This window comes from Stegodyphus dumicola, chromosome X1 (assembly GCF_044657685.1).
Source record: "Stegodyphus dumicola isolate Sdum_Otavi_A_Nest chromosome X1, ASM4465768v1".
Taxonomy (NCBI): domain Eukaryota; kingdom Metazoa; phylum Arthropoda; class Arachnida; order Araneae; family Eresidae; genus Stegodyphus; species Stegodyphus dumicola.
The window spans coordinates 40,942,490-41,014,578 of NC_140780.1; the positions used below are offsets into that span (position 1 = coordinate 40,942,490).

The 72,089-nt window shown below is 32.2% G+C and overlaps 1 protein-coding gene and 1 long non-coding RNA gene across 8 annotated transcripts; both read left to right on the forward strand.

Annotated features, from left to right (window-relative positions):
* Positions 1 to 3,491: 3,491 nt before the first annotated feature.
* Positions 3,492 to 5,447, forward strand: LOC146993126 (uncharacterized). The gene is made up of 4 exons (XM_085808117.1): positions 3,492 to 4,626; positions 4,704 to 5,063; positions 5,186 to 5,243; positions 5,389 to 5,447. The coding sequence occupies exons 1-3, from the start codon at positions 3,861 to 3,863 to the stop codon at positions 5,188 to 5,190; spliced, it is 1,131 nt and encodes a 376-aa protein (XP_085664243.1). The 5' UTR covers positions 3,492 to 3,860; the 3' UTR covers positions 5,191 to 5,243; positions 5,389 to 5,447.
* Positions 5,448 to 6,692: 1,245 nt separating this feature from the next.
* LOC118191333 (uncharacterized) lies at positions 6,693 to 25,206 on the forward strand. 7 transcript variants are annotated; one of them, XR_015038707.1, is made up of 5 exons: positions 6,693 to 6,973; positions 7,480 to 8,030; positions 11,224 to 11,282; positions 17,349 to 17,520; positions 20,617 to 25,206. It is a non-coding gene; the product is annotated as an uncharacterized LOC118191333 (long non-coding RNA). The 7 variants fall into 7 exon arrangements; XR_015038709.1 differs by lacking the exons at positions 6,693 to 6,973; positions 7,480 to 8,030 and adding an exon at positions 9,238 to 9,312; XR_015038708.1 differs by lacking the exons at positions 6,693 to 6,973; positions 7,480 to 8,030 and adding an exon at positions 9,303 to 9,345.
* The last annotated feature ends 46,883 nt before the right edge of the window (positions 25,207 to 72,089 follow it).

Genomic DNA, 72,089 nt, shown 5'->3' on the forward strand with positions numbered 1-72,089 from the left:
ATAAGTTATGTGAGGATAACAGGCTTGAAAATTCCGAAATGTCTTTTAAAGTAACAGTTTTTTATGCTGCTCTCGACATTTTAAATACTCAGTTAAAATACAGAATGACTGGAATAACAAAAATCGCAATGATGTTTTCATTTTTGGAACTTAAATTTCCGTATTTGTCATTGTTAACAAATACGGAAATTATTAATAACTAGCGGGCTGAAGCCCGCTTTTAATTGTTGACGTGTATAAGAGTTCCTATGTTAAATATCACCGTTATGCCATAGTTGGACCGAACTACCAGGGTTCAGCGGTTTTGCGCGGGTTCCCCCTGCTTTATTCCCGTGCGCATCCAGAAGATACTGCATACACGTCACACATGCGTAAAATGCGGGATTCGAAAGTTGGACCGAACTACCAGCGTTAAACGGTTTTGCGCGAGCTGCACCCGCTTTATTCACGTATGCATCCAGAAGATACTGCAAACATCATACACATGCGGAAAATCAAGAAAACACGCATTCAGCCAGCCCGTTAGCCGGGATTTGAACGTTGGACCGAATTACCAGTGTTCAGCGGTCTAAGCGGGCTGCGCCCGCTTTATTCACATATGCATCCACAACATACTTCATAAACGTTACACATGCGGAAAATCACGAATATTTGTCATTGTTAACAAATACGGAAATTATTAATAATGTTTCAAAAATACAGAAAAAAATATAAAGAAGACTTTGCTAATGTACTGGAAGTACAACTTTTATTATTTATAAATACTTTCAGAACAGATATCCAAAATTTGAAATCCGTTAAGGATTTAGCTAAATTAGCAATGGTAAAATACTATGACATGACAAGCAGTTAATCGGGAGTGCAATTAACTTATATTGTATTTATCATTCATTATCTGTAACCAAAGCCACGAGCGAGAGGTCATTTTCAATAATAAAAACATATTTAAGAAACACTATGATACAAGATCGGTTGTTAAACCTATCACTATTGAGCGTTGAAGTTGACTTGGCTGTGAAAATGGACGTCCAGGTATTGATAAATAATTTTGCGGAAATGAAGGTTAGGGGACGCAAATTTTAATAAAAAAGATTTTTGTCTTTATGATGAATTTCGGTCACCAGTGTTATAATTACACTTATTGAGGGGGGCGGGAATTAGAGAAGAACAGCAGTACGGGCTGAGGGAAAATTAAAAAGAAACAGGAAAAATCTTTAGCATTCATGTTTTTTTATAAAAATGATGTATTCAAGTAGTTTAGTGTACCAAAAGGATTTTTAAAAGGACAGCAAAAATATTACATATTTTCTACTAAAATTGTATATTCAAATAGTTTTCTTTATGAAGTTTATGATAAATATGTTTTATATTTAACAAATGTACTTGTATATTATTGCATAAATTATGTTCGTAAGTTGAGTAAAATCACAGAGTACTATCTATTGATGTAATATGTAATATTTTTTCTGTACGTTTATCAATTATCTTGTCTGTCAATATCAATTATCTATCACTCACACGCACGCACACAAAAAGTCTTAAATTACAGAATTAAAATCATCTGACGTCAAATACCCAGACTAAAGCAAATTTGCATTTCACCAGTTAGCAAAGAGGAAATATTTTCCTTTTTATTCTTTCTTCATATTACATAACTTTCAAATGGTTTCCTGAGAACGTGCTTTTATTTTTTAACAATTAATCCAGATGTGATAAAATTCATGAAAACATTGCCTCCAGGAATCCTTGATGATTTTTTTTTTTTTTAAACTTTTCACGTTTTTTTCTTTAGTTTAATTTTTATTTTTAAGCACATTAAATTTATTGGTTTAGAGACCCAGGAAATTATTTTGCATACGGGACCAAGAATTCTAGTTACACCACTGTCTATAATGTATATATGCGTAGCTAGTATATGTGTAATGAGATGAACTACCAGTGCTTACATACTTTACCGCCAGGCCGCTGCTTAACCCTTCATTAATTAATGACATAATCACACAAAGCCACGCATTTACACACAACTCCTGAACATAACAAGCAACCAGCGCATTAGCGGGATTCGAACTTCGGACAGAACTACCAGTGCTCACACACTTTACCGACAGGCCGCTGCTGAAATCTTCATTAATTAATTACATAATCACACAAAGCCATGCATTTACACACAACTCGTGAACATAACAAGCAACCGGCGCATTAGCGGGATTCGAACTTCGGACAAAACTACCAGTGCTCACACACTTTACCGCCAGGCCGCTGCTGAAATCTTCATTAATTAATTACATAATCACACAAAGCCACGCATTTACACACAACTCGTGAACATAACAACCAACCTAATTATTCTACACTTATATAATAATTCTATAATTATTCACATTATTTAAGTGATATGATTCATTAGTGTAATTGTACTGGCTCGTATACACACGAGGAAAACCACGAAATTTCCAATGCAGCCAGGGCAATATGAAAGACAAAAAAATGTAACAAATAACCAACAATTAAAGGTTACCAATAATAGTGTACAACAGAGATGTATACCTCTCGCCAACTGAAAACAATTGTTAAATTCAATGGAAATGAATTTTCAAAATCAACAGACATGCGGTCTTTAAATTTTGTACATCCGAACTGTCTTCTCTCTTAAGCAGCAATATGACAAAACATTTAAAAGAAGAGCATATCTTTAGAATTTCCGATAGACAGTCTTGCGCCGAACAGTGTTGCCATTGCTCGCTTAGAAATCGTCGAGTTTCTTAATCAAAAACACATAAATGCTTTACAAAATGTTAAATAGTTAATAAAACAAATTACAAATTTGAGCTTTCAGATGCCCATATTCGGGTGGTGACGTACATATTCAAAATTTCATAGCTGTAGGTACCGTTGTTTTATCACAGTATCTGCATAAATGTTATGTACGTTAAACATACGTATATTTATGCTGATTCTTTATTATTAAATATCTTTAAATATAACACACAGCGATAATATTCGGTAGAAACAGTTCAACGAAAAATGCGAAAACGAAATTAATAGCCCTTCTGGGCTAACGCGCTTTGGGATAAAAACGCAAAAATAGAACATAACAGCTTTCATTGTCAGTGCTTAAAAAAAAAAAAAAAAAAAAAAAAAAAAAAAAAAAAACGATAGGCCTTATTTAATTTAATAAAATCGAAAAGTTGAGCAAGTTGCATATTTTTGAGAGGATGAATATGCTACGAAACCTTCAAAATCATTTTTTAGTTCATCACTCAGGCATATCTGCACACAAAAATAACAATACCTATTATTCTTCTGCATCTCTGTTTAAAAATGTTTTAAAAAAACATATGTACCGAAAAACATTTATTTGTAAAGTAAAATATTTTTTTTTTCGAAAATATTTTAAATAAATTTAAAAAAGAAGATTTTTCGCGATCATATTTTGCCGCGGTTAAGCCCGTGCAGCTGTCTGTCTGTCTGTCAGGTACCTCGGTACTTACGTGAAAACGTGGTTTGGACTTTGCCAAAGCTAAGTTTACTTTTAATCTATTTTCATCCATTACATATTTTAATATTATTTTTCACTTGAAATTTGTTTTAATACTTTGTTTTCATAGATACATATCATTACTATTATTTTTATTTTCCCTTTTTTTTTTTTGTAACAGTACTTTCTAGTTTGAACTTTTCACTTCTCTATCTTCCTATAATGAACTAATATTGTTTAATTAAATTTATAATTACTTTTCATCTTTATTAAACTTTTTTATTTCTGATAGTTTTGACTTTTGCATAATTGCCAAGTTTCTGAAATTTCTAACAATAAATTTCATTAAACTATTTCTGTCACTGTACTGACTTTTTTGAGTATGGTTTCTTTGCATGAAAAACTGAAATATTTCTGTTTAATTACTGACATGCATTTAATTAATACAGAGGCAGCTGCACTCGAGTTTGCCACCGATGCTGGACTTCTTCCCAGAGAGGATGAGGCACCACCTTGCCCCAAGTGCCAGGCACCGATGAGAAGCAACAAGAGAAAGGAATCAAAGCTCGGATGGCGTTGGGTCTGCAGCCTGAGAAATCGCAACAACTGCTCTGGCATGATTAACCCCATTGAAAATACATTTTTTGAAGGTACAAAAATCCCAATAAGGGAAGCTTTAGTCATAACTGTGTACTTTGTTCTAGATCACAGTTTCAGTTACATAAATCAGCAGCTAAAGCTATGGAGGGAAAAGCAAAAATTACCAGTAATTGCAAATGAGACTATTGTTAACTTTTTATCATATTGTCATGAGGTATGTGAAATTTTTGCCTCTCATCATAGCAGAATGTTAGGTGGTAAAGGAAAATCTATATTAATTGATGAAACATTTTTGACCCACCGCAAGTACAACCGCGGCAGGGTAACCAAAAATATGACCATCGTAGTTTTAGGCATCTACTGTCGAGAAGACAAAGAAGGATTATTTTTCAAGGTTAAAGGAAAAAGCAAAAGGCATTTGTGGCCTTACATTAAACGTCATGTTCACCCAGAAACCACCTTCATATACACTGACTCTGCTCCACAATATAAAAGGATAGAAAATTTATTTCCGGCAGCAACACATAAAACTACCAATCACAAGAAAGGTAAATATGTGTCTTTTTTTTTAATGAGTGACATTTTTTTTTTCCATCCTTAACATTCATTAATTCTTTATTTACAGGCGTATTCGTAGATCCCGATGATAAACAGAACACTATAAATGATCTTGAGGGTGAAAACAAACTTTTTAAGAGGTCTATAAAGAGCAAGAGAACAGATGATATTTGCACGCAGTACATGGCTGTACATTATTACAGGCGGTTCCGCTTGAAGCCCTTTACTTATGATGGAGAAAGACTTGCTCAGTTTCTACAGGACATTAAAGCTGTGTATCCACGCCATGGAAAAGTCGGCCTTGAACTTAAAATGTTGGACGAACCAACATCAGAAAGCGAAGGAATTGAGGATCTGATGCCTCCAAAGAAATCAGCCCGACAAGATGATGATATACCATTCATTCAGGAAGATGATGATAAATGGGGTAAAAGCAACAAATATAACTTTATTTTTGACATAATTTATTTATTTACATATATATACATACAAAAATTGCATTTAAATATTAAATTACATACCATTATAATCTATGTGCTTATTTTTCAGAGTAAGGGAACACAGACCAAGTTTTAAAACTGGAATAAATGATAAGAAAAGCATACAAGTAAATTGTTTACTTGTATGCTTTTCTTATCATTTATTCCAGTTTTACATTAAATTTGTGTAAATGTTCAGATGGTCCACAAATTTTGATTTAATACCTTTTTGTTTTTCACTACATGAAATTGTTATTTTTTATTTCCTTTTAGAATTCAACCAAAAAACAGAGCCCAGAAAACAAAAGGATGGAAATGTTGCGAAAATGTTGCATATCTTTTACAGAAAGAGGTAAATGTGTATTTCAGTTATTCTCAACTTTTATTTTGACGTGAGAGCTATTCTTTATATATTTTGTTATTCCTTCATTAAAATAAACTTTCTTTCACAGCTGCAGATCCAAAATGTCATGAAATACTATGACAGAGGTAAGACAAAATTTTAACCATTCACAGCTTATGTTTCAAATTAGTGCTTCACTTTATTTTAATACTACTCCTTCAGTAAAAGCAACTGTAAAATTTATTTAGTTATTATTAGTATAAGTTTACCTACTTATTTTTCAGTAAAAAAAACTTTATTGCAAATTAGGTAATCCAAAAAAATAAATAAAAGAAAGAAGAAAACTAATTTTGACAGATAAATTGACAAACATAGAGGTGAGTTGATTAATTTAAAGGTTTCCAGCCTACTTCTTACCAGAAAACATTTTATTGTTAAGGATAATTTATCACCCCTTTCAGGTAAAGAATATTGCAGAAATGAGAAATGAATCATGGAAAGAAATGAATCTTCAGTCAGAAAATATACAGGTGAATTCATTACTTTTAATGTTTCCAGCCTGTTTATTTTAATTATGTATTTTCATACTACGTTTAGTATTTTAATTTTACCGTTTATTTATTATTTTAAATATAAGGATTCAATCTTACATTATTAACTTCTTAAACTTGCCACCCCTTTTGTGGTAATCGTGTATTTTTGTACTATGTTCAATTATTATTTTCTAGTTAAAAAGAGTATGTAGTTAACAAAAGATTAAAACTAAACAACAGAAAGAACACTTTTAGAAAAAATATTAAAACACTTAATAAAAGTGTTTATATATACGCTAACTTATGTTTTCATTATCGTAACCTTGTTTAGTTATCTTGTATTATGAATATGCATAATATGGATATTTTGTTTAGGGACTTCAAAAATAACATTTTGCTGCCACTTAGACGAGGGAAGAAGCAGATGGAGAAATCAACTCGGATGACAAACCCAGTACCTGGGGGTATAGCCAGGTTTTTCTTTCAAGAAACACATCCGAGTTGAAACGACTGATGCAGGCCACATTTGAAAGCGAAGGAACTGAGCAACTGCTGCCACCGCAGGAAATCTCGACGATCATGAAATTTAAAATCTTGTTTACTTATCTTGTATTTTGAATATGCATAATATGGATATTTTGTTTAGGGACTTCAAAAATAACATTTTGCTGCCACTTAGACGAGGGAAGAAGCAGATGGAGAAATCAACTCGGATGACAAACCCAGTACCTGGGGGTATAGCCAGGTTTTTCTTTCAAGAAACACATCCGAGTTGAAACGACTGATGCGGGCCACACCTGAAAGCGAAGGAACTGAGCAACTGCTGCCACCACAGGAAATCTCGACGATCATGAAATTTAAAATCTTGTTTATTTATCTCGTATTCTGAACATATATAACATGGATATTTTCTCTACAAAAAACTCCAAATAGTGAACTGCCAAGTAATACTGCTGAAAACTGCAAAATGTGGTGCTGAATGGTAAGTAATATAAAATATATGTGTACACATTAAAATTAGAGGATTATGGCTCCTGGCGAAACCTCGTAAAAAAAAAACGCATCAGGATTCCTACCTCCTAGTCATACACGTACTAGCTTAAAAATTGGGATTATTTGTAACTATTTTGTTTCACTAATACCATTAATCACATTTCTTACTGTTTCTATTTTTTTTATCAAATTTAGATTTAATTAAAAATCACTTTAACCTGCATGTAACGTCAAGTAATGTGAAAATAGATAGTGCCTATTTTTTAAACGAAATTATATGATAATACCCGCATAAATATTTTTTTATAAATAATTGATTTAAATATAATTATAAAAACTCTAATTTACAAAATTTGGTAATGCTTCATTTAAAATGAATAGTCAAAAAGCAGAAGAAAAGATTTTTCTTTTTTTAAGTACGTGTAAGTCTTAAGGTGATGTGGAAATGGAATCATTTCTAATTTCAAAATGCCTGTAAAAATTGTTCTTTTTCAGATCTGATGAACAGGCCTCGATCTATAAGAGTGGAGTTCAGTGAAACGAAGTATTGGATTTTAACAAGGAATGAATCTATAACAGTTTTTCTTGTGAAAAAATGAAATTTTATAAGTTATCGGCAGAGTCATAGTTACTGTTTTCAGCGCCCAGGGACAACTGAAGATTTTGTGCCCCTCATTCCGACTACTGGCCAAAAATGGAAAACATTCAACTCTAAAAATTCATAACATCATTTTGGCTTCTCTTGGATGATGTGCCCACGGACATATGCCCCCTTTCTAGCCCTGGTTATCATATACACAGTTTCTTGTGAACTTGTTGACTGTGAGAACCTGGATACATATTTTCTTGCAAAACTGTGAGAAACTAGATAAAAATTTTCTTGTGAAAAGATGAAACTGTGAGAACCTGGATAAAAATATTCTTGTGAAAAGGTGAAACTGTGAGAACCTGGATAAAAATTTTCTTGTGAAAAAGTGAAATTTTTATATAAATATAAATAACATAATTTAAGAAGACAAAGATTGTACAAGCAATGTCATCTAGGGGTAAGTACCTTCATTTTGCAATATATGTTTACATTGATAAATTAAAAAATATGAAATTCTAGCATATTGAAACATAAGTTAAGAAATATTTGTTTAAATTTATTAATTAAAAAAGGTGAAATTCTTACATATTGAAACAAAAGTTAAGAAATATATGTTTAAATTGATTAATTAAAAGAGTTGAAATTCTTGCATATTGAAAAATAAGTTAAGAAATGTATGTTTAAATTGATTAATTAAAAAAAAGTTGAAATTCTAACACAGGGAAAAATAGAAAATATATGTTCAAATTGATTAATTAATAAAAAAAAATGAGTGCTATATACTGAAAAATTAGTTTCTTAACAAGAACTTAGCATATATTACAAATACCTTAATAAATGTTCTAATTTTTCATTTCTCATCCATATATATCATGTTTAACTATCATACACTTACCTGCATAACATAATTAATTTAAATATAAACTCATTATTAATTTAAATGCCAAATAATATAATGCCGAAATTACATGCAAGTCAAATTTTTAGGTTGAAAGCTTTCTTTTAAATCAATTGTTTACAGTTTGAGCATAAGTATTTCTTCGCCCTATAGCGTTTCATGCAAAACATTTCACTCGTTAAAGTACACGTTAATTAAAATTTCTTGTTCTATTACTTTAGACTGAATTACAATTAGTAAGTTATCATATCATGCTTAGTAATATAACATTAACTATGTTGTACAACATTGAAGAAATAGGGAATGTCAGGCGTCATCATGTCAACATGAACAAGGGTAAGTTCAATTTTACAAAGCGTTCTGAAGAAAAACGGTGTAGACTTATTCTTTATCAACCACGGGGCGAACCAACATCAATAAAAAGAAATTGAAATGAAATCCATAAATTTATCAAAAAGCAGCAGTTAACACTTTTAAAATCTTAAATACAATGAGGAAGTTCATTTATGAAGACTTTATTTATAAATAATGAGGAAGTTTATTTATGGTTCACATGTGAACGCACTGTCATTTTGAATGAAACGTTTTCAGATAATCTTGAAATACTACTGGAAGATTTCCCAGACAGTCTGCTTCCAAATTCCATATTCATTTCATTTATATGAATCATAGCCGATTTATAATTTCTAGCTTTTCAAACGCAAAAATACAGTTTACTTGCACGTAATTTCTCATATCAATCACGCTTCACATTACACCGTAATACGAAACTGGCGGGAAAATGAGACTCTTTTGGCGCAATCTATGGCGAAATTTCGTACAAGGGGAAAGCAAGGATCAAGTCTGTATTTAATGTGACCGCTCTGGATTTACTGTCTGTATAATACATAAATATTTAGTATCTTTCTAAAGCCATATGTAGCTATTGTTAAAATGCATGATATATTACTCCAGCTTTCACTTTTTATCCATTTCGCTAGAAAAACGTGGCTGATAAACTGAAATCGATTAACTGCAGATTGTTAAAAAATATGTGATTAACATAGAATTGTGAGACAGTAAATAAAAATAGGAATAATAACGGAAAACATGAAAAGTCAGTTGTGCTCAGCCAAATGAGCAATAACATTAAAAATGTTGCAAATAATCGCAATATTAAAAAAAAAAAAAAAAAGTTTGGTATAAGGTTGTTTTTAATGCATTGACGAAACAATGGTTGAGTATTAATTTAAAGCGTAAAATAAAGCAGAACTATATTAAATATTATCCTGTGGTACAGACAAGATATGCTTTTGTTATTTGAAATGTGTTGTGTGTCTTCTGTGTGTGTGTCACACATAATTTGCATATGTCAGCATGTGGAATGTGAATACATATGTAATAATTTAAGTGTTGAAGATGGGTTAGATGTTTAGGAGGAGTGTCAATTCATGAAGAGCTAGTTGTGAAATAATTTTGATAGAGAGGTAGCTGAATTTGCACAAATTGTTGTTGAATTGGTTGCATCAGTATTTTTAACGTTGATGCCATATATCTGAAGAACAAAAGTGCAGCAGCAGCAAGCTTGCAATACGGAGGAAGGATGTTCAAATTACAGTTTCAAGGCCTGGATTAGGCTAATTCAATTTTTATTCAGCTTAATTCTTATTGGTTCCTTAAATTTCAATTTGCAGATTTTAATATTATGATTGCCTGAAGAGTTATTAAGTCCCTGCATCATTTGCGTTACATAAAAATTGTGTGAGAGAGATTAATTTTGAAATCGTATGAAAGTGAATAATTTTGAAATAGTTTAGAGAGGTTTAATATAAGCAGCTATTATTTTTAGGAGACAGAAAGGGGAAACGACCAAATTAAAAACGAGTTAAAGTTAAAATTTTTTGCATGTGCATATATTTGTAAAGATCTAGATAAGCTGTTAGTACAAACAAAATTTTTAGTGTTCATAATATATGTGATGTTAAATTTAATATATATTCCTTAACAATTCCCTTAACAGTGGCCCTGATTTAAAGATAATTTTTCTTTATTCGTCAGCAGTCACTAAATTTCTATGTGATATTATTTCAGGCTTGAGTGCATTTCGAATTACCAAAGAATCATTGAATTGTGTAATGAAATATAAAACTATGAGAAATACTCATATCTGAATCTTTTTCTCTTAAACTTTCAAATATAATGCTTTCTGATTTAAAGGTCTGCGCATGTATAAACGTCCTATAAGCAGAAAATTGATATTGGAAAACAGTAATAATTACTTAGCTATCCTTTTTCTAGCAAGGCTAGAAATTTTTTGATACAGCACTTTTAAAACTGAAAATGCACACTAAAATCTTGTGTGCATTATCCTTATTTCCCCTTACAAGTTCTGATGTTACTGGTTTATTTTGGTTTAGTTGATTGTGGTGACGCACACTAGGGGTATTTCCCAAAGAGTAGGGATGCCTTCTTGAAGGACTTTCTAAGTTGATGTTGCTGAATATGGCAGCATCTATGATTTCTTAGTTGTTGAAATTTTTTTATCTTAATATATGTTTGTATGATTTAAGATTTTTTTTAAAAATCTTTTCTGTTAGATGACTGGAAACGTGGATTCTGTATTAGGCAAAGTTATTGATTCAATATTTCTTTAGCAGGTGAATCGATATTTCTGTACTTGAGAGTGTAAATTTTTTAACGTTTTGATGTAATTTTTACCTCTTTTTACTGTCTTAAAATATTTTAAACATAATTACTTTCATTTCCTTCTTAGGTCTGCATTGAGATGGAACAGGCTGTGCAGGAGTTTAAAGATTTAGATATTTTACGTCAGTGAGTTCGCATTTTATTTTAAACTGTTTATGCTTGTTGTTGCTGTACGTTTCAAATGAATTATGCATATACATATATATGTCATATGAAAAAGACGTAGCAATGTTGATGGCATAGCATATAGATAGCTTAGACTGTAGATCCATATTGAAGAGGAAGGAATTCTGATTGTGTAGAATGCTAAAATGTTGAATCTGTAATAATTAGGAAACTTGGCAGCTGAGTTATATTAAATATTCATTTTTAATTTAAAATGACATTTGTGGCCACAATTAACTTGGCACTCTAATCGTGCTTATTTCCAGAATATTTACTTTTCTGATGTTGCTATGTCTATTGATAATGATAGGAAGAAAGCGAGGAAAATAGAATCTTAACAGGAAGAGAGGCAGAAACTAGTGTGCACAATTAATCTACTCAGAAAGTTCATTAAAAGAAGATTTTGGCTTAAGTTATAAAGGTTTCAGTTTTTGAAATTTTGAGTTTAGGTTCTGAATTAACTACATCATCAGCATTATGCAAGCTATGTGATGTAGATTCACCTCGAAATGCAATCTAGAAAAGTTATTACTTTTAGAATAGAAGGGAAATACCGAGATAAAAAGAAGAGGAAATAAGAGGCTATTGCTAAATTACAAAACTGATTTACATATAATTTTTACTTATACACCCATATATATATATATATACACCTTGCTTATTTTATTTCAGTTACTTTTTTTGTTAAAGGAATAATCACTACTACTAAAAATTAGGGGTGGTAACCCTAAAAATCCTTATTCTGCAATAAAAAGTAACTTATATTCAGCTGTTTTGTCTCGTGGTCTAGTGCTGAGTTAGTCGTCCAGTGCATTGAGAGAGTCTCTTAATGTGTCATGAGTTAGCGCATTGTCAAGTTTTATCTTAGAGTGTGTTGAGTTCCGAGAACGATGGAACCAAGTCGGGAGCTGTACTCTAGTGTTTCATCGAGTGCATCGCGAGTTGTAGCGTGGAGAGTCTCGACAGTACATAGAGTTCCGAGAATAACCGAGCAGAGTCGAGAGCTATACTCTGGTGCTTTTCCATGAAGCTGTTTTCACCGTTATAGCCTGATAGCCTGTAGGCTGTGTCGCTAATTGTTTCAATGTGTTTATACTAATTCTTCGCTGACTGTAAATGTGCTTTCTCTCTAGACTGTAACATGATATTATAATATTTGTTCATAATATCAATAAAAGAATTAACGTGGCAATAATGTATCATGTCAATTACCCTAATCTGAAACAGAAAAGCTAACAACAGCAGCTATTTATTTCAGATGCTGACATTTACTAAAAACGTTTCTACATAAAATGACGTCACGCGCAATCGCGTGCTTTTTTCAACTTCAGAATATGACTTTACTAGAAAGCCCGGCAGTCATACGAAATGACTGCTGTTCTAGATATTATAAATTGTAATTAAAATTATTTGTGCAAAGAGGTCTGCTAATTCAAACTGAATTACCTAGGGCAAGCGGCGAGGACGCCCCTTTGTTTACTGCCCCACGGGGTTTCCCCCTTCTACTTGCTTAATTGCTTAAAGTTAAATAATACTGGCTAATAAATTGTGCTTTCATTCTTCAGCAAGTGTTGTCATTAATCAATCCACGAACCCCTTAACGTAAAGAAAAAAGTAACAATATTGAAGAGTAAGAATTCTGATTGAATAGAATGCTAAAGTATTGAATCTGTAATGAACAGCAAACTTGGCAGTCGAGACAGATTAAATCCTCATTTTCATTTCAATTGACATTCGTGGCCATAATTTACTTGACACTCTATTCATGCCTATTTACAGGATATTTACATTTTTGACATTAATGTGATAAGAAGAGAGCACAGCAAAATATTGTCCAAGCAGCAACAGAGGTAGAAGCTAAAGTGCACAGTTATCTGATATGGAAGATCACCAAGAGAAGGTTTTAGTTTAGGTTAGAAAGGTTTCAGTTCTCAAAATTTTGAGTTCAAGTTCTGAATTATCTATGTCATCAGCATTACACAAGCCATGTGACATAGATTAACTTAGAAATGATGCAGTTCAGGAAAGTTATTACGATTTTGAAAATTTGGGAATTAAGGGGCCACACACTAGTTCAAATTATAATTTTTATTTACACATTTTTTATCTTACATATATGTATATGCTAGATAACAAATATGTAAATCAAAATTATTAATTAGCATTAGCTGCTAATTCTTCATTTTAATTTAGGTATTTCCCATTTTTATCATAAAAATGGTAATTGCTTATAATAAGTTTTTGGACTGCATCATTTTTAGTTAATCCATATCATATGAGTTTTGCATAATGCTGGGGATGTAAATAGTTTTGTGGACTAGAACTCGAATAGCAATACTAATTTCAAAGCTTTATTATTTATACAAACAAAGTGTATCAGAACTGAAACCAGCCCATTTTAAATTAAGATTTTGCCCTAAACATATTGAACTTCACTTCTGCACCTGAACCAAGCTAAACTGCTGCTTTCTTCATGACAATATCAAAAATGTAAATGTTACACTCTGGAATAGGCATCATTAGTATGCCAGTTTGTTTGTGGCTGCAGAATATTTAACTAAAAAAAAAGGAATGTTATTTCAATCTGCTGTGACTGCTTCTTACTAGATCTGTTATGTTTGCAGTTATGCTTCAACCTTCAATATTATTTGCATGACATTCCCAAATCACGACATATACATGCATACATGTATATAATAAAACTAATTTATCACAAAAAGCCATCGGTTGCATTTTTCTTTGTGGCAATTTCTATTTCATTAAAAATAAGAAGACATTCACATATAATTTTATTGAAAACTAAAGAAATTTTATTGTGATTGCATAGTGGCAGGCACACGTTAAACGATCGGTGGGTGCCATGGTGTCGGTGGCCATAGGGTTGGGAACCCCTGATCTAGATCTTCAAATAGTAAATTTTACTCTGCTTTAACTCTTTGACAAAATTCATAGCTTTTTTAGTACTAATAAATTAATTAGGCTTCAAACATTTCCCCAAAAGTGTCTTGTAAGCAATAATTAGTCAGATACATCAAATTAAGAATATTTGTACAGATACACTCAATATTCAAAATGAAATTCTACTACTTATTAAAATTCTAACAAATAATTAGGTGACCAATAAATTAAATTTTTATTGTAAAAAAATTAAATTTGTGAAATACAGTTGTTAAATACTCAATATAATCTTTTTTATCGGTAGGGATATGATAATATTACCCCAAACCATTTTGGTGACTAATGTTGGAGGATTACGAGTTAAAAAGATTTGTATATTTTGTAATTATTGTAAAATACCGATTTCTTCTGGAATCTTTACTTTTGTTAACAAAATGGGCTGATTTCCATTTTTAAGACTTGTTTGTAGCCTGGTACAAGTGAAGATTTTCTACTTTTCTATGCAAAGACGTTTAGCCAGAAATTGATTAATTTCTTTTGTTTGATACTGTGTAAAGCCCATTTTAGCTGAAGCAATAACTTTTCTAAACAACATTTATGTTTGGCTGCATCCAAAGTAATTTTCCCACCTTCCTAAAATAGCATCTTACAAAATATATATATGTCACCCATGCTTATGCAATGCCACCCTCTCTTCTCCAAGTTACAACAACTCTTGTAACATTCCTTTGCAGCAAGCATCAAACTACACTGCCATTTTGCTGTCCGCTTAAATTTATCAAACATGTAAATAACAATTTAATTCATTTCTGACATTTTTTGTATACCATTTTGTTGATTTCAAAGACTGTTACATTTTTATTTCTTATTTTTATACCCTTATTTTGTTGATTTCAAAGACTTGCATTTTTTAGTATCCTTATTAAGTTGCTTATATATGTTTATTTAATTTTTATTTCATTTTTGAATTGATTAACTATGAGAAGCAGGGAATGTATTGAGGAATGGTCTTGTGCAAGAATATTTAAATATTGACTTAAATTTTATTCTTGACTTAAACTATAGATCGATTTTGACTAATTTTGAAATAAATAAGACACAATAACACGCCGAACAAATACTAATTCAGAAGTCAAACAATAAAACTCTCTGTTATATTTTCAAAATATGTTGAAATATATATAATTTTGAAAATAAATGATGATTTTTGTTATTTCACTTCTGAATTAGTAATTTTGAAATGTTTACTTAAATATTTACTTAAGTTTTGTTTTTGACTTGAACTATGAATCTGGAAAATTGATCTGTCCCCCCTGAAAAGTTAAGTCAGTTTCCAGTTAATAACAATAATTGTGTCAATTTTTACTGGTAACATAAAATTTTTACTTTTAATAAATTTTTTACTTTCAGTAGACACTTCTTAAAAAAACTTTTATTACAGTTCACTGTTTTTATTAATCTTCATAAATTCTTTTCCTAGGAAGGTAATTCCAAAACTGTTTTATTAAATACATTCATATTTTCTTACTTAGCAGCTCTAGTGCAAGTATTAGGCTTTTTAAGTCCAAAAGTGCCAAATTTAAAAAGGTCTTTATATATGTAGTGTACTTTATATACTTACATGTTTAGTCCTTACGTGTGTGTGTATATATATATACTCCTGTAAGGACTAAAACTGAAAGAACTGTGAAGAGGCCAGTAGTGATTAGATGTGGAAAGTTAATCAGATTACCATTTTCTGACGTAAGAATCATGTTCTTTGTCATGAAATCTTAATATTGTTTGCCTTTGTTTTGGTATGTTTAATCAGTGACAAGGAATATTATAAAATTCCCTAAAATTAAAATCTGAAATAAAATCTTTTAAGGCTGGACAAAAAATTTATTAATAGAAGAGAAAATAACTTGTTAGTTAAGTTGTGGAGAATCATCGATTTCTTAACTAGTAGTGGGAAAAAAATAGGATAGCAAGATTATTATGGCTAATTTTAGTAAGAAAATGTGTGCTATAATTACAGGACAAAAAAGTTTTATCAGACCAGAAAAAGATTACTGTCAGTAGAATGTGCTTTTAATGAACTAAGTTTCCAGAAAGAGAGGATTGCGGGAAATAAACTTTAAGAGAATAAAAAAAAGGGGGGGAAGAAACCATTTTTTGTTCAGCAGAATAACAAGATTAGCATAATTAGTAAGATAGAATAAGTTTTCAACAAACTCTAGTACGAAAATTAAATGTATTATATGTAATTAAAATATTATAGAAAGGAAGAGGCCTTCAGTTCATATATAAACTGAATTTAATGGATCAATCAAATTCATTATGGTTAAGATCTTTTGTGAAGTTATTTTTTATGTCATCAAAAAGTATGAGCGTCATCAGCATTCAGAAGCACAAAGACATACAAAAACGATTTTTTTTTGATACAGGCATATTTACAGTAAAATATCCTTCACAGTGACACTCTTTCTCATAAATAAACAGCTGTTGGGAGCTTTCCCATGATTAAATAATCCAGTGCATTCCATTTGGTAGTACTTTGATGGGGCAGTAGTAATGGATTTGGAAAAGCAAAGATACTCTAAATTAACCACACCATGTCTAAGAACAAATGTTAACTTAGTGGAATGAATAAAAAAAATACTATCATAGTCCACCAGTGTAAAACAAAACTTGATGAAAAATATGATGGGAAATAAAAATTTGTGGGCTAACAACAGTGATTGCAGATAATGTCATAGTAATTGGAAATTGTTTTTGCTCACTATTGTACATAATGTAGTTACACATAATCCAAAATATAGAAACATTTCTATATTGTCCACTGAAGTAGATTGCTCAGTCTTTAAAAAAAAAAAAAGTTTTTTGTTTCATATCGACTGCTATTGAAATACAAGAGTTATTTAAGAAAGATGAAAAAAAGGAACAGTATGTAAATGGGGAAGTGAAGAAATATTAATGGGGGCTAGAAGAAAGAGAAATGGGAAATACATGCAATTTGAAAGAGAGCTTTGATTACTAATTTATGTAATCAACTGAACTTATTCTCGAGATTAAACTGCTTAGAAATGCATGTAAATTGTTAATTATAGTATGGCTTATTATTCACCATGTTTCCTTAACTCTCATCAGAATAACTGTGATTTTGATTTAACCACGGTCATTATACCAAGTTATCAGAAGTTGACTGTACTTCATGAAGTGATGATCTGTGTTCAAGACATTTTAGCACTACTAAAAGGAAGTTAAGAAGAAATTGTGATTGAATTCTGGGAAATACTGTATATTAACAAACTCAAATAATGTAAGTATTTTGGGAAAGTCATACAGAAAATCTCTTAATAAAATATTTTGCTTAAAAATATGATGTAGTTCCTGAATTAGACATAATAAAGCAAAAGAGATTGTCATCCATGAACTTTGGGAGGGGGGCTAAAATCTAGTAGAGTTAGCAATAGGTGGAATTTGTGTTTCTTTAAAGTTAGTTTGAAGGTTAAGGGATGATTTATCAGTAATAGTAACTTTAGAAAGTTCAAGTATATTTAAGTAAGAACAGAGTGATATGGACCTTAATTTGAGGACTTTATGATTCACTAGTATGTGAAATTTAGTCCATGACAGCAGTTTAACAGTATTTTATGAGCATAATTAAATAACAGTTTTGAAATCAATAATACTTATTGTTATGTAAGGCAAGAACCTCCATAAAAACCTCAGATCATCTAAAACTTTGGGCTGTCATGTTGAAAAAGTTTCTATGTTATTGGATTTGAAGGAATTTCTGCACAGTGATTTATGAAACAAAGGGCTTAGATATTTGAGTATGTTCTGATTCTCTGAAAGTATAATGCTAAAAATATCAAATATGATTTAAGTATTTACTGGTGGAAGAATGTTAGATTGAGTGATCAAGACTAAGGATTTGTGTATTTAAAATCAATTATTTTATGGTGTTGATAAATAGTATATATTCTAGACTAAAATTTATGCTCAGTTGATGAAAAACAAGTGTGAAATGCATGTAAATGCTTACATTTCTCTAAAACTATCTGGAAAAATAGTTCATGTTTATTGTATTTATTGTGCATGATTTAATTTTAAAAAAAATATGCAGAAGTAATTGCTTTATAAAAATGTAGCTTGTGGTTAGATCATTTCTGTTACTTATTGTTGCTCTCTCTAGGTATGAAGTAAAGATATAAGATACATAGAACTTGAAATTTAAGTTATTAGAAGTAATATTTTAAGTATTACTAATGTTGTAAAAGAGAATCGAAACTATTTTTTTGGCTGTTTATTATTCCTAAAGCAAGGTTCTTTTCATAATAAGACAGATGACATTAGTGTAATCTGAAACTGTGTAATCACTTTACAATAATACACTTGCAATCCTTAAGTGTTTAAAAAGATTCCACTTACATCTCTTCCATGTATTTCCAGATTGACACTTAAGAGACTTGAAAGATTTTTGTGTCCCCACATGCACTTACACCAATTTGTTCTCCCATTCCTTCACTCTTGGTTTTGGTTTAGCTGCACCATAAATGCCACAATAAAATTGGTAATGAAAAATGAAACCCCATTTCCTGAGTCTCTAAGTACCTTTTTCTATGGTGCACTCTTTCCTCAATACCCTAAGCATGTGCTTATTTTGCTTAACCCAGCTGTGTTTCCATAGCTGTTGTAGACCGGTGGCTGTAGTTTGACATGAATCAAATAAGACAGGCTTTTCAACTATGACATTGGTCATGTAAGAACTTAAAACCTTTTTAAGGGTTCCTGTGCAGAAGTTTTCAATTGGTAAATTTGAATTTAAAATTTGCATTGAGGAACTTAATATGACAAGTCTCATTAGCAGTAATTCTTGCAAACACTCTTCCAAGATTTTAGTGATAAATCAGTTAGTTCTGTGAGGATGGATATTCCCCCCTTCCCATGAGGAATGTTCTTGTTGAAAATTTTCTCCATTGTGCCCATATAAATATTTAAGTTTTATATATACATGAATAAAAGCATCAAATAACCAAAATTGTTTTAGTCTAGTTATCTTGATTTGTTTCATAGTTTTGAACCATGAGTCTAAAGTTTAAGAAACATATGCAGTTTTTTACTATTCTGCATAATTTTTTTTTATTCGTTAAATCTGTTGTTTTAGCGTTTGAATTCTTCATGTTCTTCATTTTTTTAGTCTCCTATTTATATATTAAAAATATATTTCATATTAAAGCTGAAAATATATGCACAAGTTTTAAAGAATCATGTTGCTGAGACATATCCTGCAATGTTTATTATGTTTCTGAGCAGAGCATATAAAATCTCACATAAGGTCTAGTTTTTGAAACTAAAATATTTTAACATTTGTATTGTCTTTAAACTGCTTCCATAGGTAAAAAGAGACCTTTCAATTACTATTAAATTTCTGCAGGGTTTATGTTCTTGGTCTGCACTTACAATCCCATAAAATATCTTTAATCTACAGACATGGTGTTAAGTGCTAAATATTTTGTTCCTTTTGCCTAAACACATAGTGAGTTTCTTTTGGTTGCTTTTTTTTTCAAATAATATATTTTAACTGTTTCATGCTTATCTTAATGTAAATGAAAGTGTATTTTGCTTGCAAGCACTATTTAGCATAAATGATAAAAAATGTGATATATCAATATTATGTGTCAGCAAATTAATATAGTTCTTGAAATGGAAGTGTACTGTAGAAATCCATTTGTTAAAACTAATTGCGGCAAAGCAATTTCAAATACTATGTGGTCAGGTTTACTCTTAGAAAACAGAAATGGTTTATATTTTCATGCATCCTTTTTGAAAATATTTTGAATGCATAAAATAAAGTGTAAAATTTTCATTTTAAATTTAAATTTTAATTTAAATCACATAAAAGAACTAATATGCATTGCTAATTACAAGTAAATATATTTTTATGGCAGCTTTCAAATAAGTAGTACTTGGCAACTTCTCTTCCACTATCTGAAATGGTAAAAATCGCTATTACCAAAATTTCACTTGAGATAACAAATTGTTTTTAATATTTTAATCAATCTGTTTAGTACTTCTGTTTCTGGTAATTTTCTTGCTGTCAAGAAAACTTTTAGTACAGCTCAAACTTTAATCAACAGAATCCATCAATGAACACAAGTAAAGTCAACTTACAGACCTCAGGTATTGTCTATAAGTGCACTGTAGTCGCTTGTTTACTTATAACCTTATAAAATGTGTATTTACTTCTGAATAATAAAATTTTAATTAGTCATTTGAAAGAAACTGGAGTTGAGTACTTGTCAGATGTACTATTGTCTCCACAGTTTTGCTTAATTAGGGTTTTATTATATAGTTATTGTGTTTATTTATTGAATATTATTTCTCATTTCTTTATGATGCCTTGCTGAAGATGTAATAGGGAGTGCAGGACTTCTACTCTACTGACACAAATAGACTGTCTCATCCAGGAAGTTCCTAAAGAAATTGGTCTTAACATTATGGATGAGTTAGCACAGACTGAACCAGTTCTTAGTGATGATGTTGCATCATCATCAGCAACAACTGATAGGTGAGCTCATGAAGATGCACTTACTAGCAGATTGAAAAACTTTGTTATTTACTTTTTATATTTTAACATCTTGTTCATGAATATTTTTTAAAATTATAATTGTTCCTCTCTTTAGCTAAATACATGAAGTGTTTTCGATTTTCGTTAACTAATTTAGAATTTCCCTTACCTCTGTGGTTTAAGATTTAGGTAATTTATCAAAACCTTGAAACAACTTTGAAAACCTTGAAACTTTCAAACCTTGAAATTCCATCATACATTATTTTTCTATCCTTAAGCTTGTAATTGAGGAGGTATCTGGTTTAGTAGCAACTAAACTAATCTCTTCACATGTTGCTCATACTTAAGTTAGATAATACAATTAACTTAATTCAGTTTCAGCAAGGAGCCTTATGGCAATATTAACCACACTCTCTTAGGCTGTATTACTCTGCATAACAATTTAAACAAATTCGCATCACATATTCTAACAACACTGCATTTAGGTTTAACATCTAACTTGGCATATTAAATTCTGAACTGAGATCTTAAAGACTTAATGGATTTCAAGAAGCATCTGGAATGCAGACATTCTGAAATATAGCTGTTTTTCTCAATGCCATATGCCAACAGTTTTACTGAAATTGTGCCATGACCATATTCTTTTATTGTTGAACTGTTTTCAAACTCAAACTTTTATTTAACATTCATACTATCTTCAACCAATAATTTTCTGGCCTCACTATGGCCAAGTGGTTAAGAGTGCTGAACACTGATGGTTTGACCTGATTTGGTTTTGATCCCAGGTAAGAAGGCTGGTTGTGTGGTTGGTTTTCTTCATGTGTAACATGATTATGAGCCAGTTTTTCTTAAGTGCCTCTGCAAAGGCATTCCGCTTCTTAGGAGATAGCCCTTGTGATCCATATTCAAGTTCGTCTAACCTAACCAATACTTTATGTTAGTAATGTATTTAGTGATGTTGGCTGCTGTATTGTTGTGCCAATGTTTGAATCCCAGAGAAGGCTGGATGTTTTTGTCAATGTGGCATGGAAGCGCTTAAAATTCTGGTGAGCCAAAAGCAGTTCTGAAGTAGAGAAAAAGGGGGAAGACCTTCAGATCTCTCCTCCAGTGTGATTTCCCTTGGAATTGAGGCTGAGCTATGTAGGTAGTGTGATGGGACTACACCTATATAGCTAGTGGTAATTCTTGTGTCTTGCTTCTTCTACTTGTACCTTTTAGCAATATGTTGTATACCTCCAGTATCTCTAACTCACGTATCATAACTTTCTGAAGGTCAAGCACTTAAAAATGTATCTCTCCTTTCATTGTCATGCTCATCATTAGTTTAATGTTTCTAAAATTTACAATCCTGTGTCAAGTGTCCTCTTTTTCCACTCTGAAAAAATTTCTATTATGCCTCATGTCTGTTTGGACTTCTGCCTCATTTTGATTTACATCTTCTTCCTGAATTAAAAATATGACATTTTCCAAGATTAGCTTTGGTTATAAGCTCAAGTTAATTTTCTGTGGAGGATTGTGAGGGTCTTCTCTGCTGTTCGAAGCTAAACCTTCCTTTAGTTCTGTCAGTGTATGCTTCGCTTCTGGTTGTACACATCAAGCCATTTTTAATGGTTCAGAATCACTGGATAGTGTTTCTAAAAGTTTGGTCATAATAAATTACTCGGTTTAATGGCTGAATCATGCATCTGTAGTATAAGATGCTCTAATTTTGCTATGTGTATGGCCATTGTATCTGTTGGATCACGTATGAACAATAAGAACTGCAATTAACATGTATATTGTGCTTGCACGTTTTGCTGTTCAAACAACTTGCATAGTTTCAACCATATTTCTCAAGCCATTCTACTTATGATTAAAAATTCTCATGCTTTTTACTCTGTGATTATAAAAATATGTTTATCATGTTTCCCTATGTATAAAATATAAATTGAAAGAAGTGTAAAACTTTTGGGTACCAAAAGATGTGATGACACTTGTAATTTTATAGCAACAGAAAAGTAGTTCAAATGTGTGGTTGTTGCAGTAGCATTTTTTTATTCATTCTTGAAACATTAGTACTTTCTTGTTATTTACTATTAAACTGTTTTTTCTTGTTCAAGCGTTACATGAGGGGCTTATCCAAATGATTACTCCAGCTTTGCAGAAATGTATTTCTACAACTTTTTTTTTGTAGTCTGTACACTTAGCTTTTGTTTCATATATACTGTGATTGCTTGGTTTGGGCATATTTTATTATGCTGCATACATAAATTTTCCATAGCTAGTAAACTGATCTTTCATAGCAAACAGGAATTCTAAAGTTATCAGTTATTTGAAACAAAATGTATTATGCAAAGCATATGTTGAATTATATTCTGCTAGTGAAGATGGAATTTTTTTGCATTTTAAGTATTTAACTTGATTGTTTCATATAGCATCTGAAGTAATCTTCTTTTCATGGATTATATTTAATATATTTTCATATATCATCTGGTGTATGTCTTATTTTCATGGATTATATTTAATAAAACTTTTTTTATGAGCTGTATCAATCAGCTGCTGCATAGCTTACATTAAAATTTTAGAAAGAATAAGTTGTACCAAATTAAAAACCTTGCAATTAGCATCATGTATATGTTGCATAATTAAATGTCTTTCATCTATACTGTTTGCATGCACTAGTTGAAATGTCTGTTGTTCTGTTAATGTTAATAACTTTTAACTTCTAGTACCAGTGCATTATGAACATATCTGGTGTAGAATACACATACTTTAATATGTGTGTTCTAAATGGGACTGTCATAACTTCATGAAATATATACGATTCACTGTTTATATTTGTAAGACGAGGCATATGTCATTTTTCCTGTTGCTGCAATTCAGCAAACTAGTATATTTTGACTAAACAAGACAGTTTCAACATTTTCCTGAAATTGCACTGCAAAATGAGTTATTGTTTAAGATTAAAAGAAGGGAAGAAGATGCTATTATCAAAATAGAAGAAGAAGGGAGATGCTATTATCAAAGATATAATATGTAGAGTATGTAGCTTTATATTGCTAGTTTTGGAAATATGAAAAAATCTTTCATCCATTTCTTCATATTGCATGAATGGAATTTTTACTCTCATGTAATCACTTTACATAGTTCCCTTTATGATTCACATTTTCAGGCCTCGCATTCAAACATGTCATTCAAATAATTTGTGCATCTGTTATTCAGTTTTATATGCTGAAGTTGAGAAAATTAAACATTTTAAGATTTTCTTATGCCATAATTTATAATATTGCTTTGTTTTTGGTTTTGCATACCTAAGACATGTGATGAATTGTGCTGTACATTTTTAAATGATAAAAGTAGAGGCTAACCAGCTTTTATTTGTTTTCACTCATTTTGTTTGTTGAACCTGCATAGATTAAATACACATGTACATAGAAAGTTCAGTATATGTGCATTAAAGTTTATTGCGGTTTAGGTTGGTGTAAAAAATTTGCTACAGCAAGATTATCAGATTAAAGCTGCAAAGTATTTAAAACTTCGAAAAATACCTTTATTAAAATTGTTTTTAAAATATGGTATGAAACCTGAGAATTGCTTCCAGCATGAGGTATTTAATTAATTATTATTATTTTTTTTTGGGGGGGGGGAGGTCTATTTAGGCTTGTTTGCTTTGAAGAATTAGGTCATGCACTTCAGAAATTACTTTTTGGAAACAAATATCAATGTCTTTATCCAGAACTTGTTCTTTATATAATTTGTCTTAATGTCTCAGAAATTTTGAAAGAACTCTTACCTTTATTGACTTGCACCGTCTAAATTTGCTACTTTTAAAAATAAAAATTTCTTCTTAATTTACTTTTTGCAAAATACATTTGCTAATCATTTAAATTATTCAGATCATATAATAAGTTGTTATAGTGCAAGTCTGCATGTATTTATCATCTTTCTTTCATAAATAGTAAACTGAATTTTACCGAAGTGCATCATCTTTATTAATTTGAGTTACTTTCAAATTATGCTGTGTAGAATGTTTTTAAAAATAAATTATTTCTAGTAAAAAATTTCAGTTGAAATGTATAAATTAAAATAAACTTAAAATTGTGTATGTTATGTATATTACTGAAAATCAAAATGCATTTTTCTGTAAAATTGTAATTTGTAATATTTAAAATTATATGTCAAAGCATTAAAAATGTTTTATTTTGTTCTACATGAGGTGATAATAAAAGAAATTCAAACTCTTTCTTCGTAATTGTTGATTTCTAGTTGTGTAAGCAATTTTATTGATTAAAAAATTTCAAATTGTTATTTCCATTTGGTGTATGATGTTTCTAATATTATAATGAGAAACTAATTGTGAGATAGTTCATGCATGATTTCCATGAGCCTTTGTGTTCCTTTGTGGTCTTATTTTTCGCTCTTTTGTGATAATAAATATTCATATCAAATGTAGTTATTTATACCTGTGTTAAATTTTATCTGTTTACTGTTTATTTGGCTCCTGTATTTTGCATACATTGTGTAATAACACGGTACATACACAGGCTGATTCTAGTTGAATTTAGTCTATTTATTGCCTGCTACAGAGGTAACCAGGAGTGCCATTATTTTTGGTGTGTATATGTGTCTCAGATTGTAGTGAAAAAAATCTGGTATTAATAATAATAATCTCACTATTGTCTTTAGAGTGTTAATCAGTTGGAATCAGAATTAACAGCTTGAAAAGTTGTAGTCAACGTTTATTTATCATATAATAAACGTAAAGGCATTAGCCTACACAACAGCACATCCTAACACATTGTGATGTTACAGTTGGTACATTAGATCAGTTTTTATTCTGTGTGTCCGTCACAGTTAACTATTAATTGGTAACACCAGACAGTATTCTCATTAGCTGAATACAACTGATCTATTGAAATGTATCATGTTAATACAAGATTATGCATTATAATCTGTAACTGCCACTGGTGATGTTCTCAAAATAATAATTATGTGCTTTCTTATTTAACAAAAGAATATTCGTAAAAAGAACTTCCATAACATTTTATTTAAAATTTTTTTGTCACCAGTTGAGATATTACAAAAGATACTACAAACATAAAAAGATTATATTTAATTAATTAATAATAGAAGAGGAATGAATGAATGAATTATTAATTACTATTATAGATGAATGAATTATTAATTATCATAACTTCAGCACCAGCTGAGATTACAAAAAATATTACAAAGATAAAAAAGGCTATCTTTAACACTGTTCTACAGACTAAATAATTAATGATACAAGCTGCCACACTTTTTCTTCTCTCACATCCATTAGTCTAGAACAGGGGTTCTCAACCGGTGGTACATAAGAGAAAAATAGGTGGTACGCAAAGAAGCAAAGTATTTTTAACTATTAAATTCAAAAATTGAAACCCCCAACATCCTGATTGAGTTTTTTTTTTTTATCTAACACTTGTAAATTTATGCGATCTGAAGCCTTGTTGAAGAGTGGTGGTGACAGTAGTATTTTGTAGTGGTGGTACTAAAGGTTTTTAGTTTTTGTTTAGATGGTACATGTTTTTCAAAAGGTTGAGAACCACTGGTCTGGAAGGTTCCAGAAGCATTTCTACATAACATTTAGAATTCAGTTCTCTTTAAAGTAGACATTTTCCAGTACAAAAAAGCATTTTCTATCATCTGTTTATAAATTTTATGTTACATACAGCACGTTTGATTGAATGTAAATGAAACCAAATGAGACCATAAAAAGGAACAAGGGGCTCTCAGTTAGAGACATTAGTACTCTTCTATTATCGGGACTGGATTCAGAAATATATGTATGTATGCATGGATGAATGTATACATATATTTATGCATATATGTGTATGCATACATATGTATATATGCACATACGTGCATTTTTGAATCTGGTCCCAATAACAGATGACACTGAGAAATTTAACAAAGGGCTCACCGTTGAATATGCATGGTTGCCAGAAATTAAATTATATTGGTAAAAAAATACGATGTATTCAAGCGCACGTATTAAAAAAGTTATGAGACATGATAATTTTTTGACTATACTGAAATATTTACACTCTTCTAATAATGAAACAGCTATAATTGATTATCGCTTGGGAAAAAATTCACAACATTTTGAAAAAAATCGTTGATTCATTCAAAAACTCGGGAAAAACCTGGAAAAAACATTGTAGTAGATGAAAGCATGGTTCCTTGGCGAGGGCGACTCCTGTTTCTCCAACACATTTCAGGCAAACGGCATAAATATGGTGTTAAATTATACAAATTGTGCTTGACTGTAAGCTATACCTATAATGTTGAAATTTATACTGGAAAGAATGTAAACTCCACAACGAAAGGATATGCACATGACGTAATGCAATTAATGAATTGATTGTTATTTGAGGGACGCACTTTGTATATAGGTAGTTACTATACAAGTGTGCCATTAGCTGAAGAACTTTTTGATAAATCGATGAATTTAGGTGGTACTGTAAAAGTAAATAGAAAATTTCTACGGGCAGAAGAAAAACTAAAATAAAAACGAGGTGACATTGTGAGTGTTGAAAATCCTAAAGGAGTTACATTTTTTAAATGGACAGACAAACGGTCATTTTGCATGTTAAGTATTTGCAACTATCATACTTGTACTATGATTGAAGGAACAAGTGGTAAACTAAAACTTGATTCTATTTTTGACTACAATAATGCGAAAAAGGCGTTGATCTATCCGATCAAATTGCATCATATTACAATTCCTTACGCAAAACCGTTAAGTCATACAGAAAACTTATCATAGAACTGATTTGTGCAACATCAATCGTCAATGCATTGTGTATTCATAAGAGGTGGGGTACCGAGCATTTTAATATTTTAAAATTCAGAGAAAATATTATTGATCGGCTCCTGGATGAAACCACAGAACCACAATAAAAGAACTACACATTTTCTTGAGAAGTATTCCGGAACTACAAGAAAGTCGCGGAAACGATGCCGTGAATGTTATAAACCCTTATCTGCTCGACGAAGTAGAAACATTGCTGCAAATAAATCAAAAAGGGTTGCAACATTTTGCCGATTTTGGGAAGGTGAACCACCACTATGTCTAAAATCTGTAAAAAAACCCACAAAAACAAATAAATATGTAAATACATTAAGTCTATTATAGTCTACCTGTAAAAATAAGCTTTTCAGTTTTTCAATAAAAAAGTTATTTTTAACCACATTAAGCTTTTTCCATGTAATAAAACTGTATTATAAAATTATAGCTGATGTGAGCCACCGGTAGTACACACCGCCAGATGAACCATTTGCGTGTGAGCCACCGGTGGTACACACTGTCCTCAATGTGTTAAATAAAACTGAAGACTGTGCCTAACTAAAAATGCCTCGGAATGAAGATTACGTTTTTTGCAAAAGTGTATGCGTATGGTCTTCTGCTTTGAAAACATAAATGTATGTCTGATCATTTCTGGATCATGTTAAAAGCGATCTGTAAATTCTCTCTCTACATATTTCGTATCTGCGCCTAGACAACTTATCTCGAGATCATCAACATGTACTTATCCTGAAGTCAAAGGAGGGATTTCTCTTAAAACATAATTAACTTTTAAGCTAAAAAGTGTAACACTAAGGGGAAAAAAACTTGATGCATGCCCTTTTCTTGACAAAAACATGTGAAAACATGGAGCCGATTCCTATTTGAAATGTTCTCGCCATCAAAAAATTCTGTGAATAATGGCAAGTTGCGACGTAAACCACAAGCGTGTAAATCACGCAGGATGTCGCAATCACCATGCTTCATCAAAACACTTTTCTGTGTCGAAGAAGACAGGAACTAGATTTCTTTTTGTTTAAACGGTAGTTTACCATTTTTTCAAATAGTTTGTAAATATAGCTGTTAAGTACTATAGGCCAGTAGTTTGAGAGATTCTTCGAATCTTCCCTTGGCATAGCTAGGGAAGAGTTTTCTTCCATGCATTGAGGAGGAGATTATCAAAGTTAAACAACCATAATAAAAGTGACTAAAGAGGTGAATAGGATATGTGTTACATCATTGACAAGAAAAGTCAACAAAAAGGAATAAAATTTTATCATCAGAAAGTGTATGGATTTTTGTGGTTGTATTCCATTATGTGACTAGGACATTTATAATCCACAAATTCAATCTCATGGTATAGCAATACTTACCATGAGATCCCTGGGAAATAGCCAGTTTCTGGAAATGTTTATTAATTGTAATGCATCATAAATTTACATACATATTAAATTTGTACATTGATTATCTATCTGATTTAATGCAATACTTATACTTCTGGATAACTGATGATCAAGCTTACTGTTCATGAATCTTCATAAGAACTGATTGTTCATAACAGCAATTGCTATAATGCTCTATTTATATTATTTCCATGGACTGTGATGTCATCTGTAAGACAGAAAAAATTAGCTTATAAAAATTGCACAGTTGTGATTTATGTTTGCATTTTAATAATACCTAATTGGTGTAATTTAAAATACATCTGATCCATATTATGTAAAAAATACTTAACATTATATGGTGTATAAAAAACATAGCTGATATATTTTACAAAAATTCCAAATGTAGTTCTCTAAGTATGTGCCAAATTTTTCATGTAATTTTCAGTGTGAAATACTGTTTAGAATTTCATAATTCTTTAAGTTTAATAATACGGAAGGAGAACTAAATTATAGATTCTTCCATTTGTAAGTCTTTTAATGCAATACGTTTTAAACCTATATGGGCATATGTTTTAAGTAGTATGGCATATAAAGAATTTTGAAAACGCCTAATGTAATTTCGATAGCATCTTCTGGGAGCACTTGTAATATGAAGTTTACTTATTAAGTTAGGGATGGAAACAGCATAAAGATAAGTGAGGCACTTAAGCCTGGAGAGGATTATTTCATACATTTTATAGTGCTATCAACTTCCGTTTTCCTTTTGTAGAGAACTACAGCGAATTTATGTACATTAAATATAATTTTTCATTTGTTGTGTAACCTCTAATATATGAATGTGTCAATCAAAATCGTAACAACAACCTTGTATTTAGCGTAGGTATAATGAAACACTCAATCGATTTCGAGGGCAGCTAAAGGTCCCTCCTCATCAGGAGAAAGAAATACCTAGAAAGAAGAAAATAAAGGAGAAGGAGTCACAGAAACACGTAGTCCTTATCAGCACTGCACGTGGTTATAACTAGATATTTTTTATTTTATTTATTTATTTTTTCATGCTCGATCAGATAGCCTGGCTCAGTAAAAGTAGGCGGCCAGTGCAACTCTGATTTAAAAAAAAAAAAAAATCTAGTTATAACCACGTGCAGTACTGATAAGGACCATGTGTTTCTGTGACTCCTTCTCCTTTTTCTTCTTTCTAGGTATTTCTTTCTTCTGATGAGGAGGGACCTTTAGCTGCCCTCGAAATCGATTGAGTGTTTCATTATACCTACGCTAAATACAAGGTTGTTGTTACGATTTTGATTGTCACATTAGCGTGTTTCTCTTCTAGTCAATATGAATGTGTGTTTTCAATTATTTGTGCGAATAGACTACGTGATACTTTTTATGTGAAAAAAAATCACTTTCTCATCTGCAGAAATGGTTACATCTTAAAAGTGTTATCACAGAGGAAAAGATTTGTTATGACAAACTACTTGGGGCAATTGTTTCGGTTTGGCACAATGCAAAACAAGTATATTGCTATTGTTTCGGCTGATGTATGTTTCGATGCTGATGAGTAATTGGTTGAGAAACATACGGTTTGTAGTCTTTTTTTTGGAAAGGAGAAAAATCAAATTACAGCGCTAAAACAGATGTAAAATTTGATTCAAAATGTTAATTATCTCAAATAACTCGTGTGCAGCCTTAAGGTGTCTGAAATGTCATTCATGTAAATAATAATTTACGAGAGCCTCCAAGGGAATGTCTGCTAGGATGAAATTCCATTTCGAAGCATTTATTTTTAAAATAGGATCAATCACGCATCTGTTTATCTTAAATATTGTTTTAGTTGATGAATGGTTCGATGCTGATGGCAGACTGGTTGAAAAGTGTGGTCTCTAACTTTTGCGGGGAAAAAAAAAGTCATGTGAGAGTGGTAAAACCGGCAGAAAAATTGATAAAAAATGTTGTTTATGCCAAATAGCTTGTGTATGATCAAGATGTTCGAAATTTCATTAACATGAGTGCTAATTAATAAGGACCCTGAAATGTCTGTTAAGATGGCATGCCAAAGCATTTAATTCATAGACAGAACTTAAAAATATATACCTTGTAAAGCCTAGGAAATGATTCTGTGTATAAAGGCATGTAGCCAAACTCTTAAGATCTTGACTGTACCGGAGAAAAGTACATGTATAACTGAATATGGGTCGGATTGATCGAAATTGGTCGCAAATTTTGGTTGGAACGTATATTTGATGTGAGGTAATAATATTTTAATCATTTCGGAAGTTTTTTCAGAATAGCTTAGCAATTTTTGTCAGTAAAGACAGCAAACTAAAAAGATTGCATATATTTATTGTATGATTAAAGTTTATAAATTTTCCCGTAAAATAAACATATTTTCATTTAATAAATATGTACTTTATCCAGTTGCCATTTTTATAGAAGTTCCAATATATGATAACGGTTTGAAATGCCTTTATCGATGAAAATATGCTTTAACCAACTATTTGGTATGATAAAGTCTATCTTCCAAGACTGTGAGCTTTGGATTTTCAGAGTTAGAGCTTTCATTACCCAGAGAAAATTTCATCTATAAAAAATGGGTTAAATTCCATTTAGGTCTATTAGTAAACTTGTACACACAGTTAAACTCCCCAAAGATCACGATAACTAAAGCCTTCAGGAGAATTGATGCGAGTGTTGTAATGTTGACTTACTTCTATCAAAAAAGTAGGTCTTCCGAATGCACATGCATTAAATAGATCTGTAAGTAACTATGAAAAAAAAAAAAAAATCGTGTAAATAAATAAGAAATCCTGGGCCAAATAGCCTCCGAAAATGCACCCGAAATGATAAGCGCATGGTTGAGCTGGTAGTCCAAACATTTGGAAAAATGTTTTCATAAATACTAGTGACTTACAAAGGTTGCTTATTTGGTCCCCATGAAGGATTTCACTGCATATTTTGATGAGATTTTCCAGATAAATTTGTTTAAATAGCTAAAATATATACTACACTTCACTTTATGCAAATGACATTTTATTTAAAATTTTAAATCGATCTATTTATATTAGCTCCATAAAGCATAATGTTTAAAATATGACAATAACGTTTGTTTAATCATACATATGCAAAAATATAATTTACGACAAACTGCATAAAATAAAATAAATAGCATGCAAATTACGAATAAAATATGCAAAAGCTATAATAAGTTGCATTAAAAATACGGGAAAAGTACAGAAGAAATGTAAATGGTTCATTAGCCTCTTACACAGTTTACCATACCATATAATAAGTTTTATTCGTTTTGAATATATTGCATATTTTACAATGCAGTTAAGTGTATATAACTGTATATTTTACAATACAATTAGCTCTATCTTATATATAGAAAGGAAAGGTGCCACTATCTAAAATGGATGAAAATAGTGTGGAAAAATAATATACGGCTAGACGGTAAAGATCTGAATACAGCATATACCATTTCTTGTAACTTATGACTGAGGATGATACGTTTTGATAAAGAAATGAAATACAAATATTGAAACACTTACAAACTGACATAACATACGCAAGTGCATAATGCGCTATAAGGAAAACATAAGGCTTGTTGGAAGGAAGAGCAAACTGTTAGAAAAAACAGCGGAGATGTTAATCTATCTAATAAAATTTTTGTTCATAGTTTTCGATATGTAAAAATAAAGTTAGAAGAGAATTTTTCTAACGTCATTTTAGTCACTGATACATTGATAAACTAATAATAAAAAAGAAATTGATATTTTCTGATTATCCGCCTATTTCTGAAATTGGACCCGTAACGTTGGCAAATTGTATTTACCAGCTGATTGAAAAGAAAACCTTTCATTCTTCAGAAACATGGGGTGGAATGTTGTATTTCGTAATGAAGTTGTATTTCGTAAATGATTGGATTTTGTGTTTAAAAATATGTGCAAGTATCTTATGTTTTTCATACATTGTATATACACTCATGTCCATAAATTAAGGATAATGCAAAATCAGGCAAAGGAAGAGTTAGAAGCAAATTTGACTTATTTGTAAAGCTTATTTATTAAACAAAAGGTAAAGAGCAAAAAACGATGCTACATGTTTGATATTATTAAAAGAATTAGCTATTTTTTCTCCCTGGAGCAACTTACAAAAAAATATTTACAAAAAACCAATATCACATGGTTGGTATGATTGTTAATACATTGTATGTCTCCCAGACGATGCAATACAGTCCGTACAACGCCTAGGCATGCTGCGTATCAAATTATCGATCTGATCTTGGGGGATATTACACCACTCAAAAAGCAATGCTCTCCGAAGTTCCGGTAGACATGTAGGAGGAGTTTGACGGGGTGCAACTCGTCGGCCAAGCATGTCCCACACGTGCTCTACTGAATTCAAGTCCGGTGAGAATGCTGGCCAGTCCATACGAGTGATATCCTCCGATTGAAGGCATTCGCTTACGATGTTTGCACGGTGAGGACGGGCGTTGTCATCCATAAACACAAATTGTGCGCCCATGGCGCCCCGAAACAAACGTACACGTTGCTCCAGAATGACATCCCGATAGATTTGGCTTGTCATGGTTCCAATTTGAACATGCAGGTCAGTTCTGGAACCCAGAATAATTCCACCTCAAATGAGCACTTCTGCACTACCGTAACGGTGTCGTTCAATGATGTTTTTTTGGTGGTAACGGGTATCTGGAGCTCTCCATATGAAGGTCCGGCGAGAATCAGATCGCAAGCTAAACCTTGACTCGTTGGAAAACATCACACAAGCCCACTATTGCGGTGTCAATGCATGCTCTCTACTCCAGGCTAACCGCAGGCGACAGTGAGTTGCAGTAAGTGGAACGCATCTGACAGGTCTACGAGCATATAGACCAATCTGCCCCAAGCCTCTGTACACGGTCTGCCTTTGAAATTGTCGTACCAGTGGCTGAAAAGAGCTGACGAGACAGGTCTGAGGCTGTGCTCCGCCTGTTTCTTTTGGCAGTAACTGCCAAATACCGGTCCTCATTCGGCATTGTAACTCTGGGGCGACCTGTGCTGTAACGTCTACTCACATTACCATCATCTCGGAATCGTTGCCAAAGCCTGGAGATGACACTCTGGGCAATTCCAAGTTCGTCTGATACTTCCAGTTGGATACACCCACATTCCAGACGGCCGATAATTCTACCACGTAAAAAATCATCCAAATGCGTCCTTTGTGTCATAGCTATTCGGTTATTGCACTGAAATGCTTATAAGGCGCCTGCGAACAATTTTACTTCTTTGCCTGTATTTCTTATATATCACTCTCTTACACTCTCGTCATTGTGACGTACCATCGGTGTCATCTGGTTACTTCCTGAAATTTGCATATGATTCTTGAAGATGTGTGTAGTGATTTTACAGGTGATATATTTATTTTAGAGTTCGATTTCCGCGTGACTCCGAATTATCCTTAATTTATGGACATGAGTGTATATGTCGAGTGCGTTTTTATACATTTACGTTATTCGCACTGAAATCTTTTCCAGACATTAATTAAGTATAAAATTAACTTTCAATTAGTGTTGGTGATAAGTCGGTGCATCTGACATGTGTTTAAGGGGGAAAAAAGAAAAGAAAATGACCTTTGTTACAAAAACGTTATTTCTTAATGATCTTTATGATGGAATGATGTGGTGGTGTGGTGTGTTGCATTTAATTATGGCAAAGCACACTAGGGCTATCTGCCTAAGGGAAGGGATGCCTTTCGTGGAGGACTTTCTAAGGGAAACTGGCTCGTATACACGTTACACATGGGGAAAACCACGAAAACGCCCATGCAGCCAGCCCGTTCGCGGGATTCGAACCTCGGACCGAACTACCAGTGTTCAGCGTCTGTACCGCTCGGCCGCTGGTGAGCCTATGATGGAATGAATAAAGAAGCAAGGAAAGAATGAAGAAGCGTTTTTTTAATGCGGATTATAATTTATTTTCTGCTTAGGTAGAATTAATCATACAGTATTCCGAAGTGAATGATAATATTATTATTAAAATAATATATATATAAAAGTATTAGCCTTAAAACTTTTCTTCCGTCGAGGTTTGATACTAAAAGTGAAAAGCAGAATCTTAGCAAAAATGGATTACTCTTAGATAGTCTCACAAAAGTTTTTTCGTTAGTTTTACGAGTAAAAAACTGCTAAAAAATAAGATTAATCTATTGATCTTTTGAAGAAAGACGATATTTTAGTGCAGAAGCGAAAATTTAGATTTTTTTTTTTGTTTGTTTGATAATATCAGCCCTTCGTTTACGAGTTCGTTTTCGCTTCGTCGTTCCGTGTTTGAATGAGCTGTTTGGTTGTAAACAACTAATGGCTGCTGGAAACTTTCCTTCCCGCGTCTACTCAAGCTGCATGTTACAATTTCGGTTTGTTTTATGCTTCTGAACCAATTTCGGATTAATCCTGACTTCGAGGTTAATTTAACATTATAACTTGTTTGTTCTTGTCGATAAGAAATTGGACTCTACTTAGAAAGAAAGTATTTCCTTTCTTTTCCTAGTAACACAATGTTAACTAGTAATTAACATATTGTTTTGTAAATAATTCGGTCAAAATATCTCAGATATATGAACTTTTGAGTAGTTATGAACATAAAAATTTAATAATAATTCATCCCTACTCAATTAAATAATAATATTTAATTGAGTAGGGATGAACATAAAATTAATAAAACATTAATTATAATAAACTTAAATACTTTTAGAGACTTCAAACTTTTCTTTAAAATTAATTGTTACTTTTAAAATATACTTTTTTTAATAATATTTCTAGAAGGCAAATCGTAACTGTGTATATTTTAAATACAAACGATTAGATATTTAAAAAGTGAAGAGTTAGTTTTGATAACGCTACTCAATAAAACTAAACTTTTACTTAAATGGAATTGAAAGGTGATTAATGTAGGGTTTTGTTGCTGATTTCAATTTCATTTATAAAATGCTTTTTCATCGCCAGGATATTTGAGTAATCAAAGGAGGGAAAGCAGCCATAACGGTAATTAAGAGCAAAAGTAATTTCATATTTTTTTTAAAAAAGTGGTTGATGGGGGGACAAATTATTTCATTTTTCTAGTTTTTAACGAGTACTCAGGAATTAACATAAATTATACATTTGACAAAATTATTGTTTACCAATATAATTAACTTATCAACCATTTAAAACAAATCGAATCAAAGATAAATTTTAAGGAGCGAGTGTTAAAAGAAAATCTTCCGAATACATTACTATATGCACTTTTCTGTGTTTAAACTGTACCTGGCAAGGATCGCTGAAATTTAAATTTAAGATTTCTATTCTTCGAAACCAAATTCAGGTTATACCTTAATATTTTTCTATGGATGGATTTTCTATGGCGGTCGTAATGGTGAATATTAGCATAACTCATAAAAGACATACTCGGGAAATGGTGTACTCAGACAGATTTTATTGTTCTTCTCTGGCTCTCATGCAGCTTACGAGTCACAGCTCAGTTTACATTTTCTTCATATTCTTTCTTCATCGAACTACAGATCTCGCGCTCTTTCGAGTGGAACACATTGTATCAGTGCAAAGTAACTCATGGTTAGATTTTTCATTATGTAGTTCATGCGGTATAGTAAGTGATCTTGGATATTCCAACAATCATATGGTACTTAAAATAAGACCTCGATCTTGTAAGTCACATGAGATGCCTGTGAGAGACATAAGTGTAGAGGAAAATGTTCCTTAAAGTATTTGGTCGTACCGATTTTCAATTCCATGTAGCAGAAAAGGATTCTCTCCGGACAATCAAAACATTTGTAAGCCTTAAGTAAATGAAAGACCAGACTAGTATAAATGAAGAATATTTAGTATACATGTGCTTTGAGTTTGTAAAATCTTTACGAATCAAATATAGAAAAGCGAAAGTATTGGATTTATATAAACTTACAAAAGTTCTTCTGCATTTCTTTTCTCTTAGTGATAGGAAGTAAGCAAATTAACCCACAAGCTCCATTTATATCCACAAGCTCCTTTAATAGTATATTTTAGGTTAATGCCTTCTTCAATAATGTTTATGTAACAGATAGGTAATAAAGTAAAAAACTGAAGTCTTACGAAAACGAATTCTGACAGACTGGTCAATTTCCTTTTAAAAAAGTTTTGCGAAAATATTCAGATGATCTAAATGTCGTATATTTACTTCCTCCAGGCAACCTCTTTTACTTAAAACATTCTAGAAGACTGACTGCAATATTAAATAAAATTTTTCTCAACAATTGCCCTTTTCGCATTCTTCGAGAAGAAGAATCCAATCGAATAACTGATGCTGACTTTCTTATTCATATTTGCAAGGGCTGCCGGAATGAATTCACTCTATGAGTAATAAAGATCATAAAAACCGTCTTTCTTGAATTCCCGACTATTCCAATCCTTCATTATATGAAAATAGCTGTTCCTCTTTGAGTCGTCTCTAATCTAGCCGTAAATCAATGGATTTTTCCGGGTATAAATGTAGAAGAAAACTAACATTTCTTTCACAAGGCACATTAAACGCAACCGCTGAAAGCATTCCACGTTCTAAAGATTTTATACCAGTCTGAGGAAGAGGATCTTCTACTGAAATAGAGATAGATAAAAATTTATCTTTGCTCTTATTTCATATTTATACAAGAATGCTAGAAATATATTTGACAAGAAGGCAGTTTCTAAATTATGTTAAAATAAAAGCGACTCATTTGAAAATAGTTCATGAGACTACAATAATTTTTAGTTTTAACATGTCTATAACTTCAAAACAGAGTAGCAGAGCTTGAATAAATTTCACAGATTACAGAACCATGCAAAATGATTGGCTAATATTATTAAAAATGTGATGAACCAAAGTGCTGATCATAATTCTCGGATCTCGAAATGTACTTCATAGAGGATTTTCTCAAAGAAATGAGTCAAAATATGGAGAAGTTTTTATTTTATGTTTGACTTAGCTGAGTAGATTTATGAATGAAAGATCTACCATACAGTGTCATTAGTCCAGACGAAATTGAATGGCGATGAATTAAAAGGCTTAAGCTGGTTTTAAAACTCGCGAAGAAGAAACTCTTACAAAATAGAGTAATTTGAATTTTATAGAAAACCATAAAATCTGTATTTGCTGACTCTGGATTTTCAGGATTAGGAATTTCAGAAAGAAGATCAGAAGAAGGAATTTTAGAAAACTGCAAATCAGCAAAATATCATACATATTGTTGCGAGCTATGGGTTCGTGGCTGTCTCTTTAAATAATCACTCCGGATGAACACGGAAAGACTGATTACCGTATTTGACGGCATATAAGACGCACTGGCATATAAGACGCACCCCTTATTTAGACGGCCACACACAAGGAAAAAAAAGTTTCAATAGCGTGGTTTCTTTTAGTTTTCACGTTTCGTAAAAGCCAAATAAACAATTATTGAATGTAATTATCTTCACGTATAAGACTGTGTCCTTCATGTATAAGACTCAGGTAACTTTTTTGAGACCTAATTTAGGAAAAAAAGTGCGTCTTATATGCCGTCAAATACGGTATTTATTATAAATTTTCATGACACACAGCACAGTAAGTAGTTATTTATATAGTTCAATCAGAACATGCATAATTAAAAATTCTTCCTTAGCTCACAAAAATTTACAAAATCATTCTCAAAGTATGCTCTCTTTGAACCATAAAATCTCAGTCCCGATTCACAACTGACTCGTCCTGGTTCTTGGAGTTGTGTTTATATGGCGCTTCTGGAAGCTTCAGGGAAAATCGCGCCTACATCTTAAATATATTTTCCCAAAACTTTTCCAAATTACGAAGTTGGAGAGCTTTCTAATATCACCAATTTCGCGATAATTTTGTCTCCAAGGGCCGTCAGAAGCGTTTTTGTTCATATTCGAGTTTTAGTTGAGCTATTTTTACAATTTAAACGTTGTTAAACTTAGAATGGAAAGATTTACAGTTCTACATAAAAATCACTTCTATACAAAACATGGAGCCACAAATTCAATTAAATAAATAAAAAGAAGCTCTTAAAATTATTGCTGTAAAAGCAACAAGTAAATAAATGACTAAACAATGTACAGTAAGACCCCGCTTAACGCTGTTTCGTTTAGCGCTGTTTCGGTTTAGCGCTCTTTTATTTCAACCCGAGGATTCCGCGAAATCGCTCGCAGCATACGGGGATTCCCCGAAATATTATGCAGCGATAGGTTTCAAATACATATCCGAAAGAGTGTACTTGTATTTCTTGTTTGGTGCGGTATTGTACAGACCTATTTTGAAGGGGTAAATGTGGAAGATGTCGAAGAAATAATTCAAGAAGCAGCGGCTATTCTTTCTAACGATGAGCTCAAGGAATTAACTGAACAAGAAGAAAACAAAAATGTTGACAGCAGTGATTCAGAAGAAGAGCAAAAAGAACTTTCGATGGCGTTTGTAAAAAGGAGTTTGTCTACCATAACTGAAATAATGGATCAATTCATTCAAAATGATCCGAATTTTGACAGGAGCTCAAAAGTAAGGCGTGGTGTTAGAGATGCTCTATCCGTTTATGAAGAACTTTTAAGAGAACAACGCAAAAGAAAAAGGCAAACAACATTAGATGCTTTTTTCACAAAAAGGCAGAACACTGAAAACGCGGAAGGCTAACTAAATATGACTGAGAATTTTATTTGTTTTTTTTAAGAATATTCGTTTCGTTATTTATATTTTGTTTTTATTTTTGCAAGAAATAATAATGTGGTATTAATTTGGGCTTTAAGAAATAAATGTTTGGTTTTATTTTTATTAAAAAACATACTTTTTAAATTTAATACCTAACCAATTTCCTAGCCATCTTCCCCTAACCCCAATATTTACATGTAAAGATAGCCTCGTTTAGCGCTGTTTCGCATTACGCTCTACTTTGATGGAACGTATCCCCCGCGTTAAGCGGGGTCTTACTGTACAGTATTTAAGCAACAATGAAGTCAAATGAATTTAAATATTTATGGAAATTTACTACAATCTTATTTTTAAGTACTTAAATAAAAAGCAATTCGTTTGATATCAAAGGGAAAAATTATGACTCAATACCGTTTCGACATGTAAAGTTGTTAGCCAAGTATTAGAATGATTATTAGGAGAAAATAGTTTGAGATTTGTAATCCTGCGACGTACAGAAACATACTTAAACTTTCATTAATTCATTTTATTTCCAGGTTTCAAAAAATGAAAATCTCCTGTTTATCTGTTGAATAAAAAAATTAATTATTTTCTGGTAAAAGTCTTGCATAATGAAATTTAAATTAAAAAAACTTGAAACTAGAGAGATATCAGCTAAAATCTGATGATGTGAATTTATGATAAGGAAGTGCATTATATTTCTCTTTTTTTATAGTACTGGGTTTATGAATGATCAAACATTCACTCAAATCAGCTGCTATTACTCTATGTATTCGGACACTGTTCTGTAATGTAAAAGTGAAATAGCTTTAAAGGTTTGTATTTATGATAAATTCTTGAAGTATTTCAGTTTAGACTTGTTTAATGATCATCGTAATATAAACAAAAATAGGGCACATAAAACACGGTATTAGTAATATGGACAAATTCAATTTTTGCTTAAATCGGCTTCAGATGAAAATGGTTTAATGCATTTCGGGAGAATTTTGTTTTTAACAAATCTAACCCCCCTTCGGAAGCAAATTTTTCCTAACAAGAGACCTTTCTTCGAAATATTTTGCTGATTAAATCGAGCCTTTCCAGTTGTTGGCGGCCGAGCGGTAAAGTCCCTGAACACTTCTAGGTCGGTTCGAGGTTCGATTCCTGCGAACGATCTGGATGCATGGGCAGTTTCGTGGTTTTACCCATGTGTAAAGTGTATAGAAGCCAGTTTTCCTTAGCAGATAGCCCTCGAGGCTTTGCCGTAATCACGTAAAACAAGTCAACCAACCAGTTCTTAACGAACCGAGATTTAATACAATTCTTTGCTATTCATAGCTTTAGTAGATGTATATCATAATTTTTTTAAATATTGCTTTGTAATAGGTCCTTTTCACACGGATAGGCAGATAGCCCTAGTGTGCTTTGCCATAATTAAATACACCACACCACCTTTTCACACGGAATGTTACATAGATAATAAATATACATATGTAAAATTAGAATTCTATAAAAAGGTTATGTAATTCTAAGACAAGAGAAACACATATTGTTTGCCAAATTTATTTATTTTCTATAACATTCCACTTACCTAATTAAAAACAATTTTTTGATTGCTACGTTTTGTAGTGCTATTTGTACAGGAATTAAAATTTGCTTCAATTTCCGACGCAGGCAACTTTTACTAGTTTAACACATCATTCCTATCAATGGAAAAACTAAAACATTTTCTAGTTCTCTACTTATGCAGTATCACACTGTTTAAACCTTACGTTTAAATGAAATAGGATGTAATTTAAGGAACTGATAAAGAAAACAGCAAGAGAGAGTGGATTAAAATCGAAATATGAACTTTAGAGTCAGTGGAAAGATAGCTACAGAAATTTGTTTCCTATTTTAATAAATGTTCCTCATATATTTGCTATCTATCGAATGAGCAGTCATGGGTCCCATGAGGTTGCTATTAAATGAGGCGTTTTGAAAACTTGGAATCCAGCAGTCTGAGTATTTTAAATTTAAGCGGGATCCCATGGCGCGTGAAAAACGTTAATGGTGTGTGAGGGAATCGAGAATTTTATGTCAAAATTTAGTTGTAAACAAAGTTGTCATTGGATGGTGTGGAGATTCCAGAGTTAAAGTGGGAGTATAAAACTTTACAGCGAATCCTCTGCTCAAGGGATTTTCGCGGTGATGAAGTTTTGCTATGAAATGTTTGCAAGGGATTTGTTTTTATACTGACTTTCACTTTTGAAAGCATTTACTCTTTCATAGGTTTTAGTTCTGAAAGGCTTTACTTTTTAGAATCTGAATTTGGTAATAAAAAAATAATAATCACGTTATTTGTTTACTCATATTCTAAATTTCCAGGAGCTCTATTCTTAGTTTTTAGCACTTGTGCATTTATATAATATTTATAAAATTTTACCTATTTCTTGTTATAAAAGGGATAAATAATTCAGAGGTTTGTGTTAGACCGATTAGACCGAAAACGTTTATTTTAAATACACAAAGTAAAAGGCATAACAAAAACGACATGAAAGATTTGACGTTATAAAAACAGCCAGCAGCGACTACTGCTACTAAGATTATCTGCTACATCATTCACTTGGACTAACTGCATGCTTATTTATCTATGTGCAGCTCACATAATCTACTAGCCAGTCTTGGTTAAGTTTCCCGGACCTAAAAATGAGCTACACATGTTAATTAATACGAGAAATAAATGACAAATATAAATGTTGTAGTTGTAAAGTTGTAGTATTATTTCATATTATTTCAAAACATGAAATAATACTACAACTTTACATGTTTAGGTTTCAAAACATGAAATAATACTACAACTTTACAACCACAACATTTCTATTTGTCATTTATTTGTCAACAGAGTGAGGAACGGAATACAACCGGGTATTGTTTAATCATATTACAACAGGAGGCAGTATTATCTACTGTTATTCGCCAGTTGAGTTACGTTGCTCAAGGCATAGCCATTGATGCTGTGAAAATTATCAATTTGAAATACAAATTGATACTGTGGAAAAAAAAAAAAAAGAGTTGTACAAGCTCATTTTAAAATTACAGCATTATTTTACTTTCAGAGATTTAATTACTGCAACAGAACAATTCAATTTTGCAGTTTCTCTGGGAAGCAACTAGTTTTCATACATAAAATGACTTGTTTTATTCTTTCTTTCATGCCACAGCTGCAAAAAATGTCAGTTGATTTCACTCTGGGGATATTAGAGCTGTTCATTTAATTCTTAGATTGAACTTTTTTAAAAGTTATAGGAATGACTAACAGTCAAACTATGCATGTCGCCTTCAAAGCAATCTCTTATTGTTGCTAGATAAGCTTAATATCAAAACAACTCTCCGATGTATCGTTGGAACAATTAGAATGCTGAGGCTTTCTTTGGTTGCATTTTGCTTAATTTCTTGGAATCCTTTACCCTTTAATTGGTTTTCAACCTGGAAAAGAGGAAAACGTCATGAAAGGCAAGATCAAGAGAGCAAGAGGCAAACTGGCTACTGGAATTCTTTAGTCTCCTGGTCAAGATGCTGCATCACTAACGTTGGCGCCTGACATGGAGAATTGTGGTACAGACCCGATTTACGTGATATCCGCTTGTAAGGTATTCCCTCCCTTCTAACCGCGGCCCTTCCTGGTGTAATTTGAAAGCACATTCGGTCAGCAATTGGAAGGCCCGGAGTTCGAAGAGCTATCCTATAGGGTTATAGGACATCACTGCGAAACGTTTCAGTCTTACTCCCACCTCGCCTTCTGGTCGGATTATGACTGAAACATGAAAATTCCATCAGCATGAATTTCGCGCGAGAGGAGACGTTTTAGTCTTGAAGTTCCAAATATCTTCTATTATGACGACATTTTTTCGTCCAGTGTCATATTCAGAAAACTCCTAATTCTTCTTCCATAATGATGCTGGTCAATGCTTGGCTGTAAGTTCCTTAAGTTTTTTCCTCAGTTTCATTTGAATTAATTTCTACGCTGTAATTTTCAGATGAAACACTTTCTTAAACTGTGGAAATTTATTTCTGATTAACCTGAATTTGGCTTAGCATTAATAAAATTTTTGTAACAGAAAAAACTGGTATTTTAAATTTATAGTATACCCATGAGCAATGAAAGTTTCGCGCAAAGAAGAAAGCATATTACGACCGCAGAACTGTATAAACAGCCAGACTGCGAGATGGTATGCTAAATAACAAGTTGGTACAGTTGCTCATAACCGCTTATCTTGCAGTGGGTTTGCATACAGGAATTAGCAACTGATAAACTGGCGTACAATTGACACCCCATGAATGCTAAAACTGGATTGCGGGACGATGCTCAAATATGCACGGGCTGTTGATTGTCATAATTAAGATCCCATTAATTACGAAATTATAATAAAATTGAAATTTTACTGTTTGTTGATAGTTTTAATAAATAAATGTTTTATGAAATAAGTGCAGTATAAAAAAAAATGCAAGAACACAAACACAAAAAATTACGAAGAACATAAAACTAGAATGGAAAACGAGAAACGGAATATTTTTGAACGAGATGATTTAAAAATTAAATTAAGTAACTTTATATCAGATATTAAAAAATTGTATTAAAATACATCATGCGTAGCTATTACATCAATTAAAATGGAACATTTATACAATTAGAAAATGTTATTTTGTTTCCGAAAATTTGCTGTTGTTTGTAAAATTAAAAAAAAAAAAAAATGTAATAAAAATAATTAAATATAAATCTAATAAACCATTTTTTCAAACTTTTTGTTCATATTCTTAATCCAATTATTATCTTTAAGCTATTTATGGACAATTATTTCTATTACGATTATGTTTTATGTCTATTACCTTATAGAGAAAAATGTTAAGGGTGTTGATGAAGGAAATCATTCCTTTAAAAAAGGTCGATGCAAGAAAAAGGTTGGAAATCCCTGACTTAGATCAATTCTGATTTAGTAGGAAGATCAGTTCTGACTAAGTAGGAATTCCACGATGATACACACATGCTTTAAATTTACTCGATTCACAGAGAAAAGGATAAAACAACTGAAACGCGGAGGAGAAAAATTGCACTGTTTAATACAAGCTGTTTATAGTGTTATGCAAATTATGGAAAATGCATTTGATATTTGAAAATAATGAGAATGGTTCCGTAATCTGCCTTCGCATTTTCAGTCCATAAATGTCATTCGGAATTGAATTAAGAACCGTAAAGGTATGACAGATTAGAGAGACAAAGCAGATTCTTTTAGGAAAATGAATGGAATCTAAGAGCTTGAATTGCTGAATTGTTATAACACTAAATTGAATTTCAATAACTTTATCAGCTTATTTAAGGCTTATTTTATAATTCATTACTGAATAAATGAACTGGAGTATTGTAGAATACGGAACAACTCTAACTTAAAATTCCGCTCGCCAGTATAATTCGGACTTAATGGCCTAGATTAGGTTATACAAATATCAAGGTGAGCTGTCGTCAGCACAAGAATAAAAAATTTACAAACAACTATGTAAGCATAAAAATTATTTCGGTCACTACTTGTAATAAACTGTTTGAAATAAATTGCAACACAAACTGAATTACTGGTAGCTGACGTACAATTACAATATCTGGCTTAAAACAGTTAGAAGTTACAATTTAACTGCCTAATCCTAAAAACCTAGAAATATTCTAGCTCTAGAAATTCATTGTTAACTTACCAAACGTACAGCAATCCACGGTCAGAAAACAGCACAGGAAAAACTTGAAAGAGACGAGTATTTCACTAAAGCAGGCATTAATTTAAACATAAGACGGTAGTTTAGGAAATAACCTCTTTAAGCCTTACTGAAATTTTCACAAAACTTCTGGACTGATTTCTAGTGTGACAAGGCCAGAAGAACAGCTGAACTGTTTTCAATTTAACAAAATTTTCACAAAATTAGTATTTAATTAATACCGTAGACTCTTAATTGTGTAAACTTGTAGATACTGAAAAGCAGTTATAAAATCTAAAGCTGATAATGCCATTGAAAGAATCATAGACTCTTCGAAACCAACGACATAGTTCGTAAACTGGATACTTGTGAAAGAGGGGATTTTACCATACCTAAGAAAAGTACAATACTTGGAGATACAAGATGTTGTAGAGAAGTTTATCATGGTAAATTGTTTTCATTAAGTATAAGAAAACTATGAGGAATTTTATATATAAAATTTTTATATTATATTTGATAAATTTAATTTGTATAGAAAAGTTATTTAATTAATAAGTCAAACTTGTTAATTTAAATTATGCAGATAAGTGTTAATGCATTCATAAGGACATTAATCAAAGTAGGACACCCTAAATCAGTACTCAATTACTTAAAAGATTTTTATTGACACAAAGGGATCTCAGAAATATAATGCTTCTAATCCCGAAGAAAAAAGAACATAAAGCATAACAATCTGCACTCTAAAACAAGAAAGTTGGAGCAACAAAGAAAGAACAAAGAGAAAATTAATCTAATACTGGAGATGTGGAGAGAGCTGTTTTGTGCACTTCTTTGTAGATAGGGATCAGCGGAGAAACGCGTTAGGGAAGGCAAACATTAAAAAAAAAAAAAAAAAAAAAAGTAGTGTGCCAAATTAATGCCGAAGTTAAATAATTCCATACGAATATTCTTTGGTTTACTTCGGGAAGTGATGTTTTATTCTATGTGAGAAACTGGCGAAGTATTTCATTAAAGATTGCACTAGAATTTTTAGGATTTGAAAACACTTTTTCTTGTCGATACTTTAAGATGGTGTTAAAACGCTTTATTTTGAATAATTAATTTATTTAATGGCATGACTAAGCAGCGGCTTTCGCTTGACTAAATAGCTATAACTAAGAAGATTTTATATTCGATTTTTTACCACCAGTATCTGCCGTAATTTTTTGAACAAAGCTTTTTAAACTGTTTTACACGACAGCATATCTTAATTTAAGTTTAGGGTTAACTGAAATTGTATTAGTTATTCTAATGATTTGTATTACATTTATTTCTACAAGGAAAGACTTTAAAGAAGCTATGATTGTCACATGACTTCTCACATATAAGTTTGTTAGTCGAAAAATTCGAAAAAATGCCACAAATATGGTTCAACACATCTCTTTTTAGGTAGCAGTGATTTATTAGCTCTCATTTCTATTCCACAGTAAACTTCATTAATACTCTGATTAGTATTTTGCTGTTTCGGTTATTAATAGTACTTAATTCAAATTTACTAAACACGCATGTAAGCAATAAAATAATTAAACATATACTAATACCTTAAGCTTCATCAGTTACAAGCCAAAATTTACCTACTAAATCCTACTATTAGTAAGTAAGCAAGTAATTTTTGTCCAAATTTAGTAACAATAATTGAGTTATGGAATATTTTAGATATTAACAACATTTAACTAGCTTAGACATCATTAGTTGATAATCTGGAAAATGTGAAGTTAAATCTCACTTACCATAAAGGTCGACTAAGCCTCAGCTTGATTTTGCTTTTGCCTGAATAGTGAATTTAAGCAGTAATAGTGTAGATGGGCAGGGTACTTAAGTCATATGGCAAATATTAGACTCAGTAATAATTCGGCTGCTATATCTTTCGATTTCACTCACAAAGTTTCCATATTAAGCAGCTAAGAAAGAGCAGAAAATGAAAGTACAGAATAGCTCAAAATGGTAAATGTTCAAAATGAATTCAATGTTTCATTATAATGTTAATGCAACATTTGTACAATGTCCTCGTTTTGAAATAGCAAGAGTTTCGTCCCTTGTCGTTTTCATCATCATCATTACCTTTCTTTTCACTCTTCTTTCGCCATAAGCGCCATTAAGAATAATATCTTTCGCAGCCTTTGGTAGAACAAAGCAAATGATCCACTTTATGGATCTGTTATGACCGCTATTAGCAGGGATCTTATAAAATTTTCATTCATCGATGAAGGATTTTAAATGAGCTCTTTTGGAAAATCTTTTTTAGCTTTGTCAAGAAATTTGAGAAATTTTAAAGTAGATTTTCTTTATTACAGTCTTTTGAGGTTTTTCTCTCTCAAAACTGGAAAGAAGCTAGATATAGCTAACTCTAGTACTCTCTGCTTTAATAAAAATAATCGAATATTTTATTGGAGCCTTTAAAATAAAAGTAAGTAAGTCAGGAAATGCTGAAAGAGAGAAGGACAAGTTTAACTGTTCTACGCAAGCGCTGCAGCATTTGATTCGAAGAACCTCTTCTTAAAGTAAAGTTAACTTTTTTTTGTGGGGAATTAATATATATTTTACTTCATTGAAGAAATTTGCTATGTCCTAGTCAGATTCCATAAACCGCATAGATACTGAAAAGCAGACCGTGAGAATTTGTTTTCGAATTAATTCTTACAACACGAATTCTGAACTTTGAAGTCAAAGGTAAAGTTCCATGTATTCACGTTACACATCAGGGAAATCACAAAAAATGTCGTTCGATGGAATTCGAGCCCAGATAGGGCTACCAGTGTTGAGATATTTTAACCGCTCGGCTACTGATGGACTTTGCCTAAAAGAAGAAATGACTTCGTGGACTATTTTCTAAAGAAAATCGACTTGTATTTGGTTTAAAAATGCAAAAAAACTAAGAAAAATCTCCCTGAGCTTGCTAATTTATTAGCCAGATACTATATTAGTATGCTCTAATCAACAGTAAATCAAGTTACAGCTTTATAAAATTTAAACTAAGTTTCATTGTGGCTTTGTTTTATTATTCAACAGAAACGAAAACTAACCGAAGCATGGTGAGACTGACTGAGGCCACAATTCAAAGGACAGTTTCTAAACCTGTCATTAATCAAAGGACATTATTTTGATGAACAAAGTTGTGACGTTCGAAAATGCTATTGTTTCGATCGGGAATCGAGCTTTACACCTCTCGTAAAGCCTGGCATCTTCGAGTACTAGCATATTAAGTAAGCTATATATATATATATATATATATATATATATATATATATATATATATATATATATATATATATATGTATAATGCTAGCTCCATAACTTTTCACGTTCTCATCAGTACTGGAAAATCATATTCTTTTGCACTTCACTAATCTATTTGTGATTATGCTTATATATGGGCTTATTATATTAATATGGACAGTAGCGACATAACTTTTATTTCTTGGTCACTACTGTGTCTCTTTTTGTTGATCAAAATTCGGGTCTGAAACCTCCCGTTATGTTGATGAGTATGAGAGAGGCGGTGTCGAGTATGAGAGGAGCAGTATCAAACATTATGATGATTTTAAACTAGGGGTCTTCAACCTTTCTCGCCCGAGGGCCACATCAATAAATCCGTAAAGATCCGCGGGCCACATTTCTGTCAAAAAATAGTGTAGTCAGAAAATTTATATGAAAAAGGGAGATTTGTTTCTCAAGACTACAATTGATTCTAAGCGAAGAGATGGTGTTACACATTTCTCTCTCTCTCTCTCTCTCTCTATATATATATATACATTGGTTCCAAAAAGTCAAATGGAAATCTAATTAAAATCTTTTGCAACATTATTAACTATGAGAAAAAAGTATAAATATGATTGTAAAGAACGATGTTACAAAATGAATTTACAATAAAAAACATTTACACGTTACTGGCAGGAGATGGTAGTTACTTTAGTTTTAATGTGAAATTTGATATTGTTTTTGCTTCATTAAAGCTTCAATATCTGGTTTAATTTGTGTTGTTGCTATTCGTAAAGTTTCCACCAAATGTCTGTCAGCCATGTTCTTGTTTTTGATTTTAGGATTTTCATTTTACTAAAACGTTGTTCTTATATGCAGGTACTGCCAAAGTCAGAAAACATGAAGAGTGCATGTTTATGAATTCATGGATACTGGTCTTCGGTCACGTACTTCGAATAAAAACCAATTAATGTATAATTTTCAAGAAACTTGCATTTTACTGCAGAGTCACACTGTAAATCTATAAATTCTAATTGAAGTTCAGGTGGAACACTTCCAACGTCTACTGAAAATGGCGACATTCTTATGAACATTTCATTTTCACGAAAATCTGCTTTTGAATTCCACTTTCAACTTTAAAATGCATTATGAAGAAGTTGATCTTTTCCTAGTAAGCGGCAGTTCAAATTATTGAGATGACCTGTAATATCGATAAGAAATGCAAAGTCTCTCAACCATTTCTCGTCACTGAATTCGTGAATAGATTTCTCTTTAGATTCCATAAATTGTTGAACTTCGCTCTTCAAAGAAAACAGGCGCTGAAGCCTCTTTCCTCGGCTCAACCAACGTTACTTCCGCGTTATACACAATGTCACCATATTCAGCTTCCAAATCACTCAAGAATTGTTGAAATTGCCTGTGTTTAAGTCCTTTAGACGGAATGAAATTAACCACTTTTACAACAGAGATAAGAATCTACCCTTTTCATGGAGTTGAGATTTTATGCGTAGTCGAATTTTTAATTTTTAAAATTACATAAGATAAAGTGAAATTTTTGAAAAACTCGTCATTTTTAGAAAATTTTATCTCATATAATATCAGGCATGTAAATAAAATGTTTTAAATATCAAGAATAAAAGAAAATGAATTTTTTTTTGCGACAAAAAGCTGAAAAGACAATTTTTCTTGAAATCAAGATTTTTAAAAATTCTTCATTTTTCTTCAAATTGAAATGTAGGGCCACTAAAATGTCTTCAGCGGGCCATTCGTGGGCCTCGGGCCACTGGTTGAAGACCCTAATTTAAACCATTGCTAGTTAGCTTGTACACCTTCTAGGGCCATTTTAATTTGCATGTTGTGAAACGAGCCGCGCAGCAATGTTCATCAAATACTAAGGAATATATCCTAAAACAATAAACACTTATTTTAATATTTTTAGGGCATTAATTTCAAATACTCTTTACATAAAAATATTCTTAAGGATCAGAAGGTTGAAAATACACACAAATTTAGCAATCTCACTCAATAGCTTTTATTATTAGCCCCAGAAAAAGACCGCAAACTAACTTGTCATCACTATTTCGGTTAAACCAAATCTACTTCGACATAAAAATAACAAATTAATTGTTTATAATTAAATAGCTTTAAGTATTAAATAAATTTATACACGTATAATGATTACTTAATAAGAGTTTCAAATCAAATTAAGCAATACTTGCCGATTGTAACTTGAAATTACAACCAAACAATACAACTTATGACAGTTTGCCTAATGCGGTACAACTTACAAGCAATTTACAAACCATTTAGTTCTAAAATGTACTTTTAATAGTGATCGATATACAGACATTGGCCAATGAATTAGCAACCCAAGTTCAATATTTTATAGGACCACCTTTTTCAAGGATAATTGCTCTGATTCGTTTGGGCATATAGTCTGTATGCTTCTGGACTGCGTTTACTTCCAGAGAATACCATGCACTGGCTATGCAACTTTTTAAATATTGTAAATTAGATGGAAAAGGAGACTGCTGTAGGATGCCTCTTTCCACTATATCCCATACATTTTCTATGGGGTTAAGATCCGGGCTATGCGGTGGCCAGGGAAGCTGCTAGAAGTCAGATTGATGTTCAGCGAACCAATGTTGAATACTTCTGGCAGGATGTGTAGTTGCATTATCCTCCATGAAGTATCCGTCGCCATCAAGGTAAAAATGCAAAATTACAGGGTGCACTCGATCTGCCAATATATCTAGGTATCTCATGATTGTTTGTTTACCCTCGAGGAACATCAGGGCATCACTTCCATGCCAGCAGAACATACCCCAGTTCATAATACTCCCACCAGACCTTTGTATAATGCGAGTAAGCTAAGATGGCTTCACTGGGCTCTCGCCAAATTCGACGTCTTCCATCAGTGCAAAATAAGGTGTAGCGTGATTCATCCGACCACATCATCCGTTTCTAATCCTCAGATGTCGTGTCTTCTTTCCTGACACCACTGCAAACGAATACTTGAATGTCTGGAAAAAATGAGTGGTTTTCTCACAGGCACCCGACTATGTATCCCTATCCTCTGCAATTCTATGCGCATGGTTCGAGCTGAAATCTGTTGGGAAGAGCGTTGGTTGATGATCTGTGTCAGTTGAAGCACAGTAGAGTCTCCTTTCTGCCGTACAGTTCGTCAGAGACGACGCCGATCCCTCTCTGTAGAAGACGTAACTGAGTACATTTTTCCAAAACTGTGCTCGACCCGCAGTTATGTCTTCTACAGGATTATGGGTTCTGATTTCAATTTTTGAAAAAAAAAAAAAAAAAAAAAAAAAAAACTTTGATATGGCTGCTTTTGAGAACCAGTGAGATTTGTTGTCTTTGAAATTGATGCCCTTGCTAAACGGGCACGAACAATCAGCCGTTTTTCAAATGGGGAAAGATCTGTCTTTTTTCTCATTTTACTTCATTCATCGGGAAATGCACTCTTACACTTTACTTATAATGGCATTCTAACCACTTATAACTCACGTCATAAAAATTGCATACGTCATCCATAGCCTGCATTCAAATGAAAGTCATCGGCCAATGTGTGTATATGTCAAACTACTATAGCAGTTATTAAGTGCTGAACATATCTAATATAAAGACATTTTCTTACAATCCTCGGAATTTTACCTTTTCCTCAGTTTTGTGCTAGAATGAAGGAAAAGGGTGAAAAGCATTCTACAAATGATAAAAACATAAAAGAGTATGAAAATTAAGCTAATAATAATGAGCGGGACTTTACAAAGTTACAGGAGAAAAGTATTTACTTCTTCGTTTTTGAATTAAACTGTTATATTTGAAAAGCTAACTGATACAGCATTTTGACAACTATATTCAGAATCAGGTTACAGAATCTCAAGTACAAAAATTAAAAATAAGAAAGTCATAAAACTTTTTGCAGCCAAGCACAATATTCGTATTTTCATAGAATAAAATTTTATGAGTGCCAAGATTACTTAAGAATTGTTTTTCAAAGAAATGGAATATCCTTCCTTATATTTCCAAATCTTGGTACTGAAATTTAGTTTAAGAAAATACCCAATAATATTGCTCTCCCAGAGGTAGACGTTATACATTATTTTTTCTTCGATTTTCAGCATTGGTGGATTTAGCATCCGCGGATTTATGGTCCACCAACCATAAATCCGTCGATATGGCGAAAAGTTTGGGAATATCGAATGCATACTTCTACCCACGCGGAGCTTTTCTGAAGGAAAAGGCTATATTTTCAGTAGGACAAAAGACATGCGTATGTTAAAATAAAATTAATAGAAATACCATATTAAGGATCAGACGTAGAACGCTTCTTTCTTATTCATTTCTGGATTAAAGCTCAAAATATAAGGTGGGACTGAAACCTCCTTTTTCAATTTGATCCTTCCCACTACCTGAACTTGGGTATTTATTTGAAGTTATTTTAACTTACCGATTCAATTTATTTGAACCACTAGACAACACAATATAATACCAATTGCTCAAGGAAACAGACGCTACTTCTCGTGTTTGAAAACTCATATGAAACGGAAGGCCGCAATCATTTTAGAGTAAAAATTTGGGGTATAAAAATTTCTTCTACATATATGACACTGTATTACTTTACAGGCTTCTCACACTTTATGAATTTATTTAGTATAATAAAAATAACGCGAAATGAACATTCACACTTAATTATGTAAGTGTAATTAAAGAATAAATTCTGTTCTTTATTTTTAAAGGTTTTTCTTCTGAGCTAAAGTTATGTCAGTAATATTCAGAAATCTTGAAATAAGGGCTATATGTTTATATTACATTATTGCGATTAATTTGTGAAATTAATCTCGGGGTTAATATACTGGTGTTCAAAATTAAAGGATAATTGTAAAAATGATGCTAAAGATGATCAAAATTAATCTCAGTGTAATTATTTGTGTTTGTAAGTTATATGCACAAAACATATTACTGCTGTTTACGCACAGAATATGCACTTAAAAATTTCCATAACAGATCATAAAAGGAAGCGAGTTTGACATTAAGCGTATATTTTGGTTAAATGGGAAGTTTAGCCATTTGACTACTAACAAGACATATATGTCCCGTTAAAATTTAAAAAATAATTGCTGGGTCGAAGATTGCTAAGAATCTTTTGAATGCTGGGTTCATTGTCCAACAGTAGGGAAATCAACACGCCACTGTGGTTGTTTTACACAAATGAAAATAGAAAAAAAGAGCAAATATGAGTTGCCCAATGTGTACTGTTGGGTTGTGCAAAGAATACTTTACCTTGTACCATACGACGTAAAACTCTATTTCATTTAATAAAGTTTTTCCAGGTGTGCTTATTGTAAATCAATCGCTACGTGTGGGACATATGTATCCCACCATTAACTACGACTGAGACATATGTGTCCCAGCCTTTGGCTTGAAAACCGTTTGTCAAAAAAATCCCAAATGTTAAGTTTACCTTATTTATGACACATTTTATTCACTTAGGTAAAAAAAAAAAAAAAAAAAAAAAAAAAAACAGGGAAATTGTTTTAAAATTCGTAGTCAATGGGTTAAAAGGGGCCAGATGTTAATCATGTCAGAAAACCATCATTGAGGTAAAAATCAGGAATGGTCTGTGGAATCGAAGTAGGTCAAATACATTCGGAGCCTGATGTCGATAATCTGGAATGGATTTGCAACCACGGCAACAATTAATTGTTTTTCTAGCAGAAATCATCTCGTTTCTGAACACCATAGTTTAAAGTTACTGGCATAACATTTCAGCAGCCAATGGTATTCGAATAAGAATATCTACTATTTACCAAAGGCTTCACGAACACGATTTTTATTGCGAGAACACCACAGTGTGGCGTTTCCCTTTTTGCATCATTCAGACAACAGTGTTTACATAGCACTATTTTAATCATCAGTCTAGCCAAGAGATTTAAACCGGTTACTGCTTTCCGGATGAGTTCAAGTTTAGTTTAAATAGTAATTCTGGGCATACTTTCATCTGAAGAGAGCCTGGAACAAGCAATCTTCCGTCACATATTCACGGATGATAGTATTTCCTTATTGGCGATTAACTCGTTTTTTAAGGAATCAAGAGGAACAATGGTATCGAGAGCCATATATGTGATAGAAACTCTAAAATAGACTCTGGATATGTGGATAAAGTACTGCGTTTTCCCACACCCAAGTAAGGTTTTTTGCGGGTACAGATTATTTTTTCATCTGTGACAATCCTCAACTCGACGAACTGCTGTGTAAGCTGTTGCTCAGTTTGAAGATGATTTCTTTTATTGATAATGCAAGTCGCATCGTAGTAGCTATTTTCATTCCGTGAATATTTTTAGCAATAATTATCAATTTTCTTCAATTGCCTGAAAGCATTTTTTTTGCATTTCGTTTTTTTATTACTTTTGAGATCCACTTAATCTGGGAAATGATTCATGTAACATAATTTTTCTTTCCATTACGTTTCATTTGTGGTTTTCTTGTATTTCTTGTTCAATTCTTTTTTTTTCCAATTTGCTCCTACATTTTTGAGTTAAGAAGTTAACAGACATATGAAATAATTATTCGTCTATTTCACGCATAGGTTTTTAAGTCTGTATATCTTCCCATTTTAAGTTTCAAAGCAGCTGTCAAAGTAACATGCGCTGAATGTAAACAAAAGTGCCACATTCCTTGAGGACTGCGTCAGCAGCGGAGGAAAAAGGCGTCTCATTTTATTCCTTCCTCTGTGGGGCACAGATTGGTCATGGTTTGAGAACATAGAAAAGTTCACAAGTTTCTTCCGGCATAACGATTTTTTAAAGGCATGAAGACTCCAGTAAATTTATAAAGGTTGCTTTCTTCAAGTTAAAAATCACTGAAAATTCGAGGGTTCGATTCTCCGTTTTGCTCCCCATATTTTTCTGCTATGCATGAACTTTACCTCCATCTTTGCACGACTAGAAATCACCTGACTTCGGTCATGTTTGTATTTACGTTTTCGGGTGACAGATGTACAAAAGTACATCTTACTTTCTTACTACCTGCAGTCTACCTATGGCAACATAAAATCGATTGACAAAACCTCTTAGTAGTTGAGATCAAATAGCTAAGGATGAGCTATGATCGACGAAGTTAAAAATTAAATTTTCTAAGGGTATAGGCGCCTTTACGCCGAGGCATTCTTAAAACTGCCTTGCCGCATTGTGGGCGATTTGCATGACAGTGCCGGGGTCTTTATACAGAAACATCGTTATATACAGCAGTCCCTATCCGCCAACATCTTAATAAACGAAATACATTTCATGTGCCAAGCTAGAAATTGGGTGGTGAATTGTTTTTCACGCAAGTTAAATATAGCCTTATTTGCAGCATGCCTGTTAAAACAATGTAGGTGACATACATGATACGTGAAAAGGTAATAAATAATGATAATTATATTTCAAAAACAAATAAGTGTTAACATTTCACATAGGCTTTCAGGCTTTTCTTTGTTTATTAAATCAGAATTAATTCAAAGGAGAATGATGGAAATTAAATCATATAATCTATAGCTGTGGCTTGTATTTACGTACATTTTCATAATCTATATAACATAATTTAGACACATATTTTTGCTTTACATGCAGTGACGTCATGAGGTATTTACTCATGTAAAGTTGCTAAGAAGCAAGTGGGTAGGTGAAAGACAGAGCTTGCAGTGTAGGAAAGAGAGGCCGCGAAAGCGTCACGTCATGTTGGAGTAAAATCTGCATCTCTGATCGTATCATCATCATATAGTGCTAAGTTAGAATGACGAGAAATGCAAAGCCAAATACGAGATCCCGTGTACTAGTTGCAATAAAAAGATTATAGGTCCTCTCCATGTGATGTCCAAATTTATTTTCGAACCAGCACACGTACAACGAAAAATCATGAAGTTAGTCTTTCTATAGCGGAGACTTTTGTGTAAGTGAATAGTTCTTGTAACGCGGTGGATAGCTGGTGAATCTAAAGTGGTAAGTTGTGTTTTCAGATATCTTAAACAAGAATCAAGAAGATTTACTTAAAAAAAAAAAAAAAAAAAAAAAAAAAAAAAAAAAAAAAAATGGACAAAGAAAGTATTAAAATCACAAATAACTAAATGTTGAGATAAAGCCAGCTTAGAAAATGTGGGTTTAAGCGCATGTGAATTACTTTTAAAGAAGCATAATGTATTTAGTAGTGAGTTGAATAGTTGATCAGTTGTTTAAAAGGTGGGAGGGAAAATGATATTGAAAAGTACGTTGAGGAGCAGTTTAGCATTCAAGAGAATCTAGGTGAAGCATAAGGTATTTTCTCCCTCTTTCCAACATGCCCTCCTGGTGTAACGGTTGCATACTCGGTGCGTATTCGAGGGATCCAGGTTCGAGTTACAGCAAGGGCATTGCACATTTTTCACATCTCCTGCTTGAAAAATAATTTAATGTTTCTACAGAAAGAAAATATGGAGTACTTAAGTTAGGATTGAAATCAGACATAAAAGCTGAGGAAACGTCTTCAGAAAGTGTTAAATTCCTAAAATTAAACTTGCCAATATTCAGTGGAAATTCGAGGGCGTGGATAACTTTTAATGATTTGTTTAATGCATCTGTGCGTAGTAATCCCAATCTGATAAATGCTCAAAAGTTACAGTATTTAAAATCTTCATTGAAAGGTGATGCGTATCGTATTGTACAATCAGCAGCGATAACAGATAATAATTGTGTCGTAGCGTGCGAAATATTGAAGGATCGTTACTCGAATAAGTGTGAGTTAATATTTGCACATATTAGAAGATTAATCTTATTAGCTTCAATTCAAAAAGAATCAACTTTAGCAATTCTTAGTGGTACAGTAAATGTAGTTGTTTTTCGTCTGATGAGGTTACAATAGAAACTAGAGGATCTTGGGGATACATTATTGGCTCATATTGTTTTGCGAAACCTAGATTCGTCAACTAAATTCTGGTGGAAAAGACTGTTAACGAAAGAGGAGAGCCCAAAATTAAGTCAGTTGATCGAATTTGTAAAACATTACGCAAGAACATTACAAAATATTAAAGTGCCAGCAAGAAAGGGTTATAAGAGTTAAAACAAAGGAAACCCGTTTATTGCAAACGCTAAATATACCTAGTTTCAAGAAGGTCACAGTTTGCTAAAGTGAGCAGAATTCTTTCAATTGGAGGTACAGAAGAAAATTGAATATATAAAAGGTAATAATAAGCGATTGCCGTCCAGGACGGTATTGTGGTTAGAGAAGCTTATCACGGTATCGAAGGGCCCGGTTTCAAATCCCAGAGAAGGCATCGGTGTTTGTAAATGTTTAGTGTCTTTGCGGGGTGGGGGCACTTTAAATATATGACGAGTCGAAAGTCCTCTCTTGTGGTTTGGTGGTAGGGGAGAGGGATGGGACCCTCTTGGATCCCTTCCGGGTTGCTCTCCATCAAAATGGGCGTGGAAGTTCAACCTCCTTAAGTTGGAGGTCCTACCATTTAAAGTGTTGTGTGAGTAATGCAAAATTAACTTTGGACGCGTAGATTGAAGGAATGCTTAATGCTGTCCTACTTTTTTTTTTTTTTTTTTTTTTTTTGTCAGTAGAGCCAGATGATCTCGAAGTGTTAACGCCTGCGCATTTTTTGAGTCGTTTTTAGTTGCAGACATCCCTGAGAAAGATTTTAGTATTTTGCCAGATAATAAACTTTCCCATTGGCAACAGATAGCAAACCTGATTCAACTAACATGGAAAAAATGGTCATATATTTACTTGAACAATTTACAACAGAGGAGTAAGTGGATGTCCACAAGGAATGAGGTGAAATTAGGGAATTTAGTTATCATTAAGGAAGATAATATGCCCATTTGTAGCTGGTTACTGAGAAGAGTGGTAGATGTTTTTCGAGGAGGTGAGAATGAAATACGAGTAGTAAATGTGACGAAAAACATGGCATATTTAAAAGAGGCATTTCAAAGATTTGCACTTTGCTGTTTGAGGACACTATTGGAAAATCTCCTTGAGGACACTATTGGAAATTAATCTTTTATGCTTACGTGTAGTTCTAAACTGTTCGGTGATTAATCTATTGTCTCTCATTTTTTTTGAGAAGCATACCGTAAGTCCAGACTCTCGAAGAATTCAGTGAATTATCGTTGTGTCTTTTCAATCAAACAGAAACGTGAGATGAGTGTAAAAGACTCTTTTATTAAGACCTCATATAGTTGAACAGTAGGCATTCCTTGTGCTTCCAAAACCAGCCAGCATTTATAGCGTAACTCAAAGGATAGAATTTCAGATTAAAATTAAGTCATAAGTTAGCCTAAGACTATGCAGAAATATTTCATGAGAAATCATATTTCTGCAAAACAAAACAAGTTTCTCATATTAGCCTCTAAACGTGAATTGACGAAGATAATTTGTAATTCTAAAGAGACACATAAAAATCTTAAGAAATAATTTACTTAGAATAGAAGCTTTATTTTGAACCCACACTTCTTCATGAAAATATTTGATTCACAGTTAATGGATGATAAAAAGAAAAATTTTAAAGGAATAACTTTTTAATACATATTTTAGTACTTTCAAGATGATGTTTTGGCTTTGGTCCAATGTTTATTTTTGTAAACAGTTTTAATAAAAGAAGGGATTTCTATGCTTGATGAATAATATTTTGACCTAAACTCATTTCATCTCAGGATTATAAAAGGCTTGGCACCATTTTTGAAGAAAACAGCAAGATCGTTTGAGTATTAATTTCTTGTTTATTCATAAATTTGCTTACACATTTTGTTAAGCAACTAGAGGAATAATAATACTGTCCTGTTGAGCTTTGTTTTTTATCCCGAATGAAATATAAAAGCGTGCTTTAACAGGGATTTATACTACTCTCTTTTCTTATGAACATATTTTAAGTAACATTTACCTTTTTACAATAATTATTCATTCGAAAGGAGTAAACTGCGTGAACATTTGTCAGCGGAAATGTCAATGAGAATATAACTAAAGGATTTTAATGTAAGAATATATTTTCAAAAGATGTGCATATATTTAAAGAAAATGGATTAATTGTGGCAAAGCATCACATTACACCATACCACCGCACCACAATCATTGATTAATTGCGGCAAAATACCTCAATACTGACTGTTTTGAGGGATTTGCCTACATGGGGTACTTACTGTTGGAAATTCTAAGAAGTGAGGATTTTGAATAATTGTTCTTTGTTACTCGAAGAGACTTCATTAATTCTGAATTAGTTTGCTACCAAGAAGCAGTAATAACCCAGAAAAACATCTTCAAGTCGTTCTAATAACAATAAAAAATAAATGCTTTGTTCAATAGTACAGTTTATACTGTATTCATATTCAAGATGAGATTTTAAAAAACTAAACGCACACAAAGAACATAATTTATCTTATCATCGATTAAACTTCTGAACCTCAGAAGACGCAGGGAAGGAACCGCCAGAAAAATTCGTAAAATAAAGTGTGATAGAATTACGCTTAGAAACATGCAATAAAATTTGGATGAATTTGAAACTCACATTGAAAATGCATTATAAAACTTTTGTTATTCAGTCTGAAAATGTATCCAGTTAGAGAACGTATTCTCTTTGAAATTAACCTCACACGGTTGTTGTTTACAGTATACTGGACTTCTTACTGAAGTTATGTAAGGATTAGAAAACTTCAAAGCAAAGCGCTATATAAGTAAGAAAAGAAGAAGAATAAAAAAATAAATCTTATAAAAGAGAGGAGTGATGAGCCACCAGCCCGCAAAGACGTTACTAAAAAAACTAAAAAAAGTTAACTTCTAAACTAAAAAAAGTTAAGTTAAAGTAAACTTAACAAGTTAGTTCAAGCCATTCTTATACATTAGGGAATAATCCAATTGTAACCAGTCGAGAAGAATACTGATTTGGTATCATACAGTAAGAGATCAGTTTTGGGATATAAACATTTTCTGACTGATAAATTATTAATTTTTGATTTAATGAACATATAAAGAAAGAATCTCATTCAGTATAAGTCATTCTTTTATTTTTATGAAGAAACGCTGAAAGGTAAGGGAAGGAAAGGACTTCCATAAATAAATCCTGACTATAAAAAGGCCTTTCATGATATTGATTTTTAATGCTTAAAATAAAAAATAATTAATAAAAATTTCCCCTTTTCTTCTTCTTTAAATGATTTAAAATTTGAAACTACTGCTCCCAGACTTTTTTATACACTAGGTTGAAGGTGTTTTCTACATGTATAACGTTAGAATGTCTTCTGTTGAAGGTAAGCTGTCTCTTATACAGATAGTTATTGTGTGCTCTGTTATAATCCTTATTATTCAAATCTGAGTGAATGGACTGACTGCACGGGCGAACGGACTAGCTGTTATCTTAAAAAATCTATTTTACAAGCGCTACTTGTCAAATGGCAAGAACACTGGTATAGTGCCAACGTAATCGACACACTCACCTGTTAATACCAAAGCTCAGTCCAATACTCACTCAATTTATGTCACAGCAGTCAATTCATGCCGGAATATGATTCATTCACTTCACACTTGTACGTTGTTGGGATATGGATACAAATGCATCTTCCTGTGGCCCGAAAGGCAACGTGGATCATTTCATCTTTGAATGTTCCAGCATTCAGCAAGAGCACCTTCGAAAACAGCTCTTGCACTGGCCTACATAGAGAAATTATATTGTTGGAACTACAAGTGAAAAGGTAAAGACTGCTTCCATAATGAAACAATGTGCAATACAGGGATGGGTTAACCATTAAGCAACATGTGTCTATAGCATCAAAGAAAAGTGGTATCACAAAGACATCCTTCATTAGTCAGGAAAGGGGCACCAAAAATTTTCTCATTGTCGGTTTTAGCATGGAATACAACTAAACCAAAACCGTGTAATTGTGCAGCGAAACCAAAACAGAGAGCTAGAATGAATGAAGAAAGAACTGACGTAAACATACGTGGGAGCACTAAAATCTTTTAAATGCTTAAGGGCTCTTAAAGGTCTTAATTCGGCCTGCAACTGTATCAGTACCTCACGGAGCCTTATTGTGATTAACATTCATAAACATTTATTATGGCGTGCAGCATAACAATTGTAGGTCTCACATTCAATGTATTATATAAAGGTTAACATAATCTGTTGTAAAATTAATCTATTGTATTGCATAGTTCATATATTACACTGTTAGATTAATACATTTTAATGCATAAGTAATGCATTATTTTGCATGGCTAATTATTATATTGTATGGATAATGTATTGTATTATGTAATTAATGAATTAATGTAATGTACTGTAGGGCAGTGATTTGTACTTTAAGACAAGAGCGAGATAACCTCATCGACGGGACACATCAGGCTGATACGCATGTACACTTGTAGTGAATCAGGTTTCCAGTCGGTGATTAAAAGTAAAGTAAAAAAAAAGGCATGGGGCTTTAGAGGACCATTTAGGATATCTAAAGCAAATACGTTGAAAAATTCACGGACTGAGTCTTTCGCAGTTGGTATACATATACCAGCCATTCTAAATTTATAAATTAAGTCTGTTATATCAATAAGCAAGGCTTTAAATACTGTAGAAATTTCATACAAAAGAGTTAGCTGTACGATTGAAGCAGGGAAGCATTGCTCTTTAGAAATCTTTGCAATATTTAACAACAGGTTTTTAATTCCATTGTTGATTTTAGTTAAATAGCAGGCCACCCAGACGGTATAGTGGTTAGGGTTTACTGTAGTGCCAATAGGCCCGAGTTTCGAACCGCGGAGAAGGCATGGTTGTTTGTAAATGTGTAGTGTTTTTACTGCAGGGGACATTCTAAATATATGGGAAACCAAGTCCTTTCGTGTGGTTTGGAGGTAGGGGATAAGAGTGGGAGGCTCTCCCACCCTTATCCTCTACCCCATGGAGGTAGGAAGTAAGATAGAGTCGCCCTAAACAGGTTTCTCCCGTACCCTGCTCTGAAGCACCGGCGATCCCTACGTGGTGACCAAAACATTGGCTCATTTACCATTGAGTTCAATGGGATTTGACGCGTTCGGATGTAAATATTTTGTAATTACGTCGTAAATAAACATATAAATGTATATATTTTCTTTTTCTACAACACTTCAGAGTCCTAGGTATGTGAAAAAAAAACATATTTTTAAACAACATTTCATTCTGAACGGAATTAAATGCTATACTTTTCACAGGACAGTTTTCTCAGAATGGTTTAATTTGAATGAAATATTTTCACAAGTTTTCGTTAATTACATTAGAAAACAAATTGAGGTAATTCGATTTTATTCTGTTAAGGTACAAAAATTAAGATCAAAGTTTATTGTATTATTAATATTAAAATTATGCATTATTTCTTTTCTATTTATAGAGCTTCTTCCTAAAATACTTTCTTAAATATGACATGATTTTTTGGCTTCTGAGGCATCTTTTTAATCGAAAAATATAAGTCAATTTATAATTAATGCTCTATTTGGTTCATTTTAAATTAGAGAATGATTAGGAATTAGCGAAATACTTTAAATAGTACTTGACTTTCTCTGAACATTTCTGAAAGGGAATAAAATAAGTTTTTTTTTTTAAGTATTATTTAAAACTTGTAACTGAGTTATTATAAAATTTAAGGGGAATAATTCTTTTAATTATACTTATCAGATTTTTTTTTTACCCTTCATTTCAACAATACATAATCCAAAACTCTTCATTACGTTCTTAAGTGCGCATCTCATAGCATTTGCTTTATAATGCCTTTTAACAGATTGCTTTCCAATACTAACAATTCTTGCTTAAATAGTTTTATAACGTATTAGTCAACAGGATTTCAATTTATGTTTACAATTCAATATTAAGGTTATTATATATTTAGATAACATTTATAATTATTATAAATTAGATGCATTTAATAATTAGATTTCTTCACAGTACTTTCACAGTTGTTTATAAGTGAATAAATTCTTCATTTCAAATACATTTCTAAATAATTTAATGAATATTTCTGTATTTTGTCAAAGGCAGATACATGATTTTTGCAATAATATGCAACAATAATATATGGATGTGAAAAAAATTTGTTTTATTTAAAACATTTTGGCGTTTGGAAAATAAAAGTAGCGAATACTCTATCAAGGGTATCGAAAGACGTATACAATTTTAAATGTACCGTAAGGTATTTTTCATTCTTTAAGCATAACATTTTTCTTAAAATCTATATTTTTGTAGTTCAACAGCTTAGAATTTTATAAAACAAATTCATAATCAAAATTACTGTTGTTAGTTATCGAAAAATAACCAAGATGTGATTTCTGCGTAAATGTCACTAAACTATACAAATTGCTATTATCCATCACACTATGAATGTTTCTTTCATGCGAAAGTGTCCCTTTTTCGATTTGTATGGAACTGTCGTGTGTCGAAATACTATCAGAATCCTGTCAAGCGAGCTTCTGAATGTAAACAAAGAACACCCCATCTGGTGACCCAAGCTTCAAAGCAGTGCTTCACTTCTAGTGTCCATTGGCCCCTCCTTCCTTTCCTACTTCCATGCTCTACCCTGGGGGGGGGCTCTTCTTCAAAATTGGGGTGGAAGCAGATGCCCAACCTTCTTGAGGCTCTGGTAACCATTCTTCCATGAAATATACGGACAAGATAACAACAGTTAAAGAGCATCTTGAGTTTCCTTTGTTCCTTAGCTTTCATATGCCTATGTTAAAAAAGTTCGCGGAAAAGTCATATCAAGGGAGTGCAAATTTTAGTACTTTAATTTGGTTATCGGAGGGCTTTAGCGTACTCTCTGTAGAAGAACTATATGAAATGCCATCATCTGGGTTCGAATTGTAGTGCAAACAGAGTTGACCATTCGACTCGATATTAATACTTATTGAACAAAGAAGCCTGGCTTTCTTTGATCAGAAAAAGATCCTTGTCACGTCATAAGTACTTTATTTTCTAAAATTTTCACCCTCTGACATCGTGGTTCTCTGTTATCAAGATCTACAGGTTTGATAACAGACACTTTAAGAGACGTTCTTCTAATGCTTCTAGAAATAGCAGAAGTGGAGAAAGTATCTGTCTACTGATAGATATTGCTTCGATGAAGTCTAGATTATAATTTTTTACCCTTCAAACAGAAGTACTTTCTGTCAATTTTTTTGACATAAAGTATGTATTGTGTTGAATAAATATCAGCAAAACGGAATGTCAAGGAAAAACAATGTTTTTAAGCAAACAATAATTTAATCGGAGGAAGGAGGCGAAAAAAGAACAGGCTATTTGAGATTATAGCTCCGAGGCTTGTTACCTTCTTGAAAACAAATTAGTAGTAACAGAAAATTAATTAATTATTTCGCACACAGTAGTTTGAATCAAAAGAAAGGACTTAGGTTTTCGTTTAATTTATGAATTTTTTAAAACCTGAAATTTTTTGATTGCCTTTTGGTTTATAAAACACTTTTAATCATTCTGGCGGGAAGGAGCAACTGCCGTTTCTAGGAGTACCTTCTACAAGTACCTTCTTACCTTGCTCTTCTGTATGGTGAAATCTTTAATATTTTACATTATAAAACATGCACATTATTTCTACTAAAGATATGCTAAATTTCATTTCTTCAATTAATGTTAATTATTCATTATTTCAAAAACTGTATTCATTCTACAATAGTTCTGTAAAGCAGCTAAACAGAAATTAATACTACGCCGAAGCACCTTGAGTTTGCATCTCTTTAAGCGTTAAGACCAAAGAAGCAAGCTTAGTTGTGACTTGGGGAAAAGCCCAGTGATCTAATTAATACACTCTTCATGGATGAGTGAAGATTTGCACTGGAATCAGTTTATAAACTTGTGAGGATGTGGACAGAAAAAATAATACGCAACCAGTCAACAACATTATTGAACACTATATATAGACTTTGTAGTGTGATTGGCTGCAATTATTTTTCATATCTCACTGACCTGAGCATTTTCATCTGGGGTACTGTGATAGTGGAAACCTATCAGAATCGTGTCCTTGAGACTTTTACAGACTTCTACAGAGACTTCCACAGAGCCTGTGCAACCGATGCGGCTGCACCAAACAATAGAATTTAGGGACGCAAAATGTTCAGAATTTAGGGAACACTAAGCATCACAATGTAGGATCGGCAAAGATTACACCGGGCGGAAAAATGCCTAACGTCCGATCCTGCCACAGACTTTACATTGTTGTCACTGGATCCAAATCTTCTCTTGCTAGACGATAATGCCTCATCCATTTAAATAACTTATTGGCGATTATATCGAGAACGGACGTATTCGTATGCAGAGGCCATCGTATTGGCTGCGCAGCATCCAAAACACTTTTTGTCAGTGAGCTACTCACGCGTAAGTAACTTTCTTCACCAGCGTTTTGAGAAATATGGAATCTACAAAAAGTAAATTTTTTAAGTTTCATTAAATTTACTTGCTGCTACGCGACTTTACTGTATGCTATATTTTCATAATATTACGTAATTGTCTTTTGCATAAAGCGTACTTATTTGCCTTATCGTTGTTACCTTGTCTTATTCGTTTAGAACTGTTGTTATATAATTAATATTTTATACCTTTTACAATACCTGCGGCTTATTTAACTCACTGCTTAATAAACTCAGCCGCTTATTACGTTTAAATATCCAGGAACCTAAAGAAATACATACTAATCAATAGAAAAAATGCCGTTTATTAAACTCATCAAATTATTAAACTCAGATTGGCAAAAGACTGGCCAGATCTTTTTGTGGTTCATTCACTGAACGTATTGTGGACCGTTGTTTTTTCATTAAGGTATGTAATACTTCAGTAAAACGGGTTTGACAGAAAATTTCCTACTCCTGGGTCTCTGTACTATTTTCAGAGCTCTTTGTTCGCTCTGGAATTTAGAGGTGTAGAATTTCTTTATCTTAAAAGTTAATAATAATAATAATAAAAAACAGCGTTTTTCAACCTGTTTGGTCAGCGGATTTATTAGGTATTCAATAACAACTATATAAGTTAACTGCCCCAATTTCATTATCATTTACTTACAATAAATGTAAAGATAAATAAATAAACGTTTATGAAAAATTCGCAAAATTATTGAGAAGAAACAAAGCAAAAAAATTAGTCCTCTGATAACTGCAAAATTAAATAACTAGAATTTGTGTTTATTTGGCATGATTGCTTTGCTCTTCTTCGATTAACTTTTCAGTTGTGGGTTCTAAATTTGTTAAGCTAAGTCGGAATAGTGAAATAGCCTAAAGCCGATTCCTAAAGGAATTTTTCATTACCCGTTATGGATGAAAAATCCGGCTTCATAATAATTAATGTTGTTGCGAACTTTTTAACTTCTTTCTCATATAGAGATGAATATTCATTTTTAACTTCGATCCAAAATTTATCTATAGACATTGTTAAAAAGCTAATTTTAACATAACATCTGAACTAATCTTAAGAATGGACTCATATTTATTCCAGCTGAGAATGTTTAGACTTCAAATAACGTAACATTTTAGCAGACCTCGAATGCCATGGTTTTAAAGCAGAATGTTATTTTTCCATATAATTAAATTACAAAGTTTTATGTTTAATATGCAGTGACATAACAGCTGTGCGAAAAGGGTTAATATACGTCGTCATTACCAAACTAAGCATGCAACATGGTATTTAAACCTTACGAAAAATGAACGATCAGTAAAACTGGAAAATTTAGAACAGAATGCATCATCACAACGGAATTTATAAAAAAAAAAAAAAAAAAAAAAAAAAAGAAGATAGCGAAGGATTAACTAAAGTCAGCTTATGAATAGTTCATTCATTAGCCAAGAAAGCAAAACCATTTACCGATGGTGAATTATTTAAATCATGCTTGCTTATGGAAGCCGAAGAATAGTGCTCATACGAAATAGATATGTTTCGATCTGTCAGCGATCTGTTTTTCAGCGAGGACAACTGTTAGAAGACTTGAGGACATCGGAAGGCCCATCAAGAATCAATTAAAAGACGAGGCAAAAAAATTGAAATGGTTTACGTTGGCTCTTGATGCCAATAGTCAACAGATATTACTGATAAAACCTAATTGTTGGTGTTCATTTGAGAGGTCAATGATGAATTTGGAGTGATTGAAGAATTAGCTTCTATGAATAGTCCGCGTGAAACAACTGCAGGTGAAGACATCTTCAAGGTAGTCAAGAAAATGCTAGCACATTACAATTTACGATGGAATAGGTTAAAATGTGTCACAACTGATATTGGAAAAAATATGTATGGAACGAGAAAAGGATTTCTTGCAGAATTTTTTAATGTTTGTGAATATGCTAAATGTCTGGTAATTCATTATATTATTCACCACGAAACTCTTTGTGGAAAACACCTCAATCTGTCATGTGTTATTGAACCAGTTGTATCAGTAGTAAACTTCATTCGCTCTCGTGGACTTAACCATCGCCAATTTCGTGAATTCGTGCAGGAGATCGAAGCTGAATATCCTGACTTTCATTATCACACATCCGTTCGATAAGCTCAACAATAGGACAGTTTTGTTGAGATTCTTAAAACTGAAAGGTCATGGATATCTTTTAAATGAGAAAAATTGACCACAGCCTTTGTTATCGAACAACGAATGGCTATGGAAATTTGCATTTGCCCCAAACATCGCGTGATATTTCAACGAATTCAATTAAAAATTATATGGGAAAACAGTACACATATGTGAAATGTTTTCTGTCGTGAAGACATATCACCGAAAATTTGCGTTGTTTGAGTCGCAAGCAGCTTTAAACAAATTTGATCATTTTTCATGCCGTAAAAATTTAAATAGCGAAATCTTTATTCCCAAAAAAATTCCTGCAGGGTATATTTTCTGAATTTATGCTACAGTTCCAACAGCTTTTTGTGGATCTTGATATAAAAAATTAAAATCATATGCACGGGGATGAACACCCATATTAGGGAATAGATACCAACTCGGAAACACATTTCCTAAAATTAAGTATATAAAATCGCAGTTCAGATCTTTATTAGCAGATGACCGTTTGCAAACAACTTTAACGGTAGGAAGAACAAATTTCGAACTCGCGTATGATAAAATATTTACTCAGAAAAAATATATATATATATATATATATATATATATATATATTCTTCGGATTAGAAAAACCTTAAGCTATTTATTAATAATATTTTTAATATATAAATGCACATCTCTTATTCGTTGTTTTTTTGTAAGTGTTAGTAAAATGTGTATAAATATTTTGTAAAAGTATGCCTTCATAATTAAAGAAATTCTTTTTCCTTCTATGAGACAATGAATAAATATCACATCTTCATGTTTTGCGAACTTAAAAATTTTACAATTTGGACTTAAAAAAAAAAAAAAAAAAAAATACCAACCCCTGGTTTATATTATGCTTGTAAAATACTTCCCATTCACACTTTTGAAACAGAATATGCTACTGGAAAAACTAAGGGTTATCTTTTGTAGTAACGAATTCAGCCAATAGATGGCACTACGTACTCTATTGAAGTGCGTGACCGATCAGCTGTTTTGAGATTTATCCAGCTTGAGGTTTGCGTTTAAACGATAGTACTAAATTAGGGTTTTCAACCAAGGGTGGATTCACCGTAGGAAAGGTATTTCATAGTTTTAGGGGCTGGGGGGATATAGTCAGCGTTTTGCTTAGTTGTTAAGTAGTTAGTTTTAATTTATGAACATAAAAAACTACTTTTGTTCAAGGTTTGGTATCTATCAACATTTTCTACTTTTTTTTTTTTTTTTTGTTGTTTAGTTTATAAAACATGTTTAAAAAATCTAAATATAAATAAACGTATATACGTATTTTTTTGAGTTTTGGAAAAGAGGGAAGGGGGATGATCTAGCACTGGTGAAAGGGTTGAATGGGGAAAAACAGGTTAAGAACCACTGCTCTATACATTGAAATCTCAAAAGTCTAGAGCGATACTTGAAATATTTGAAACGATACATGAACTATTTGAGAGTACATTTGATGGATATTTGAAAGAAGTTCGTTTTAGAAAGAAATCATTGTAAAAGAAACTGCTTTAATCCTGTCTTCATATTTTATGGCATGTTACAGCGCTGAATTTTATTGACAATATCCGAAAAAAATTTTGTTTCATTTGAGCAGTCACACACCCGACTGCGAAATAAGGCGCATAAATAATTATTACCTGTGCTATGGAATTGAGCAGTAACATAGCATTAATTTGCATTTGACAGAGTCCTGCTACAGAGTTCTTCACTTAGGGCAGAAAGAAAAACATGCGCTCCGAAAGCGGCAAATGATGGCATAAACAGCTGTCCAATGAGCCAATTTTCGGAGGGGGGCAGCTAAAGTATCTCACGAATATTATTAATATGTTTAGAACCACAAAGAAGTAGTCATTTATTTATACTGAGCGCCAATCGCCTATAACGCCAGAAATGTTCCAAGCGGGCTTACGGCCCCAATGTATCCTTTTTTGCTTGATCATAATTCTGTAATTCTTTAAAGCATTTTAATAACAGTTCTTTACGCGCAAGAAAATAATGCATGACATAATATATGTATAAAAAATTTTAAAAATAGTAAAACCATGTTAATGGTAGTTCGCTCATAATGAAAATTTTAACAAAATAATTAATATAAGAATTATAGCCTTAATCTTCAAGCAACGTTTTACAATTTACTTATTTTCGTTTTCTTTTTAGTGAAACAAAATCATCAATAATTTCTTAAAAATGTATTTCATTGTTTAAATTGTTTTCGATAGATATAATTGTCATGTTTGGCAGTTCCCTTCCCCCCCCCGGACGACGTGAAAATAATAATTTTGAACACTTTAAATTTTAGCAAGTTGTTTCAGCTGCAGTTTTAATAACTGGAAACATTTAAAAATATTCTGCAGGAAAATACCAAATGTATATCGAAAAGTTATCGAAAAGGTAAATTGTATTCATGGGTTATCTTCTCTGATACTATATTTGCAATATTTAATGATAAACAGATTTATGTAAAGATATTTCTAGCATCCGAAAAAAGGTTTAGAGTCGGATTGTCTTAAACACACATAAAATCATTTGATATTGTAAGAGATGCTTTCGTAAAGACATTTTTAAATGAAGCTAATCCGTATTTAGGTTACACGTGACGAATACCTCACGCAAACAGAATGCTCTACTATTGCGAATAAAACCCGTGACGAACTACTACTGTTTCACTGCTTAATCAGCGTCTGAACGGAATAATAAGCAAGGGTATGTATACATTAGCTTTAACAATATGCTTTCATTTCAGAATCAGCGAAATTCAACCTCGTTTTAACGTTGGTTTTACTGAAACTCTCGATACATTTTCAAAGAAATCAGCGCGTATTCCTGTTTTCTTGAGAAAAGTAGCAAAAACATTTTGCGTTTTTAAGTTAAAAGGCAGTATACTGTTTTCTCTTAAAACTCATAAGGTATTTCAACTATTAAGTTTTGAAGTACTATTTTAGAGCTGTAGGTTTAAGATCTACTACTAAAAAAGTAACTACGTGCATTTCATCTTGTAAACTTGCAGCATTTTTAGCGACAAACTGAAGAAGACAGATTTCTAAGCTTGGAAGCGAAACAAGGTAGGAACACAGTTTTCTTAAGCAAAGTTTTAGGTCATTTTCTATTCAGTATGAAAAGACACGTTGTTTGCTCGCTATATGCACGTAGAAGGTAAAAAATGAGGTAACTGAAAAGAATAATTATCCATTTAATTAGTCCAAAGGGGCTTTGTCCCTGAAGGACTATTGTTTTCGTTTTGCGATTTTGCGTTGAATCACTATAAATGTCCGTTTCACTTTTCAAACAGTTGCCACCAAATGTTAGAGTCTTGCATTATATTTGAAGAAATTAAATACTGAAAAATCTGTATAAATGTATGTGTATTTCTCGCATTGTGATAAAACAACGGTACATAGAGCCATCGAATTTTGAATGACGGAATCCTCCTACGAATATGGGCATGTGGAAGACCAAATTTGAAATTTGGAATTTGTTTTATTATCAATTTCTTATTTCGTAAGACTTTAACGAATTTTTGAGTAACAAACTCAAGGATTTAAAAGCTAGCAATGGCAACACTCTACGGCGGGGGAGCGGAACTGTGTATCGGAAATTATACAGATATGCTCATTTTAAAATTATTTTGCGACATTGCTACTGAACTGAATTTTATGGTTTAAGTGCAAAGAACATGATATTTAATAAAAAGGTAACACACAAAACGTTAAAAAATGCCCCTTTGGGCGTAATTTAAAATCTGAAACTTTCAGATTTTTTTTTTGGGGGACGCTTGTTTTTTATTTAGTTTATTCGTTTATTGTCGGAAGGGAGAAGTTTGAAATTTTATGACATGTAGTGCAGCTGATCTTCAGAAGCGTTACTGTATATACAAAGCGGTTATGTTTCGAGCTATAAACAAAAACATTTTTCTTGAAGTATCTTCAATATTATAAGGTGAAGCCTATGCGAG

Excerpts from the sequence above, each read along its gene's own strand:
- LOC146993126 (XM_085808117.1), top strand. The coding sequence starts at position 3,861 with ATGGTTTCTTTGCATGAAAAACTGAAATATTTCTGTTTAATTACTGAC. Across the intron at positions 4,627-4,703 it reads AACTACCAATCACAAGAAAG|GCGTATTCGTAGATCCCGAT; the intron begins GTAAATATGTGT and ends CTTTATTTACAG.